The following is a 72089-nucleotide window of genomic DNA, read 5'->3' on the forward strand; positions in this document are numbered from 1 at the left end:
GCGGGCGGCCGGAGCCCCCCCAGTGCCGGCGCCGGCGCCCTGCGCTCCCCCGCCGCGGGGCGGCGCCCCCCTGCCCCGGCCTGCCCCAGCCCCGCGGGAGGCGGCGGCCGGTGCCCCGGGGCGCGGCGTGCCGCGCGCTGCCTGCCGTGACGGGCCCGTTGCGCGGCGGCGCGATTGGCTGTCCCAGGCCGGCGGGGCCGGCGCAGCCGGGCGGGAGCACGGGGCGGCGGCGCGGGGCGGCACAGCGCGCTCCCCGACGGCGGCGGCGGTGGGCGCGGGGCAGCTCGGCCCCCGGACGGGCGCGGCCCCGCCGACGGCGCCCCGCGTGCCGCCCCCCCCGCCCCCGGCTCGTGCCTTGCGCAGCGGGGCCCGCGTCCCCGGGGGTGCGATGCCGACGGAGCTGTCCCGGGCCGCGGGAATGCACGGCATCTCCGACCTCCGCTCCGCCCTCACCCTGCGGCTCCTCAGCAAGGGGCCCGAGTACCTGCGCCGGCAGATGGAGGCGGGCAGCCCGGGCAGGCGGAGCGCCGTGGAGAGGCTGGCAGCCGACAAGGCCAAGTACGTGAAAAGCCGGCAGGTCATCGGCACCCGGCAGGAGCCCGTCACCGCGCTGAGCTCGGCCTCGGAGAGCAGCGGCGAGACCTGCTCGGTGGAGAGCAGAACGCGCCGCGGGGGCTTCGGCGGAGGGGAGGGCGCGGAGCCCCCGGCGCTGGCCGAGCCCGCGTGCCCCTGCCGGCCCCCCCTGCAGCGCGGCCCCCCCATAGCCAGGCGCGGCACCCCCAAGAGGCAGATGCGGCCCGATTCCCTGGTGATCTACCGCCAGAAATGCGAGTTTGGGAGAGGTCAAAGCCAGGACAGCTCACGGGGGAGCTTGGTGAGGAGGATCTTCCAAGGGCCCGTAAAGGAGAAGCAGCTGGCTTCCCCCGAGATGCCCGGAGTCATGGAGGACACTGTGGCCATCGAGAGCAGAGAGCCTCTCGCAGCGCAAGGCGGTGACCGCGAGCTGAGCAGCCACGGCAGAGCGGAGCAAACTGTCCCTGTGAGCGCTGGAGCCCCAGCGGTGCGTACAAAAGAGCATGAGAGACCCCCAACGCTAGGTCTGCCTCCTGAGGAGGTCAAGGAGGTGAAGAGGAGAGGTCTCCACCGCTCCCAGTCGGACATCAGCTCTCGCTACTCCAAGTCCTTCTCCGAGTTTGATACGTTTTTCAAGTACTGTGGCCTGGACCAGGAGGTCATTGAGGATCTCGGGAGAGAGAACTTCTCCGTGGTGTCTGACAACGTCTCCTTCAAGATCCGCAGCATCAGTGTGGCAACCTCCGAGAGCGACTTCACGAGGCACAGCGGGGACGAGGGGCTGCTGGAGGACGAACTCACAGAGCAGGTCCCGAGCAGCACCTCTGTGATCGAGCGCAACGCTCGGATAATCAAATGGCTGTACACGTGTAAGAAAGCCAGGGAGACTAGTAAGGTGATCCAGGAACTGGCATGATGGCTTCTTTCAGCGTGCATTGCAGCCTCGTGAGCTCAAGGTGTGTGCAAAGCCTTGCCCTGTCGATTTATGTATTTCTCTTTCCTCTTTAGCGAGTGGTTGGCTTTTCTTAGCTTATTCTAGTCTTTTCATGAAGGGCTGAAGGAAAATGTGTTTTGTATACTACGTGTTCCAGGATGGCCTTTTCGGAAAGCAGAAATCCATGTCATTACAAAAAAACAAACAAATGGCTGCAGCTTCTCAGATTTAGATCAGACACCACCACCCCGAAATTAAAAAGTCAGTGTCTGTGAGGGATGTCTGTCCCTTGCAGATTCGTGCTCTGTAAATAGCTTGTTTTCTCTAATTTCTGCTGTGTAAGTGCTGGAAAAAACCCTTAGAAAAGTATTCAATCCTTAATTACAGTTGCATAGATAACAGGCTGAACTGATACTCTTGCTAACTAGGAGTACACCGCACTCATATGGTACTGCTGAAAGTAGGAGTACACCATGTTTATACTATACCATTCCAGTTTTCCCCTCCTTATTCTCCCTCACTCTCTCTCCCTTCCCCTTACACACAGGTACCCCCAAGTATCGGGAAAGCAAAGCTGAGTCAGCGCTCCTGCTAGCAGTCTTATTTCCCCCACAGCTTTCTGTTGGGACCATAAAAGTTTGTTCCAGGTGACTCCTTAGCATTTCACAGGCTTTAAGCTTTCTGTCCTGTTTGTCATGAATTTGGCTCCTCTGCAGTGGGTTTTGCTGTGCAGTTTGGCACTGGTGGCTGGAAATCGGTTGCGTGGTTTGCCTTGGTTAGAGGGGCACTTCACTGTTGTAACTGAAGATAATTAATACAAATGTGTGGCATCGAGGCTTGGAAATCAGTTACTTCACAGACAGAAGCATAACAAATTTAGCCCTGGTAAAAGCCTTTATCCTGGTTTTACTTGGCATCTGATCCTCTGAAAAAGAACTATATTCACAGAGCCTTTGGTATTGATGGTCTAGTAGGTAACAGGTTTTTCTCCTTCCAGTACCTGAAGCCCTTAGGATAAGTACCGCAGCTTACAGTGTGGTATTTTAAAATTGCATGAGTAGGTCTGGATAGGAAGGATTACATGTATATTTTCTGACAGTTTGTAATTGGTGCGTGAGAAGAACATCTTTCAGTGTAGATACAGCTGTTGGCAGAGCGTGTGGGCCTTACGAACGTGGAAGAGAAATGTAGTGCTTGAGCCTCTTTCCTATGTGGATATGGGGCTGTCACTCCCAATTCCCTTCATCTATGTAATGCAAAAATCAGTTTACTTACTTGAAATCACTTTTACTTATGTGAAATTTGGATCACTTTTAAAATTTAAATTTTTCTCAAAAGCCTCTTTTCTTCCTGCAGGTTGAGGGAGGAGGAAGGGAAAGAGAGAGACATTTTCACACAAACATTTCAAGCCCTTGTAGATAAGAACGGTTGTCAGGTATCTGGCTGACAGCTTAAAGAAGTGTTGTTATGTGACAAAACCTTCCCCAAATTACCTTAGAGAGAAGAAAGGGCTCCCTTGAGCTAATAATTTCTCCTTGCTCATCTTTCTGTGATAAAAAGCCAGGCAGATACACAAAACAAAATGATGCAGGTGGCAGTTTGTGAAGTTCATTGTAGCTGCTGGCCTTGCTAAGCACAGAGGATGACAGGCAGATTTCACGGCAAGTGGGAGCCATGTAACAAAAACACCCCTATTTCCATGAAGGGAAATGAAATAAAAGCCTGTTTGCTCCTGAATGCCCTTGCTGGGAGTAGGGTCCAGGGCCAGAACCATGGCTGTCACCACAGAGCCTGTTCTTAAGGGAGTAGCTGACCCATACCCCATCCATTTCATCCATTTGCATGGTGCTAAGTGTGTTCAGTGCTGCAGCTGAGACAGGAGATGCTGGTGACTACCCCAGGGAGCAATTTGCAGAGGTGCTTCACCATGGCAAAGGCAAGGGAAGGAGGGGGAGAACCCTTTTCCAGGGGCTGAGCCGGTGTAACCTCACATGGACTTGGTCAATGACTTATTTTTTAACCTCTGAGACAAAATGACAGTTCATAGCAAATAGCCTAACAGGGTGGTGAAAAGACCTCGTGAAGTAAACAGCAAGTTTGTTCAAGTCTGGTCGTTCTGCAATAATTTTAATACCTAGAGCAAGGGGGTACTTCACACTGGCAGATATTTCCTTTGGCACCAAAATTTTTGGCAGCCTAGGAAACACCAGTCCGTAGGGTCCATATTATAAATCTAATTTTAATCATACTAGGGCTGACTCTTCAGCTGACAGACCTCAACAGTAGGGCTATGATTGCTTCCAGGGTAGTTTCTGAGAACTGAGAACATACTTACTATTTAGGCCACAGAACCAGAAAGTTTGGGAAAGTCAGCCTAAAACACCTGTATGCAGCACCTAGAATAAAGGACAAGAGTCATCGAGAGCTACCATAGGTTAAATATTACCTTTACTGGGCAGAATTTAAGCTGAGAGTTGTTACCACTACATGATTGCAAGATAAGTCCTGATCAAATGATCATCTTTTCTTTTAGTCCTACACTTTCTCTGACAAGGCAGCATCAAGTTAGGTATCTATGTGTTTTCACTCTATCCATATATTTGGTTCTGATTAGTTTGCTTACTGGTTATTAATGGGCAGTGGACTCCTGTGCTGCATGAAGGGACGATGTGCTCTCCCTGGTGCTCCCAGGCACATCCTTGAAGGTTCCTGCTTTTACACAGAGGCTTGAACATTGTTGCACCTTCCTTGGAAAAAGAGGCAGAAACCTGTTTTCTTAAATCCAGCACTCATTATGTGTAAAACACCTTTCAAGAACTGCAGGGCTTTTATGAGCCAGTGATCATTCCATTCATATTTTATGTTCTCCATTTAATTTTTCATGAGCTCTCTGGGACCTGGCGGGGCACCATGTAAATAAAACAGCTATTTGAAGGATCAGGTTCAATTACACATTTCATCAGTATTGACTGCAGAGTCTGAGCATGGGTTGCGAGCTTCAGAAAACCAAGGTCCTCAGCAAGATGGGCATTGCTGCTTCTTGGTGGGATGTTACCTGGATTCACCTTTGCAGTTCAGCTCCTCTTGCTGTCAGTCCTGCTTGACTCTAAGGGGGCTTACACTGCATCCTCCTTCCTTGCTTGAATCGAGATTATTCAGCCTTCAGTTTCAGCACCATTCTTAAATGGATGTTGATTATTCAAGTGGAAATCTCCTGGGAGGGGAATTTACTACGTTGGCAGTAGCCATAAGCAGCTGAATAAAAGCTTTAAAGTATCACCTTAAGCTTGTCTGATGTGATAAATAATAAATGACACTTCTTTTCCTCTTTCTTCAGAATCGACTTGGAAGTTGAACAAAACCAGACACAGGAAGAAATCCTTCCCTCATCTGGCTCATGACTACTTTGGCCAAGTTTAGTGTTTTGTTATTGCCTCCTACCCTCGCTTCCATCCCTGGCAGCCTCACTCTTGTCAGAAGCACAGTGGTGCCCAAGAGCGTGATGACAGGTGGAGACTGTGAACTGTGTCCCAGCAAGGCAGCGGGAAATGAAAGCTGCTGGAAGAGTGAAGCCTGGCAGCACCTGCCATCCCCGAGAATATTCAGCATCAGCTCACTGCCCCAGGATGCCATTCTGGGCTGTGACAGAAGGTCTGTGTTGTGCACCCATCTCTTTCCAGCAATGAATTTGTTGACAGGGATGGGGGGAGAAAGCAGGAATGAAGTGGCAATGACCTCTGGGTCAGGCATTTCCTTGCAGGCAGACAGGCTCCACCTGGGCGTTCAAAGGCTCTGGCTTACCAGAGCTGTTTGACTAGGGCTCATCCTGACATCATTAGATGTTATTTGCCTGGCTGGGGAGGACTAACTGTGGCAGCTTTATCTCAGATACTTAGCAAAGATGTTGTAAGCTAAATCCCTGCCAAGTCTCTCTTTCTCTGAGGGTATTAAAGCCAGAGTGGAGTACCTTGTATCCATCTAGTTTGCTCTGCAACACGTGTGCTCGGCCTGTGGGGAGGAATAGCGTTTAAAACCTTGCGCAAAATGTTTTCAGGAGCATGGTTCCAAGAAACAGGTAGTCAGAACTGAGGGAGGGTTTTGCATTGTTACTGCCTTGCTGCAGAATGGTACCGTTCACATGTTCATAAGCTCCTCCACTTTGTTTGCAGTATGGGTCCGGCTCTGACATTGCAAATGTTTGGCAGCTTGTGGTTTAACACTTTTAATTTTATGCACTGTGAGTGAGCAGTGGGCTTATGGAATCACATTAGGAATCTCTGTCCCGGGGTATGTAAGGCCATGCTGCCCTAGCATGGGTCTGCAGTAGGGCTGTGCTTGGGATGTGCAGGATGGCATCCCTGTGCTGCAAGGCAAGAAGGCATGTTAGGGTGCATCTGTGCCAGGTACGTGTCCTGATGGGGTGAGACACCCATATCAGACAGCACCTTACTCAGTATCATCAATAAAATGCTTAATTTGGACTGGCCGAGCTAAATACATTTTAAAAGCTGATCAAAAGTACTTTGGATCATCACTGCAGTGAATGAGGCCTCTACAATAACTCATGGAATTTGATGGCTGTGCCTCAGACACTTACCCCAATCTGTCATTGCTCATGAGAAAATGTCTTGCACCAAAGCATTTCTTTGCGGACATTGCAAATCACAAAAAAACAAATAAACAAACAAACAAAAACCAATCAACAAAAAACCCCACAAACTACCAAAGCCAAAGCCAGTTCCCCTTTCAGTTGCACCAATGCCCATCTGTGAAAGGTGCCCCGCTGGCGTAATAGTGTCTTGACCTGGTCCTGCACGGGTTAAAAGTTTACTTTGTGTTACCGTGGATGTGGTGTCCTGGTGTCCAGCTTACCTGGCTGTCAAACCATCCAGAAACACCAGCTTTTATCGTTCACATTCCTCCTACCCACACCACAGCAGCTCCTGCCGCTGCCTTTCCTGGCCCAGTACAGCTGCCAGCCCAGCCGGGTGGATGCCAAGCTCAAGTGAGCACTTGAGCTGCGTTTCTCAAGTGTTTGCTACTCTCAGTAAATACATCTGGAGGAGCAGAAAGGGCAAGGGTGAGCGTCGAGGATTCAATAAAACATTGGTGGTAGGAGGAACAGTTGCCTATTTTAACCTAAGCCAACATTGTGCACTGGAAGAGTTGCCCTTGTAGCACTCACCACCAGTTTAGTTGACATCAGTTAAATTCACAGCAAGATCACCTGGGTTACATTTCCGTATGTTTTAAATGTGCCTGTCAGTCCCTGGATGGTTCTCAGTTACAGCAAGGGTTTGGGAATGTAGGACATTTGTCTTTGTTTTCTAGTGTTATGTACTAAGCTCTACATGTCTGAAGTTGTTGAGATAGATAACAATTCCAGATAAAAGAATTGTTGAACCTGCTTTCCACTTGGCAGAAAACGAAATAGTTTCACAGAACCAGAGAATGGTCAGGGTCAGAAGGCACCTCTGGAGATCATCTAGTCCAACCCCCTGCTAAAGCAGGGTCACCCACAGCAGGTTGCACAGGATTGTGCCCAGGCAGGTTTTGAATGTCCCCAGAGAAGAAGACTCCACAGCCCCTCTGGGCAGCCTGTGCCAGGGCTCTGCCACCCTCAAAGGAAAGAAGTTCTTCCTCATATTCAGGTGGAACTCCCTGTGTTGCAGTTTGTGCCCGTTGCCCCTTGTCCTGTCACTGGGCACCACTGAAAAGAGCCCGGCCCCATCCTCTTGACACTCGCCCTTAAGATATTTGTAGACATTGGTAAGCTCCCCTCTCAGTCTCCTCCAGGCTAAACAGGCCCAGCTTGCTCAGCCTTCCCTCACAAGGGAGATGCTCCAGCTCCAACATCACCTTCGTAGCCCTCCGCTGGGCTCTGTCCAGTAGTTCCTTGCCTCTCCTTGCATGAGTGAGCTTCTGCAAACTTACAGGGAAGGTAGTACATAGGTATATTTTCATTAAATAATGAAATTTTCATGTGTATTTGTTACATTATTATTAAAGGATGACTCTCAGAAAACTCGAACCCAAGATGCTGCTAATGTAAGATTTATGCGCTTTTTAAGGTGAAGGTTTGTAAGGGATACAGTCTAGGTTTATTAATCAGCAGCATAATCTGAGGTATCTGTTCTTTTCATGCTCACTTTGCAAGGTGCTGTACCACAGAAATATTTATATGCATTTGTCAGAGCTAAGGACTACTTTTCTTTGAAAATACTGACTTCTTTTCTTTGAAAATATGACTGTAGACAGCTCAAAGTGCAGGAAAAAATCTTTTGCATTACAAATCAGTGCCTCACTGCAGGAGAATTATTTTGGTTTGGTTTGAAGGAAACTTTTTGTTTCATTTTCAAACTCAGTTTGTTTTTGCTCTTTTAGTTAAGCAGCTCTCAAAAGTTAAGGTGAAAGATGCGTTGGTCATGAGTTTTCAATGTTCGGAAGGAACAGGTTTAATTTGCTTGAAAGTTCTAAACATCAGCCTTTCTCAACATTGATGAAGGTTTTATGGCAGAGGTTAATGAAATCAGAACTGGCCCCATTCTGAATATTTTTTTAATCTCCCTTTTTGTCTTTATGAACAGTTCAGTGGGGTTGTGGTGACTTTCCACACTGTTATGTGGCAAAATTTCCCTGGCTTTGTTCAAACTCTGATAGAAATCCCAAGCTCTCTCAGGTATCATTTACTTCAGAGACGATGTGGACCTATTTAAGATCTTTCCTTGATAAGTCACAGATTCCCTTTATTTAATAATACCTTCTGGGTAAGCTAATAACCTACCTATTCCAGTATGCCAGAACAACAGTAGATGACAGTCCTTCCTCCATACATCTTGGGAATGGGTAATTCGCTGCTTTTTACAAAGACTGGGAGCTCTGGGCTTCATTCAGCTCCTGTTACTGTTACATGTAAAAGCTTTTCCTTCCTTCTGCTGGGTCTTTAGTCATGTCCCTCAAAGTGAGAAAAACCTGCTGATGTTAGTCACCACCTATCTATTTCCCAAAAAAACTCTCAAGATATTTTTTTTTTTTTTTACTATTTGATTATGAAAGACATGCTTTGGAAACAACGGGATTTTTCAGCTTTACTGTGGTAAAGCGATCCTTTGTGGTATGAACAGAAGTTCTAACAACAGAGCTGGGTTTCCGCTCTTTTGGGAAACCCAAAACTGGGGCTGAGGGCAAAGGCAAGTCATAAATTGAATTATTTTGCTTGACTACAACTATGTAAACTAAAATAGTCAAATGGGGTGCAAGCGTGCAGTGCTAACTGCTACTTGCACCCAAGTGTTTCTGTTGCTCCAGTGCTGTGACAAGGGGCAACGTCCACGGCTGTAGTGGAACAGGCAGAAGGTACAAAGTCTGGGATTTATGGCCTGGAAGCAAGTATTTGCAGTAAAGGTATCAGATAGAGACTGTAATCTTTGCAATATATTGTAAATATTACTGTACAGAAATCTATAAGTAAGAAATACAAATTGTTCTATAATATGTATATTACTTTTCTAAGGTATATAAGCCCTCATGTTTTGTGAAACTGGCCAAATATTGCATCGATGGGGATTAAGCAGAAACTTTCTCTGGGGAGCAGATTGTCCTGTCATTGACTCCTGTTTCTTGCGTCTACTTTTGAAACCTTTGAAATGGAGTACCGGTCAGATCTGGTATGGATGGTTTTTGCTATGTTTATATTCCTATGAAAGAACCTATGTTCTATTGAATGCATACAAATAAAACTACCACTCTGAAAGCTAATGTTTTTTTTGAAAAAGTATGCTTTTATGTTGCTGTCTCCATTAGGGTACTATTATTTTAAAATTAGAATCCCATTAGAGAATTAATTTCTCTGTGAGTGAGGCTGATAAGTAGACTATGAACATCTGAAAGCGCAGTGCTTCCCTGGGCCATACCCAGACCCCTGGCTGAGAGCTTAGGCAGGGAATCTTGTAAGGAGATGGCATAACAACTTAGCTCTCAGTAGCAGTAAATTTGAAATATGTGAGGCTAGGGCTGTTCCACAGTATTCTAATATTTTTCATTTCAGAATATGGCTGAAAAGATAGACAGTTTATTTCTGAAGGGTAGTATTTTTTTCCAGACTTTAGTATTATATTTGGTTTTACTCACTGTCAAAAGCTACAGTGTGCTGCAGGCAATACCACATTTATCACAGCCAGTGTCCAAAGCGGCAGGGAGTTTGAAGTTCTGCTTGGAAAAAACATTATCTCCAGAATCTTTTTAACAAGCTGTTGTTCAACTGGATTCCATAGGAAGAATTTAGTATATGGTGCTATTCCCCGTGCATGGATTTTGTGAAGAAAGCAGCAGAAATAATGGTTGCATACAGTGAGCTTTTACCAGAGACCCATGCACTCCAGTTGGTATATCCAACATTTTGGTATGGTCTAACCTGCTCAGACACAAGTCTTTCACTGGCCAGCATTTGAACACAACTGGAGGCAGACCTAACTGACACTTGCTGTGCAGATTAGGCTCTTCCAAAAACCACAAGAGCAACTTTATAATCATTGACATGTAGCCTTACCTACACAAGCCCTGGTTGACCGGTGTCAGTGCAAGACACAAAGCAAGTCTGGAAAGGGCTGGCAATTTGTGCATCCCCCTTTCTATGGAGGTTAATCTGCCATAGCAAGCCTTTGCTGCTACTGCTGCCTTAGAGAGGAAGGAGCCATTGTAGCCTGTTAATAACCTTGGGCTACTTCCCAGCTTAGCATTTAAAAACATTGTTCTTAAGTAATTTTTCACATAGCACCTTTGTCCCGCATTTTATGAAGTCCAGTGGATTTCTTCCAGAAATAAGGATTTGCATCTCCTGTTCTTGGACTCTCTGGTGTAAGCAACCTCTTAAAGTCCACAGCTTACTGATTCACTGCTGCTCTTTTGATTCATCTCTGGGTAACAAATAGGTGTTGGAAAGAAACTCCGCAAAGATATAGTAGCTGGAAAAGGCCTGTTTCATAGATGTTGGTGCATTCTGAACACAGAACTGCAAAAGTACTTAGGAGCTCCAAGAGATTTTGACAAAGAACAGCCTATATCAACAGCAAACAAATATGCAAATACAGGGCCTAGGTTTACCCTGCAGATAGATGCCTCCAAATTTTGGGGAGGTTTATTGATTGGCTCGTATTTATCCTGGATTTGTCCTGCTGAACTAAAGGGGACTATATCAATTCACTTAAATGGAGTGTTGCAGAAGGAGGAGGTAGGTGCACCATCCCTGGAATTAAAATAGGTTTAGAAAGTTCGTTTCTCATTTGCTCAGCAACTTAGCCCAGGGAGATTGCCATGACAAAAGGTGTTGAGGATTTTCATTGTTTACACTTGCAAATGAAGCTGGTAATATACCAGAAAAGCAAACAGTGTCGGAGAAAAACAATATCCAGATCAAAGTCAGCTACATATATCCATTTCCAGAAATCAGTCTAGCTACTGAAAGAACCCAGAATCCTGCAGAATTAGTTTGCACATTTGTAGGGGAGTTGGGTTGACACAGCAATTAATATGATTAAAAAGATCTAAGGGCTTTGATTGTTTGGGTTTCACAGTTCACCTCAATGATCAACAGCCGCACAGGACCACCAATTTTATGTTCTTTTTCATAGGCCCTAGCAAGAACCAGAGGGTAGCAATCATCAACAGTTACCCACAAAACCACATGATTATTTGTCAGGAGATGATGAACCTAAGACAGTGCTGAACCAGCCAGAGCCAAGATTTAGACTCATGTACAAAGAAGCAGGCACAGCTGAGCACACTAAGGGGAATGCTGCTCTTCCTCCTTCTTGTCAACGCAACCTCTTCTTACATCACTATTTTACTCAATGGTGAGTAGGAAATCTTAGCCACTTCCATGGCTATTCAATCATTTGAATTGCTCATCCTACACCCTCTCTGACAGTCCCTTTCTGTGTTTACATTTCCAATGAACTCATTCATGTGCCCACCATGTTACACAAGGCACTACTATATCTATCCTCATTCCTGTACAGGGTTTTTTTTTCAGAATAATGTTTGAAGTTAGGTTTTACATCCCTCTGTTAACACCTATCTGTCCCTACCCCAAGGAAACTAAAAACTAAACATGCAAATAGAATAGAGACCAACTCTCCAGTCCTTTTTAATGTACATAGCTCTTCCTGCAAAATTTAGCATTTAGTTTTTCATTGTTTTGCTCTTTGATACTTGTTTGTGACATGATCCTTGGCTTGGTTTAAGTCTTCTAGATTACAAGATTCTCTGAGCCGTGGTGTGACACTTTATTTGTCTGCAGAGAGCTCTGAGCACAACTACTGCAAAATCAAACCCAGATCACAAACTTTTTCATGGTGAAGTATAGCTTAAACCTTCTAGGAACTTCAGTGTGGCCAAATAAAAAAGAGCATCAGGGCAGTAAAATTAAATTGGGCAAGCATTGCAGCAACAGGACTGAAAAAAGAAACGCACCTGAAGCAGTTCTGTGTTGGACCCAACACAGCGAGATATCTCTTGGACTTGTTGGAAAGGTGCAGCTCGCCCCTCATTTCTGGAGGACCACCCTTCACTCTACATGTATTTTCTGCAGGAAAGTAAATTTAAGAAGCAGTTTATCACACACAAAAGTCAACCAATATCAAATGTTGATGTAGTCTATTGCGTTCACCTGAAAACAGAAGCTGAGGTGACTCTCCAGGCATCTACTGGGTTTAAGAGCTCCTCCAGAGCTGCCTCCATCTGCTCTGATGGCAGTGAGAACAGGTCTCCATTCTTTCTCCCTGTTACAGAAAAGGATTCAATTCCTTGATGTCAATTACTATAAAGAGGCTGAAATTGTGTAATTTGTGAGAGCAGACCTTCAGTGTAACCTTCCAAAACAGACTGATAGTCTGGCAGGTCCAATTTTCTTGAATTTTCAGTTATTTCGGTCATATAACTTTACTACCCTACTATTGTTGGAAGAAAGACCATCTCATTCCTCCAGAGCACATGACATTCATAGATCATCTTATATGCTCTAAAACCGTTCTGAAAACAAAGTGATGGGATGGTAAGAGGACTTCCACTCTACCTGCTGATACAAAGTCTTATCAAGCATTATCGAACAGGATGGCTTTCTTCCATGGCCACTTTGTCTAAAATCTCCATTTACAGCTACCCGTGCCTGATCTCAAACTATCACAAATAAATCCTGCTGGTGTTCAAGTATTTACAAAATAAATCACTGTGTTTTGTATTATGTTAGCATCTTGTCCTACCTGAGGACAGAGGCCTATATTAGCAACAGTCCTCATATGTAAACCATCTGTACAAATGCTGGAGTATGTAAAAATCTAACTGCTGATTAACCCACAGTACATAGGACAATCTGGCAGATTTCTTATGGAAAAGAATGAATATAGTGCAATAAAAAATTGTGTCCTACAAAATTCAAGGAAACAAGGAAAAAGAATTTGGGGGAATGTTTAATTCCTGGAGTTACACAATTTGATGTATTTTCTGTCTTTCTTTCATCATGTGCGTAACATGTAAATCCCACACTCTAAATACTTACCCATACACTCAAATAAAGCAAACATGAAAAAAAGCTTCCAAAGTTATCAGCACACTTTCTTCAAAATACCAAAAAAAATGCATTTACAGCACGTCTAATGGTTTAGCAGAGCTGGCAAGATCTGGGGACACTGCAGGAAATTGCAAAAGGGATGATTCCTTACAGAGTCAAACTCAGATTCTGCCCGCAGTTGGGAGGCACAGGGAACTGTGTTGTTTTAATTACAAGTACGGATTTAAATCTATTTATATTACTTTAACTGTAAAATAAAATTGATTCAAAAGCTTTGCAAACCTCCACGTGCACAACTGTACTTCAGCAATCCTCTCTGCTCAGTTCAAGTCAACTTGCCACAGTTTTTAGCTGAACAGAAAGCCAGCTGAAAAGATTTGAAACTCTGAAACGTTCATCTAGCTGAGATGTGTCCATGGAATGAGATCCTGCTATCAAATGTGATGGCCTTGCCGTTGAGCTAGTTACCATCTGTCAGCTGCAGATCTAGCCTCTGAACTGTGCCGAAGTGCAAAATAAAACACCCCAACCACCTCCAGTCCTGCCTCAGTGACTGAGCGCTTCCCCTTACTGGGCATCCTCTCAGGTATTGTCCCATCCATGTGGCAGGAGGCGACGAAGGAGTAGGAACTGCTGTGAGAGAAGGCCTGCTAGAGAGAAGGGTGGTTGACCTGGACCCTAAAATCGCTCACTAGAGCTCATCCTCTCAGTAACAGCTACCAGTAAGTTCGAGGACCTGTTTTTTTCATCTAAGTGAATGCTCTGCCATTCCAAAAAGTCCTGTATTTGCCCTTCTAAATAGATTGCAAATATATATTACCAGATTGAGTCCAGCTTAAAATGATTTAGCTCATTCTTAAACTAAAACAAGCACTTACCAGATTCCTGTACTTGTTCTCTATTGATTTTTCTCAACTTTCTTCCATGTATATATCTTTTCAAGGTATATCTAGGTATATTTCTTTTCAAAGAAAACCTTTTCATAGTTCTATAAACAAAGTTATGATCAAGATCAAAAATGTCTGAACATTTAGGACTGTTCAGTTATTGAATCTGGGCAAGAAACAGAAGGACACCAGTTTTCCACTTTACATTTTGCTTCAAGCCTGGCCTTCATCCAAGTTCACGGTTCGGTGGAGGAGGCAGAAGTGCTGCAAGGAGTTTACAGTTTGTGGTGTGTCTGGCCACGGGTACGTGCTGTGTTTGGTGGTAGGTGTATAGTAGGTAGCATTATAAGGTCTGCAAAATGACTGCAAAACATAAACATTGCCCAGTATAAATACTCCCATTACTAAGAACCCTGTGATAGCAATTTCCTGCAGCCTGCACAGCCTCCCGTGGAGCTCCTCTTTGTTGTGACTAACCTCAAAGACAGAGCTGGAGACAAGCCGATGGTGTCTGCACAGTCAGGATTACACCTTTGCCACTGTGACCAAGGATGAAACATAAAGCAAAGACAACAAATTCCATCAGAGCAGGAAGTAAACACAGGCGGTTCTGAATGAAATAAAATGGGATGGTGCAATGGAAACATCAAAATATTCACACGTAAATGGATGCATTCCAAAGGAAGAGGTGTGCTGGATAGCAACAAATCCATCAGAACTAAGAGCAAAGTAGCTAAACAAGGAGGTGAAAATGAAATCAGTTCAAGGAGGATTCTCAAAAAATTAAACACACAAGGAATGAGGTGAACTGGAAAAGCTCCCAGACTGTGGAAAGAAGATGTAGCTATGATGATGGAGTTTTCAGTTGTGTGGAGGGTGCAAGAAAAAATCATCAGAAATAAAGTGAAAGATCATGTAGACTATTTAGGTTCCTTATAGTTGGGATGGGTCTGCTATTCTGTGCGAGTCTGATGAGCTTCAAAGGCAAAACAAAGCTGATGTGAGAATGATTTTAATGAAGTCGTAGGGACTAGATGCTGACATACACAATGCTTTGCTTTTCAGGCTCAAAGATTCTCATTGTGCTTAATGAAGTAATCAATTAAGTACTGGTAGTAATTGCAGCTAGAAAGAGCCATGTACACTGCAGTCAAGAAGAGGGGGTGCCAAGTTATTTGGTAATAGCTTGAGCCGTTTGAAATGGTGTAACATTTCAAAAGCACTCACAACCTGCCTGAGTCATAATTCTCTTTATCAGAGGTATCTCAGAGCCAGTTTTACAAACAGCTGCTGGTACTAAGGGTTCAGCCACATGACTCAGCTATGGCAGCCGAACCTGCCAGCACTTGTCCTGTGAGCTGCTGTGACTGTCCAGGTGCGTGCTCCTACCCTGCTCCAAATGAGAGGTGATGCAGCCTAGCCTGTAGGTAGCTTTGCTATGGGGGCAGGCTAACACAAACAGTATCCAGCAGCATGATACAGCTCACCTAATTTTAACCCCTGAACAGGTCCCTCTGCAGTCGGTGAGTCATCCCATCTTTAGATAGATGTGGGTATGAACAAATGAATCACCTCTGGAGATGCCTGTATTTCACTACTGATTACAGAGGGGGACTAGATGACTAGTTTAGGCTAGACTACTAACCTTTGGCCAGTTAAACTTAGACAAGAGCAATCCCACCCTTAACTGATGTTCATAACATAACATTGTGAATGCAGTGTCCGTCTGAAGCCATAAAGTCTACTGGTCTTTTTAGGGAGGGGCTGTCATTTTTTTTCCATCCTTCATTGAGAAAAAACATTTCAGCCAGTGTTTCTGAAAATCCCCGCCCAGGTGTGGCTGGAGGAAGCTTCAGTTTGCTGAACCCCAAATTTGTCAAAACTGAAGTTCCCTGGAAGAAATGCAGAGCCAACATGGTCATTGGCAGGAAGTCCCAGTGTGGCTGGCTAAGGACATCAGGTGCCCGCAGGCTGGGAAATGTGGCTTCACAGTGGTACCCTAACATTGAGAGAAAGTATAAAATGTGTGCTTGCTTCTTTAAATAAGGCAAGTTAGTTAAAGATAAACTTAACATTTGGCATATTAATTAACTTCCGTGAAGTGTGGCTGTCTAGAACAAGTTCTCCATTGTCTGCTCCATTCAGTCTCTTTTCTTAAGTTATTTTAAACTTTCAACCTGCAGGTTAAAGTGGTGCTAACTGAGCCGTGGTGACATTTGGTATATCCCCTTGATGGAGAGCAACACAGAAGACAAACCTGGAAAATCAAGAGGTGTGCTCCTATTTCAGAAAAAAAGCTGTGTCTTAAGCCAAAAAATTAGAGCACATGCTGGAAAGGCAAAGAAAAGCAAGTCAAGGATTGATTACAACTGCTTTTGTATTTTTTCAGAATGAAAGAGGAAAGAGCAGCTCATGAAAACAATAGCAAAGGTGTTGAAAATCAGTGGGGGAAGGACGTGTGAGTCATCAGTGTACATAAATCTAAATATCTAAACGGTAAGTCTAGTCAAAAAATTTCCAACAAAAATATTTCACAATGAAACCTGAGTTTTTCACAAAAGTAGTGAAAAAATCCCCCCCCCCCCAAAAAAAAAAATAATATTCAGCTTTCCAACAAAATTATAAATCTGTGAAAATCAATGTATTCTTGCCAGGAAGAACAACCACAGGTCAAAACAAAACATCATATACATAGCAGAAGAAGCAGTATGCCTAGAGCATCTGGCACGCACAGAAATAGGCTCATTTTCAGTTGTTTTTTGGGTTGGGTTTTTTTTGGGGGGGGTGAATCATGGAAAAGTTGAGTGTAATTAATCATTACTTGTTCAGCTGAACTGTAAGGAGGAAGGAATAGTTTGGAAGTGCATTCAATGTGTAACAACCATTTTTTTTGTTATAGGTAAGGGCCAGAACTGCTGTGATGAGTTTTAGAGGGCTCTCATTATACCATTAATTCAAAATATTCTGTACTAGCACTACTGAGTGTAGGCACTGTACCTTCTTAATCTTAGAATTTCAATATATACACACACTTTCTGAAGTGTGCTAAAGTTTAATATTTGTTACCATTCCAGTCAGCCAAATACGCTATAGGCCATTAGAGTGCTATATAAAGATTCATTACTTCTTCTGGAAAAAATGTACACGCTTATTTCAGTGGTAATGCACTGAAAAGGAAGCTTTCATTTTAACTCTAAAATTGGATGATATCTTAATATGTGAATGTACAACTACTGTAGCTGTTAATGTGTAACTAAGTGTTCAGATACTTTGGAACAACAGTTTGAGTCTCTTCGTAGTTTTCACAGTTGTGCTACCCTCAAAAACTTGTGATTTACATGTGCTGTGAAAAAACATTTTGTATTTAACATTATACAGTTTGAAGCAGAGAGGGAAGTAAAGGCAATTTCGCTTTTAGCTATCATTTTTTCTAGAGGTACAAGTCCTATCTCTAGATATCGCTTTATGCCTACTTTTATGAAAGCTAAGTCTGTCATGAAACATCACATCTTAAATCATCCAGGAACCCTTGTAACATCCTCTCAGATTATTATGCAATGCTATCTTTATTTTCCAGATGGAAAACTGAAGCAAAAAGAAATTACAATGCCATCAAAATGGAGAAATCACATGCTGATGCTAAAGGGAAAATTTGTTATCTCTGAAAGAGAACTAAAAAGGAAAAAAAGGGAAAAGACAAACCAAAAAAAGGAGAAGGAATTGCAGGCAACATCAGGCTGAAATAAAAGTGGCTACAAAATAGAAATCCATAAAATACTTTTTAAAAAAGCCTATGACCTGTTGGTAGTTCAAGGGTGTCACATACCCAGCTGTCCTTCCTAAGAAACAATACTCTTCTAAAAGTCTTGCTTACATGCGTTTCATAAACCATTTAAGAACTAATTATTTTACACTTTGCTCCCAAATTTGTCCAGCCCCAGCAGTCTTGCCCCCTCATATCTGACCCTTGGATTTGTCATTGTGCTTATTATGAAAAAAAGGCTGCTCGCAAGGTTACACAACGCTCCCCAGGGCATACACTAGGCATACCTGAAACTCATGCCCTGTATTTGCCTGAGGTATTAGCTGCTCCTCCCATAAAGGGGCAGAGATCGCATCTGTTTGCAGATGAGATCTATATTATTGATTTGTAGCCATCAAGGTTCATGCAGATGCTGTTTGCTGAAACCCCAAGGCATAGTATGAACTGAGCACCAGAGAGACACCAACCAATTTTTCTTGCTTCTGCTATTTCCTTGCACTAGCACATATATCTTTTATTCTGACTTTCTGCTTTGGAGACACGTCTACATCGTATTTCATATAACTGTGTTTTGTATCCTGAGATTTTCCTTGCTTTTCTAAATACACTAGTCCTCCATACTCTAGCAGTCTGTCAAAGGTGATCAAAGAAGGAGCTGAGAGGAGATAGTTTAAAAGGGAATTGCTGATCAAAGGGATGGAAAAAACAGTTTGGTGAGAGATATGTGATATTATGTCATGAGAGGATTGGTAAAGAGGGAATAATGGTTATTTTATTATTAAAATAAAGTGCTGTAACAATAATAGGTTATTAAAAAGACTCTAATATCTCTTAATATTGTCTAATAAAAATTAACCGGTGACCTTCTGATAGCTTTTCAGCTCCTTTCCTCAGCTCTTCAGACCTAAGGGCTCTTTTCTCTTTGGCATACATTTAATCCTTTCTCTGAAGTCTCTTGAACTGGTTACTTCTGAAGATAAGATACTGGACTAAATGGATCAGTATTTTAATTTTATTTGCTTTAGAAAATCCACGTGCTTTCTGTGGAAGAAAAAACGGCTAAATTGTCAAGGATTAAAAACTGCGAAGGGCAAAACACGTAACTGGGATGACTTCCAGTATTTTTGTGAATCTACCAGGAAGCCGCCTACTTTGTACCAGGCTTTGTGCTGTGGGAAATGCATGCACACAGCTCAGATCCCAGTCAAAGCTGTAGGATGGTGCTCCCTGCACCAGCACAGGAATGCCTTCAAACCCCACGTCCCTAAGTGCCCACGCTGCTTGATACAGCACAAACACAAACCAATAATATATTCGCAGCAAAAGCAGCTTACATTCTAAGATATGTAAAAAAATGACAGGCAGCTACAGTAAAGACAACAAGCACAAGTTAAAACAAAGTCAACATTTTCAAAATACTGCTAGATATCTTGATCTATAGTTGGGCAACTTAATTACTCAACCACAGTCCTAATTAAAGGCATTAACAGTTGTGAAAGTTCTCTAATTCTGAAAGAAAAAAAAAAAGAGCTCACATTTTGTTGGTTAAATGTGAGTGTAGAACCAAACTTTTCAAAAGTGAACGGGGATTTTTAATGAATGTGATTCAGAAAGGCTAACTTCAGACATGTCTGACAGCTCAGTTCTGCAGAAATGCCGGATAGGAGCCCATCCCTTCTTGACAATGTGTCTCCTGTAGTTGGTAATGCCAAATTTTGAGAATTTTGCTTTGGATTCCTGATTATAAACATAGTATTTTAAAATATAGGCTCAACATGCTTCAGTATTTAGATTTCAGTGTAGGCTTTCACTGTTCTTTCAATGCTTCAATATTAGCAGTGCTGGAGGGAAAGTGCATTATATCACCAAATGCTTGTACGGATTTGAACCTAGCTTTCAAAATCAATAAGAGCACAGTGCACAATGACAAATCTTTCCAGTCTCTTTTTGATAAAGATTCACTCTTCTAAGAGATACAAGCACACAACAGAATTATGAAATACATCAACATTTCTCCTCTCTTCTTTCACTGTCTTTTTTGGGGGTGTTTTTTTGGCAGACCTGTTTGTAAACACACATCCCTCATCCGATTACTGATCTATCAACCAATAAAAAGTGAATAAATCTGAAAATACTGGCAACAACCTGAAACATGAGACAGAGCTAAATATGAACTCTTTCCTTCTCCACAATTAGAAATACCATTCACTTTTTGGAGAGCAATATGAAAGAATAGATGAATACGCAGAATGGGAGGCAGACATATAAATAATTTTAAAACATGACTAATGTTCTGAATGATTTTATCATTAATTTATCATATCTCTTTCCATTCAGTTTTATGCGTCACCAATTAGGAGCAATTTCTCTTGAGAATTCCTCAGTGACATTCCTAAGGGACTTTCACCACTGTGAAAGAAGGACTTACAGACCAATTACACTATCATGGATTTCCCCTAATTAACACTGTCTGGTTAGCAATTAAAATGAATATCATGACACAAACATTTCTGGAGTTTGCAGACATTAATGATTTAATAATCATTGTGATACGTACAGCCATTTCCACATGTGTTTACATAACAGAAGCACCAAAGCTTGCTGAAGTGGAAGGTGATCAAAGTCATGTTCCTAATTAGGCAACAAGCCAAAGCGAAAGGACAAATTGATAAACTCTTCGCAGTATTGATATACCCCTTAAATACTAACTAATCACAGGATTATTGTTATGGAACACATCACACTGGCAAAACAATCAAAGCTTTTATCTCAGAACTATCAAAAAATAAAATTTCCAACTTAGGAAAATAAATTTTTTACTGTGGAAATTCAAGCAATCCTAAATATGAATGGATTTTATTTTAATTTTCTGCAAGACCAAAATGCTGGAACCACTGAAATATTTGGTTTCAACGATTTTGAAAGCTTTAAGCTGATAATTTTGAGAGCTTTCTTCTGAGAAGTAGCAGCAAAATCTGTGGCCACTGAGACATTTAACCTCACTGTCACTTCACTGGAAGGAGAATTAGGACTGCAATTATTTTTTCAAGAGAGATAGAAACAAATGTAAAACTTGTTATCTTTAGGGGAAAACAATGGCAGAATATTGGATTTGGCATTGCAGGGATTCCCCCAGTGCCCCATGAATCAAAATGAACTTTACACACTTGTCAGTTGGGATGCTGGAAAGAATATCAAAGGCTCTTCTCTAGAGTCACATAAGCCACAAACCTACCCAATAGTGCTCTACGGAGGACAATGGTTTTTTTGCTGCAATTGAGCTACCATGACCCTAAGTACACATAGAAACACAAATGGGTGCTGTCTCAAAAAAAAAAAAAAAGTTTTATAGTTACTAATAAATGCACTTTTCCAGTTTCTCCCTCCATTTGCTCCGTGATTCCCAGTATAAAGAGTTTATCCAATCCTTAGTCTTTACTTATGGCAGGAAATGTGAAATGGGAAGATGGTGTTTTAACCCCACAGTTACTTTTGACGACTTCCCTGATACCTGGAAGATGTCTTCAAATATTTTCTTCCTCTTCTGAAGGAAGGTTGTATTTGATGTGCTCTTATCACAGTAGAAAATCATCATTGCCATGGAACAACAGGAGATGTATCTAAATGTCTTTACCGAGTTTAGTTCAGTTTTCTCTGGGATATTCAAGAATCCACTCCACAGTATCTCAAAATGATGCTTTGAACAGTCCCTTTACTCCTTGGTATTTTGCTCAACCAGTTAAAGGCCTTACATGTATATTCACTGGGAACAAGAAAAACAAGATATGTACAAAACCTAGGTGCAAAGCCATGCAGTGCTTGCTTACTATGTTAGAAGCAATCTTATTTTCCTTTCTTTTCTAACAGGTGATCTTACCGGAACAGTCACTATTTTTTGTATCCCTTGGATGCAGAAAATTCTCCTGAAAACCTGAAACATGTTGGTCCTTCATGTTATCAGTGAAAATTTAGAACATCCAGCACCTTCCAGGCTGGTGTTTCAATGCAGCTGCTCTGCTGGTGCTGCTGCTGCAGGCCAGGGGCTGTTGGGAACTGCCAGACTCTGCTCATGGTACAGCAGGCAAGCTCCGGCTGCAGGCACCTGCAGTGCCTCCTAACAGTGGTTGTAAAAGCCTTTCGTATGAAACAGTTGAGAAAATGTCGTTGGCAGAGAGGGTAAACACAACCAGCAAATGTTTTCTTCAGCAAGAAGATGAGGTTCTTGCCCAATCCTCTTAAAATTCAGTGAAGTAGCCCTTCAGAGAAGGGATTTTTTTATTCCTTTCCTGTGAGAAACTGCAAGTATACAAGCTCACCACACCCCAAAGCAAACAGAGCCCCTGTGATTTGGCTAGAGCCATTTTTAGCTACACAAGAGAAAACATGATTTCATAATGCAATCACTTATTCACTCTTTCTTAGCAGCCCCAGCTCATGGAGCAATTTAGGTCACCCAGATAACTGCACTCAATCTTGCTACCAGCCAAGTTGGTGTTTAAGAAGAACTCACCAGTAATCATGCTATATAATATTCAGGTATGTGCATGTTACAGCGCAGTCAGTGCAGTGCACAAACAGGTACATACTAGCCATGGCTAATTAATAGGGCACATGTAAAATAATCAAGCAATAAAATACAAGGTATTCCAAGGAGATCAGTGATTTGGAGGGGAGTTTTGCAAAGTCTGGGAGCAAGGACAGAGCCTTGAGCAACAGGTGGAGTGCAAAACTATTCACAAATATTAATCTTCTTTGTCCCTTAGATAAAGATGGATAGATACATGTAAAAATTGCTGCCATGGTTATACACCTGTACTGGTGTCTCAGCTTAGCTCCATGGATGGCACTGAAGTGCCCCACACAGGCACCCCATACTGCTGGGGCACCAGGTTAGGCGTACATTGCACTTGGGTCCCCATGCAGGAAAACCACACCTGCCCCAAAGGTATCCCTGAGTCTGCAAGAAGCATGTCACCCATCTCAGTGAGGAATAAAGGCTTTTTCCTCCACACAACTCAAAGCCTGAGGACAGGAAAGACCATCTTCCACCAGTGCCCAAGTGACGCGTCAGTCTGCAGAAAGCATGTCACTGTTGTGATGGCACATGGAGTCCAAGACGACTTCAGCTGGGGCACAGAGGACATCCCCCAGAGGGCAAGTGATTCAGAATCTGTCTGAGTTCCTTTATGAGAAGTCTGAAAAACTAGTGAAAACTAGTGCCCTGTGAAGTCCTCATTTGAGCAGGATTGCTTCACCAACCATCAGGTACTTACGTACAGTTCAGGAACTTAGGTTAGGCAAACTGTATGCAATCAGAAATGCGTTTCCACATAGGCAGGTGTTTTCAGTGAGAGGTAATATTAAGCAAAGGCTGAAAAGTACGTCCACTCTGCTGTGTGCTGTTATGGCACAAGATGAGGAAATCAAGTATGAAGAAAGGACAGAAAAGAAAACTGTTTGACAGTTGGGAAAAGTGGCTTGGAACAAGTAGGAAAAGAAAGGAGTGAGTCCCAAGGCCAGGCAGAAGTACTGGTGTTAACAGGTTTTAACATGGCAACTTCTGTCTTGGGAGTATGAGGGAAGCATATGATACAAATTCAGATAGTGTTGGTCATAATTTATAATGGACCATTCAAAATCCACCTCTTGCAGCACTCAGTTTGAAAAGCCTCTCTGATGTCTTCAGGGAGTTTTTTCTCAATTGCAGAGCTTGATGCATACACTCTGGACAGGGCGGTGAACCAGATGCAAGTCTGCCTCCTCTTCCTCAGCCAGTCCCAGCATCCAGCATGACCTCTTATTTGTTGAAAGTGGCCTTTTTCATCTTACAGTTCAGCAGCCCTCACTTTTCCTCCATCAAGTGCTCATCCAGAGCACACACGCATCTACATAAAATGACTTAATTGATCCCATACATAAAAGCCTCCAGAATTTCAAACGTGCTCTCTATGTATTAGCATTGGCTGCCGACATATGCCCTATAAAGCTCCTGGGATATCAGGCTTGTCTGTTCCCTTACCTAAAGCTCCTCAAGCCATCTGTGCTTTGTCTCACCCTTTCCCAGCCTTGCAAGTTACTATTACATAGGACAGTTTGTGAAACAGGCACCTGGGGCACGGGGCCAGTGCCAGAACGGCCTTGCTGTGGGTGCCTTGTGGGAAAAGGTTTCATGCCGTGCGCTGGAAGCACAAATTATGCAAGATCATTTTGCACAGCTGTGCTGGATCCTCAAACCAAGAGCTCAGGCAAGGAATGGGGAATGTGGAGGAACCCACCTTGCCTCTGCCACGCCTCCCTATCCATGGCCAGTGCCTGTAAGGTTTGCCTCATCATCCATTCCCGGGCTTTACCAGCAGAGACCTAGCTGCCTTCATCCACTGAGGACTACGCAGTTCAGAAACAAGAATTAGTCAGGGGAGGTGCCCTGATGGACCTCATGCTTACAAAAGAGGAAGAACTGATCAGGAATGTGAAAGTCAGGGGACAGCCTTGGCTGCAGCAACCACCTGATGGTGGAGTTTAGGATTCTGAGAGGAGGGAGCAAGGCAAAAAGCAGGATCCCAACCCTGGTCTTCAGGAAAGCAGAATTTGGCCTATTCAGAGAGCTATTTAGAAGAATTGTGTGGGATACAGTCATGGAGGGAAGAGAGATCCAGGAAAGATGTTCATTTTCTCTGAGCTCAAGAATGGTCCTTCCTGATAAGCAAGTATAAAAGCAAAGGTGGCAGGACTGCCACTCCTCACTAAACTCAAGCACAAAAAGGAAACAAACAGGAGGTGGAAGCAGGGAAAGGTAACCCAAAGGAAATACAGAGACACTGCCTGAATATGCAGGTATGGGGTCAGGAAAGACAAAGCCCACCTAGAGTTAAACCTGGTAGGTGACATGCAGGGCGACAAGAAGGTCTTCAACAGGTATATCAGCAGCAAAAGGAAGACCGGGAAAATGTGGGCCTTCTGCTGAATGGGGCAGGGGACCTCATGACGAAGGACAAGTAGTCGGTGGGTTGAGATACCAAATGCTTCTTCACTTTGGTCCTTACTGGTACTGGCCTTCAGCAATCCCAGGGCCTTGAGACCAGTGGGAAAGACTGAACCAAAAAGGCTGCTTGCTGGAGGAGAATCATTTAGAGAATGTGTGAACACACTGGACAGACACAGTCCATGGGACCTGATGGGATACACCCATGAGTGGTGAGGGAGCTGACCAATGTCACTGAAAGGCTGCTTTCCATTATCTTTCAACGGTCATGGCAACTGGGAAAGGTTCAGGAGGACTGGCAGAGAGCAAATGTCACTGTCTTCAAGAAGGGTGAGAAGGATGACATGGGGAACTAAAGCCCAGGCAGCCTCACCTCGATCACAGGAGAAGTGATGGATCAAATAATCCTGGAAAACCTTTCCAAACACATGAAGGGAAAGAAAGTGGCTGGGAGTAATCAGCAAGAATTTGCAAAGGGTAAATCATGCTTGACCTGATAGCTTTCTACAATGAAGTGAATGGCTCAGTGGGTGATGGGGGAGCAGTGGATGTTCATCTTGACTTTTGCAGGGCTTTTCAGACTGCCTCTGGTACCATCATTAATGACTTGCATGCTGGGACAGACTAAAGGCTCGTGAGACTGCGGATGATACAAAGTTGGGAGGAGTGGCTGATATACCAGGGGGTTGTGCTGTCGTTCAGAGGGACATGACCTGAACAGGCTGTAGAAAAGAGCTGGCAGGAATCACATGAGCTTCAATAAGGGGAAGTGCAAAGTCCTGCACCTGGGGAGGAAAAGCCCCATGCATCCGTAGACTCTGGGAGTCAGCCAACTGAAAAGCTGATCTGCAGAGAAGGGCAGTGGGAGATCCTGGGGGACAACACATGAGCCAGCAATGCACCATTGTAGCAAAAAAGGTCAAGAACCTCCTGAGCTGCATTAAAAGTGGTGTTTCCAGCAGGTCAAAGGAGGTGACCCTGCCCTCTACACAACACTGCTGACACCACATCTGAGTACTGTGGCCGGTTCTGGGCTCTCCAGTACAAGAGGGACACAGGCATACTGGAGAGAGTCCAGCAAAGGGCCATGGGGAAGATGAGGGGACTAAAGCATGTGTCCTACAAGGAGAGCCTGAGAGAGTTGGTAGTGTTCAGCCTGGAGAAGGGAAAGTTCAGGGTGATCTTATCACTTAAACTTATAGCCAACCTATTATAAAGGGGGGTGGGGGGCAGACTAGAGACCTCCAAAGGTCCCTTCCAACTCATCTGTTCTGTGATTCTGGGAAGACAGCAAGAGTAAGAAAACACACTTTTTAGTCTGTCCACCTGGAGATGAAGAAATTGGGGTTCCTGTTCACATGGCAGTGTCTATCCAACTAGTTTATCCATTGATTTTAACATAAAGCTCAGAAGAACACGCTTGGCCCATAGTTCTAGGTGAAGTGACGACTATCACTAGTCACTGCTCTCTCAGGCCTTTCCACTCCTGTAACGCAAACGACACCACAGAAGTGGATTGTGACGGTAAAATAACTGAAGATACGCTGCTTTGCACGGAGCAAAATAAAGCAGTATTTTCAGAACTAACATCACTGAAAAGCTGTGATGATAAGTTTGAAAATCCTTCTGGTAAGAAGTGTATTTGAAAAGAAAAGCGTGGCTAAAACTGCTTAATTAGATACATTTTGTCCCTCTCTGTGGTACTTATTACCTTTGTCATCCAGTGTATTATTATACATTCTGAAGGTCAGACTTCAAAGTCTTGCTTTAGGTTCTTTCATTTGCTCAAAAGCGCCTGGTCTTGATGCCCTCTGCCAAACTCCTTCCTGCAGAGGCTTTATCAAGCAGTTATGAAATTTGTATTTGACCTGTGATTTTTCTTTTCTAAAGCTGGGGGAGATATGAAACTCATCCAGTTTTAATTAGTACTTTAAATGGGTCATTATCATATCTGAAATATCTGAATGAGTTTCTTGGAGGTGGCACATCTTCTCAGAGGGTGGCATATTCAGATGCTTTACATAACATGGTTGCAATGCAAGAGGGAGCTCTATAATTTTCCCCGAAGTGGTGCAATGCAGAAGGATGCGTACCAGACGAGAGTTCTCTGCAGAGACCCAGAGCAAGTGAATGCCTATCATGTCCACACATTGCAAGGACATTTTTGTTTCTTTGCTAAATATACGGGTGTCAACAAACTACAGGATGTCAACAAACTACAGGATGTCAACAAAAGAGGCAGAGGCTTGGACTCGTGCCTCACAGCGGAGGCTAAGACGGAGCTTCACTGCCCTCCTCTGCAGTCACTGGGGAAGGAGGAGCAGTGTCTCCCCAGCCTGCCCATGAGACACAACCCAAGCCCCAGCCACTTCATTGCAAAAGTGACTTCTTGCCAGCCAATAACAGCAGTGAAGAAACTCTGGAGGAAACAGCCCTGATAGCCTTTTCCTGTTCCTCCTGCATATTTACATGTGGTTTTCCTCCGCTCCTTTTGGCCTTTTCATGGTGTTTGGTTTTGCTTACCTTCCTGCTCTGGATTGAGAAGTAATGTCGAGTGCCAGCCTGTGCTGAGGATCAGACTCCTTTTCAAAGTCCTTTCCAGTAACACCAGACAGCAAACAAGCCACACCAGCTATTATGTCTTACCACCAAACCCGGTGATCTCTTTTCGGGGAGCTGGATCCTGGCACTTATACTTTTTACCCATGTGGATTCCCAGCTATGCTGCCAAAAATGGTTGAAAATGAACAGGGAGACAATACTGGTGCAAAGAATCTTCTGGTACTTGGCTCCTGCCTGCTCATTTGGGTAAGTGAACAGTGTGTGATCCCCTAATGATCTTACTATGTTCTGTAAAGATCAAGCATTTTTTTGCCCACGACTGCTTATCTTGTGTTTAGTTACTGGGTGGCAACCTCCTATATAAAATGTTACCCCTGATAATACAGGCAAGCAAGGCTGCATACAGAGGAGAGTAAATAATGTGCTCAGCATGATCTCCTGCAGCCCTCTGATAAAAGGAAATGTGAGTGGAAGTGCACCTTGACCAGCTGGAGGTTTGAAATGTGTTTGCAGGAGCTCAGGTTGCAGCCTGTATAAAAGCTTTTCTGGTGTAGTGGTTAGATCAAGCATCAGTGGCTGCTGTTCACTGGTGCATGTGGAATTAAATCCAGTGACAAGTTAAAAAAAAAGCCAAAACAAAACAACGACAACAAAAAAAACCCCAAAAACAAACAAACAAACAAAAAAAAAAACAAAATAAGAAGAGAAAACACATAGAACAGAGCAAGGCGCAAGGGCCAGCTGATGTTATCACTCAGCTGCAAACAGCAGGGCAGGGGAAGGGAGGGAGGGAGGGAGGGCTGCTTGTCCCATTTAATCCAGCCTGCTGCAGATTCAAAGGGGCTCTGCTTTCCTTTTGACTCCAGTTCCCAGAGCAGTGGAACAAGGAAGAAAAACAAGTAGAAGAGACCTGGAGGTGGGGAAGGCAAATAAAATACAGTAATGGCAGAGTATCCTAAGGTGAGCAAGGAGGGGAAACTGTAAAACATGTTCTTACGCAAAACAGATGTTTAGTTTTCCACCTGGAACAGCAATTACCCTTTCCTTCCAGAGCAAGGTTAATAGCATTCATGTTAGGGGTAGTATCACCTTCCATTTTCTTCACACTTACCTGAGTTAGAATACACAAAACTGGGCAGCTATTAATATTTCAAACCTGAATCCAGCCAAGCACTGGCACATCATTACTCACACCAAAGTCAACAAGCTATTGATTTGATTGAAATTTAACAGGTACTTGAATGTTTTGCTAGACTGAGATCTCCCAGATGCTTTTGCTTGCTAATTCCCCAAAGGGCCGAACAAATGATGCACCCTATCTTCCTCCCAGGCAAAGTCTGCCTGCCAAGCACTCCAGCTTGGGAGACCCCATGCACACGCATCCATACACGTCATTGCTGAGGCATGTCCTTGCATGTCCTCACCTGGGGCTGCTTGTGCAGGTTACTGCCCTCTCAACTCCTGCTTGTCCCAGCTGAAATGAGCCAGGGTTGGCCTGAAGGATTTAAATACAGACTGGGTCTTGCTAAACCAGCTCACTTTGAGTGATGGAGGTCAAGAAGTCTGTGCTAAGTCAAAAAGTATAGAAGAATGGTAACTCCTGTCTTGGCAATGGTGCTGGAGATGGCAGCTTCTCCATCCCGTGTATTCCCAGGGAGGGGCATGCTAGCTGTCAGGCTGAAAACATCTTGGTAAAACTGCAATATTTTTTTCATTCCATTGTCAAGGGAATGAAACACAGACAATTCTTTTTCTTGGGCAAAGAATACATTTACTTGGCTTCATATTCACTTTGTGTCACAAAATGTCAGTAACTCCGAAAACGAAGAGTAGATGTGGGCGCCTCTTCTGCAGGTATAAATGCAGGGCAGAGTCTCTTTTGTCAAAAGTGCCCCCTTTGGAGTCAAGCCATGAAGTGGAGTCATTACTTCTGTTCCTCCAAGATATCTCATGCTCACATGTACTTGAAAAAAGGAACATTTCCCAACCACAGGAAAATTATTGTAGGTGTGGACCAAAGCTGTAAGTTCCATTTATTCACAAGACTGCCTGTGCAACCTGAAGAAGGTTGCACAGTTCCCTTAAGCTATACATGTCCTGGGCTTCAAAGCACGTACAGGAAACACACCTACAAAAATAGATGGATTTCTGAAGCCTCAGGTTAAAAATGTAATACATGGCTTATTGACTTGGCATATTATGCTCAGTCTAGTAATTCTGTACATACTGTGTAATTAAAAATGTCAAGCTGCTACGGGAAATTTAAACTATCCTTCTCAAAGAAATACCCACACCATGACTCAGAATTGGCTTTGGGCATAGGCAAAGTAGGGAAGAATATTGCTGGGAAAGCAGATCTGCCATAGGTTAGCAGTGTATATACAATAGCTTTGAAAAATCCTTAAACATGGGCTGAATTCTAGATGCTTTAGTTAGGGTGAATGAATCCAGTCTTATAGTAGATGCCTTAACTACTTTTCTTCAGTGACCGCACATGGAGCTGGGGCAGTCTGGGCAAACTTCTCACCCCTCCACTGAGCTGGGTACCATGAGTTGTACTGCCTATGCATGTTTTGTAGTAGGTGCAAGAAAAAGGCTGTTGTGGGTGTGAGGATGTGGTAAGCTATCTTTTGTAACTTTTTCAAGTAAACAATCAAACAGAAAAAATCTTCCAAGCACACAGTGTTCAACCCCATTTTAGCAGTGAGATGAGGTAGGGCACTTCAGGTGTAAACACCTCCAGGACTCCTTGAAGAAAAAAATACATGTGTTTCTTGAAATGCTGATTGCACTGCATTTGCACAAGGCTTTCTGGGAGGCAAGAAAGCAATCCTGGAACTGCTATTATTTTTTCACAGCTGTTACTTCTCAACTTAGACACTATAAGGATTAGAGACGGGATTGAAGAAAGCAGAATGACGAGTATGTGCCTACCTCTGCCCATCAACCCCATGTTCCCTAACCCTGCTGTAGCTGACTGTTGTTGTACCACCATTCATTCAGTGCCTCCAGTTCCCCGTACCAGCAGGTGCCAGTGCAAGATCAAAAGAAATCACAGCAAGTATAGTTTCTCTGCACTTGCTATATACATGGAGAGGGAACAGGGATGTAAAGAAATGTGAATATAGACAGCTTCTTTAGCTTTCTTCCTGCAATTTATATCATGATCCAAGGTATTTTAGAGAAGCACATGCAGAAAGGATGATCTTCAGCCAGACACCACTCTGTCCTTTGCTTGTAGAAGCAAATGCAAGGAGTGGTTGCTGTTGTTTACCTATCCAGGCACTGCCAAGACCTGTTTGGACTGACCTGTCCTATTGAAGTAGCTGTGTGCTCTGCAGGGCAAGATAATAGTAATCTTCAGCACCTCTAGAATGCTTCACATTTTAACAGAGCTTCACAAATATGAACTGAACTGCAGTCATTGATAGGTGAAGTAGTGAGCTGACAGCACAGTAAGATAGCAAACACTGTCTCCCCCTTGTACAGATTGATGGCACAGCCTCACTCAGAAACAACAGTGTCAAAACAAGTTTCCAAGACCGTAAATCTGGACAGTGGTCTGAATGTAGCGTAATGACATTGGGTTTATTCTGTGAAAGTCCTTGGGGAAAACAGCAGAAACATCACTTTCTGTGGGTAAAACGACCTTGAAAAACAGAAGCTTGGCAGGGGCAGAGGAATATGCCTCCCAAAGAGCTTGCAGGAACAAATCAGCCACAAATGAAACAGAACTGAAAGGCAGGGAGGATGATAATAAGGGTAGACTTACACTGAAATGTTTGGTCCTGCAAAGATATATCGACATGGTGACCTCTGCAAAGCTCCTCACTGACTACACCTGGCATCATCCAGCTCTTCTGGGGCATTACCTGACAACCTGGCTGCTCGGATGCAGTTGTCATAGGGCAGGGGCAGAAGCAGCTGAGGACCATGACAGGGAGGGCAGTGAAACTTTACCCATGTATGACAAAGACTGAATAATTTGATGAGGATAACACCCTTCTGGAGTGTGTTATTTGGGGCAAAAAACTTAGGTCCTTCAGCCCTTTCTCAATTGATTCACATCCGTAGAATAAACAGGGTGCAGAGGTTTACATTGGTAATATTTGTTAGTTGAGTGCATTAGGAAAATGTCTCAGTATTAAGCTACATAGTCAAATCTGTCAAGTTGAAAACGAGCAGCTGTTTCAGGTAAGGAGTTTCTGTTTTCATGACCTAATCCATAGTAGTAATGCCCACAAATAATCTGTTGAAAGATGTAAAAGGAGAGATGACTAGCCTAAATTCTGTGGCATATTGCTTATAACCGATTACAATAGCTATTTTATCATTGTCTTAAAATTGAATATTTATTAAAGGCAGCTTCTTTCCTTAATTTTAAAAGTGTACAATTTTTAAAGCCCTGCTGTAAAACCGTTTGACTAAGGTATCCCCAGTGGTTCTGAAGAAAGCACTTTGGATGCAGAACAAGGTGGATGTTAACTTTACTGGAGTGCAGAGATAAAACTGTTCTCCCTGTTTCTATAATATTGAACTCTGCTGCAAGAACAGTATAGCTTTTTGTTGCTAAGCATAAGAAAAGACATGTTGTTCAGTAAAGCAGGCTGCCTATCCGTCACACAAACCAGGAGAACATCTGCCTTTTGCTAGGATCAAGGTTTAATCTGACTCTGCTAGACATGTCTAACTAAGCCTTTTTTAACTTGTTTGCACTGCAAATGGAATATTCTTGCGTCCAATCAATTAAGCGCTCTATAAGTAAATGCAGGATTCATCAAGTAGTCATCAGGATCTGGTAGACGTTAAGTCCCATGCCACGCTCCTCATGAAATTAATCTCTGGTTCCTTAGGAATTTTCAGACAGGAGTTTGCTTCTGTTTTCTCTCATAGCAGGACTGGACTGATGGGAAGTGAACCAGCAAGAGTTCTTTATCTAAATCACTGGGCTGCTGCACTGGCATGTAAGGGGATAGTTTGCTCAAATCAAACAAGTAGACCAATTAAATTGGTAGATTTTCCTCTTTGGAAAAAGCTGTTACCGTATGTCTTTCTCTAAATCACAAGGCTGTACTTTAAATGAGATAAGACCATCTAGTCAGTGTGTTTGCCTTTCCTGTTGAGATATCGGTATGTTGCTGCTGTGAAAGCATGGGAAAACAGGTCATTTTTTAGCTAATTTTTTTCTTTGCTGGTTAACACCCTTTCATGTAAGGCTACTTCACTTGACTAGCTGGAGCACACAATAGCTCCCTGGTAAGTTTTGTGAAGGAAATAGCATTATCTGATAACAAGAGCTGTATCATAATGTTTAATGCTGTGCTTAAATCCTAATCCTCAAGTTAAGTGATTAGGTGGAAACCTCAGCTCATTAAAATAATAACTATTAAATTTGTCAAACATCATTGCTGTGGAGGAAGGCTTGAAAATGAGTACCCCAAAACTCACAAACCATGAAATAAACAAAAATAATTTAGACTAGTGTGTACTTTTTAAAAAAATACAAAACATGAGATCCAAATTTCCATAATAAAAACACATGCCCTATTTTTATTCGCATGTTCTTTCATTTCTAAGGAAACCTCTTGGAAGGTATTCATGCCTGTGCCTAACACCTTTAAACACTATGTTCTTCTAACTGCAAACTAGTAAGGACATACATGCTTTGTTACGCTTGTATTGCTACTGTTTACAAAGGGGTGAGATGTTGCACTCTGGAAAAACAAGTATCCACCAAAATGTTTGAAGTTTCATTGCTTTTAATTTCTTACATTTAAAAAATAAGTTTCTTTTCTGGATTTATTGAGACTTTGTTCTTAAACATTCATGAGCATTTTAATCTCTACCCAAATCCCTTTTGTATCCTGCAAAGGCCTTTTGCAATTTCAGACTATTTCCACTTTTGAAAAACAGTTATTCTTGCTCTGCATGGATACGTCATTTTGCTAGACACAGAAATGTCTTTCTAGTTCTGTGTCTTTTCACAGGGAAGCATGGATGAGGGGCAAACGACCACAATAAGAGGCAGCAGGGACACATCTGGGCCGAGTACAGCTTTTCTGGCAGCTTTTCACTCCTGCACCCTTTTGCCAGCTTACCTGATAGGGATTCTGCCTTCAGTTTTAAATCTTTTAACCACATAGAGAAATATGACTGCAGAAATTACCTACTTCTTACCAGAATTTATTGCAAACCTTTTCCTCTGCGCCACATATTTCTCCAGTCCTTACCTGACTTGACTCTGCAAATTTTAACATGCTTTCCCTTTGTTTCCTCCAGCCCTCTCCTGCAGCACTTTTCACACATTTAGCATCACCCAGCAGGAGCTGTCATCACACTTCAACAGGCCCATTATGAGGCTTAATTTACTGTGGCCAAACTGGCTTCTCTGTGACTCATGTTATAGCCTCAGGAGCAATCATTTTTTGGTACCTGGGATACATGGGAAAGGAGGCAGAGATCTTTCACTTGGTCTTAGACTGCTGGTTAGTAACTTAGCAGATTATTTGTGTTTAACGAGTCTGAGATATATACTGACAGCTGTCTTCTGCAATTGGTACCTTGAGAAAAATGCCCCTTGGGGCTGCTTTGAGAACTACCTATATTTAGAAGAACCCTACAGATGAAAGCAGTTATTAAATTCGTTCAGCATGGGCATCATACCAAGAAGTTTTGTTTTCTTGCAGCCATGCCACCTTGAACAGCAGCTAACAACAGAAGATCATCAGGGATCAAAAGCTATATCACAAGGCTCAAAATAAGACTAACGAAAAATGGCATGTGGTTGTCCAGGGAGAACTTTTCACACTCGTAAGATCCTGTAAAATTTGAACATAAATAAAATGACATCAACATCGTTGACCCTCTAAGACAGAAAGCCACACTAGTGATGCTAACCTGTTTTAAGGATTTCCTGTTCTTTTCACCCCTTTCCCTTTGGTCTTACATAAAGACATTTATTCTTGGCAGGTCTCAATTACCTTTAATTGGCATATTACGTGATGCTAGTGGCAACCTTGTAAAAAGTATTTAGAGAATTTAAGAGATAAGTCAGCTTTAATAATGAACCAAATTTGCAGATCAGCGAAATGTTTGTGCTGAAAACCTGCTGTGGTTTGTAGTGGAAAATCAAGAAGAAATCCTTTTATCTCCTGCTCAGTTGTGCCATATGGTGTCCCTGCAGCAAGAGAAAAGCACAGGACTCCTACCTGGATTTCCCATCCCTGAAAAAGGAAGACTCTGTCCAGGTAAATTTGTCCAAGCAATTATCAAGACCAGCTTGAAATAACATGAAAAAAAGGCCTCTTCCACTTAGGATCTGCAGGCAGCCTCTCATGCATCCCTTTGGTCCCACCTCCTGCCTCTCTCCTCCAGTGATTCTTTCCAAGATGTTCTCTTTTGCCATTCACTTCTCCACCTCAGAAGTGTCACCTGGGCAGAACATGAGGATTCCCTGCTTTTGTCCATGACTTCTGGCTTCTCCAGCACCCAGAAACCACAGAGATGCTTGCCGGGGAGGAAGGTTGCCCTTCAGCAGACATTCAGAAGTCTGATCCTTTGGAAGTGGTGTGGGGGTTGATTTTAGTGTGCAGACTTCATAGATGATCTGTGTTTCTGCCGTATATTTGACATGCTCAGGATGTCTCACTTACTGTGCAGAATCAATGTATGCACAGTAGGTTTGATACTTCCCAGATGTATTAAGCCCATTAGGTACATACTACACTGAAGCCTGCAAATATATTTCTGTCTAGAAAATCCATCTATCATAGCAGGCCCTGAAACGACCTTGCCAAGAGTCAGTGTCTAAAAACGAATTTCACTACCTTTCTAAGAGGCCGCATGAAACCAGAAGCCCCAACCCTGAACAGAACTCAAATTCAATCCCAAATGAGTGATCGCTCTCCTTCTTCCAGTGGTTATTTGTTTATAGCAAGTAACTGATGGAGCACTAAGTGTGGTCTCTCCCCTGTCATACACCCAGCTCTGCCATACAGTGATCATGTTGCCACAGTGAAAGAAAATTTTTACACTCCAAATCCTGTCACTTTTATAGATTTTTAGGGGCAATGAAAATACCTGACAGGCTCAGGGCTGAATACTGACTTTGGCACATCTCAGTTTATTCATATTGTGCCCTCTGCCAAGGACTAGAATATCAGGAGTTGTCTAGTTTTATTCCCTTCAACTCTCAACAGTCCTGTCAAACCCCATAAACTGAGAGGATCACGCAGTCCATTCCCTCATCATCATTTCACAGAGACAAGGCTAAAGCTCCCCTGACACCGTGGCACCTCTTCTGCTCTGCAGTCCAGTGGGCTTGACAGAGGTGACTAGCCTACCCAGGTTGCCAGCGAGAGAGGAGCATCACAAGGATGCACTGGCACCAGGTGGGTACCACATTCGAGCTATCCCTGCCAGAAGGCATATAGCCAGCCTGGCCCCAGAGTCCGTCCCCAGCACCCAGCACCTTCTCAGAGGTCAGAGGCAAAGTCATCCAAGAGAGCTGCCTCCACAGGGAGAGATTTGTGAGGCTTCATCACCACTAGTCAACACAGCAGGTAATGCTAGCACCTCGCTTTCACACAAGCAGCAGCCCTCCAGAGACCAAACCACGTTCTCTCAGTTCTGTCGGCTGAAGGCAGGCAACTAGGCAAAGGAAAAAGAGGCTTTACGCAGTTACTGCCCCGCATCGCTTCATGAAGTGGACTGCAAAGTCATCTTCAGCTAGTAAAACAAACCTGGTTAATGACAGTGAGGTGTCTGGAAAAAAAAGCAGAAAAAAACCCACAAAAAAACAAGCAGACAAATGCCTTGTATTCTGGAAAGGCAATTAAATCACATGCCCTGTAAGCCCTTATTATAAATACTTTTGATATGCACTGTGAAACCTTCCCCTGGCTTTCATCCCTACCTCTGTCTGCTGTTTGTGGTTGAAGAACAAGTGACGTTTATTCTGGGCTAAAAGACAGCTTTGTTCCAGACCAGATGTCTCGTTCACCGCACATATGTCAGCCCTGCAGGTGCTACCACGGACTCAAGAAACAGCAAGTTTTGGAGCAATTTTAAAATAACAATGCAATGTCAAGATATTACTCAGACAAAATAATAAAACACTTTCGCTGCCTCAGTCATAGAAAGTTTTGAGGGTTTTTTCCCCAGACTGAGTTATATTGTGCTTTCTCTTCCATCACTGTAACTGAGAATAACTCCACCGACTTCAGAGGAAGTTTTCACATGTATGCTACTAAGAGTGAAATTTTAAACCAGCACATGGATATACTGCATATTTGAGGGATTTGGCTGGTTTAACACTTTAATTCTTTAGGGACTTGCTTTAGATTTTCCTGTGTCTGATGCAGTGAAAGCAAATCCAAGCTTTCAATGAGTAATTTATGAATCTCAGCTTTGGGGGGACAAATTCTATCCCAGGATTTCACATGAACATTATATCACCTAGATGTAAAGAGCATAAAGTGTCCTTCCATATTGAGTCCAGCTGTTACATCACATACCAACTGACTTCTCCCTTTCACCCATCACAAAAGAACCATAACATCTTCCTTCTTGCTTTTTTAAAACCTCTTTTGCATATCTATTGACTTTTTTACAGTGACAGCTCTCTGTCATTGCAAATACAGGTCCTCCTCAAATGTAAATTGCAGGTAATTCATTTGTGTTTCTTTACAAGTGAATTAAATTTAGATTTTAAGATATGAAGAGTAGATCTCCCCAGTGGCTCCTAATCAAATACTTGTGCATTAAAACTTCTGTTCATCTTAAGCTGTATGACTGTCATAAATGGATAAACAATTATGGTCCAGATCTACAAAAGTGCCTAAAGAACCTACACAGAACCAGGCTTTTCAACACCAGAGATCCATACTGCAAAACACTGCCTTGTTTCCCACAACGAGTAGGAAAATTTTTGGTGTGGCATTAAGTTACACTTTCATATATACAAAGTGCTGCATCTGTCTTGGAAGGAAATCACTGCTCCCCATCCATGGTGGCCAAATCCAGCAGCCAAGCTTCCCACTGATAGATGGGAGCTCTGCACACTGTGTCACTAGCCCATCTAATGTAATCTGCTTGCGGGTATGCTGCCTGCAGCACAGAATAACCTTAACAGAACAAAAAAGCCAAGAGGAAATCCCCAAACCCTGCCACCCACCCTCAAAACTGTAAAAGCTCAAAATTTATTATTGTCGTCTATAAAGGGTCCTCCTCCTGGCACAGAAAAGCAAACTGTTAATAATGGGTAATAAATCCCAGTCACAGCTTTTATGGCTTTTGCTTTCTTTTGTAATCTGTTTCCACAATACGTAAGTGGAAGAAGCAGATAAAACACATTTTTTTAAGCAACCACAAATATAAGTTGTTTGTCTTCTTTCTTTAAGCCCTTAGGAAATCAATCTGCCTCTCATTTTGCTTCTGTGCGTGCTTATGTTTTAATTTTTTGGAGCTCTTTTCCCTTTATCTTTGCTTATTACTTTCAGGGAGCACATGGTGTTCAAAATGTTAAGCCAAGAGAACTCATTATTTAATGTCCAGCACACAAATTCACAAGCCAAAAACGTGTCTACAGCCCAAGCTTAGGAAAAGTTTATTATTTTTTCCATACAAAATGTTTAAAGAGTATTTTACTTCACACATTAAAAATAGCAGAAATGTTGAAATCTGAGTACAAACTACAATTTACAAGTAGCTCACTTTTCTGAAATATGTGTGTGGAGCTAGGATGTGCTGACAGCCAGCATGGAACAGATTCTGCTAGCTGGTTTTCTTCCACAGAAAATGAGGACATACTCAGCCAAGCAGTTATGTCCCAGCTTTAAGATTTGACCTAAACCCCATGAGCAACTGCATAGTACAGTGAAAAGTAAATACACTTCTGCTGCTTTTAAGCTGTGTTCCACAGGATGACAGTAATACCAGCCATCAGAGGAATTAGAGATGAAAATATGCCCATGTTCATAGTCCATAGATGGCTTGCATTACGCTTGCTAGCCCATATCACATTTTTGCAGGTATCCTCTCTTGTGCTACTATGATAGACTTCAGTGTAGAATAATTTTAATCTAGACTATCACCTTCATTTTTCTATGCAGTAACCAAATGAAATTAAGGCATGTGCTTAAATCTGCTGAATTAATACCCCTGCATAAGTAACTTGTTGCGCACCCACTAGATTATCTAATTGAGTGCCTGTCTATTTTTGCTCTACGTTGAGATTTTTGTTTGACAATCCTGTCTTTGAAATCATTAGGAAATTTGCTGCAGACAGCCACAATTTCAGAAATTCATGAATACTATCTAGAATAATATCTAGAGAAACACAGCAAAAGATTTGAGTTACCTTTAGGTACTGTAAAGGAAAATTCTTATTCTCCACTGTGGATTGACATATTATATCGTTCAAGAAATAAGTACATACAGTTGCAGAGCTTCTGGTCTTTCCCCATAATGCAAACAGTCTGCATAGTCTGTCAATCAAGTTATTTCTTATTTCCAGGATTCCTTTTACAGTGCTACTTGCTCAAAATTTGATGAAAGATTACTGATAAAGGATAACAGCCTTACAGTTTGGAGACAGGATGTTTTCTTGTCATTTTCTTCCCACTTTTAGGCACTTTATTTTCCTGTTCTTACAGCTAAAAATGGCAAGATGCAGGGTGGATGGATAAGAATTCAACTTAATGCAGAAATGTGAGGAGTGTTTCACAGACAACGTGACACCCTATCAATAATCCAAGATACTCATCTTTTCCAGAAAAAAATAATTCGTTCATATTTTAATTAATAATCCTAAAATAAGCATTACGTATCCTAAATCAGTGCACATTAAGATGAACACTATGTACAATTACTCCAAATTCAAGCTGTAGGTCTTCAGGTCACATTTATCCTTTATACATTAATATACATCTATAATCAGAGGGAGGTCAAGGGGATCTGTACATTAGAACTTGCTAGAGCACAGCCTCAGGTATTATATGACAATGACTTGCCATGTGTAATTAACTATAGGGTTAGAGTTTCAAAATTAGAGCTGTAGTCATATATCCTTCATAAACTCCCAAAGCTGTACATGTAGATGACTAATAGGTACAATTGCCAAGACACCAGCAGGCAGTTCTCTTTCTCAACCTGGTACGATCCTGGTCTTCAGTGACTCGTAATTAACCAAACAAGCCTCCCAGGTGAAAGGGGAAATTCTGGTTGTACTGCAGAAAATGCCAAAAAATCACATCAGGATGGCCAGGATTTTATTTGGAAAATTTGGTTTATGTTCTTAAAAGAGAACATATTGAATTTCCTTTTTTTAAAAAAATCAGTTGGAGCACAAAAGATATGTAATAAGTACTGTCCCACGCACAGCAACCTTCCTGTGGTTGCTTAGTCCTGTAGATATTTTTGAGACAAAGGTAAAAGTTAAAAACCAACCTTTTTTGCGATGACTGTGCAACTACAACAGGAATCAACAGAACACGGGCAATTCAAGGTAGGGACATGCTGGAAGAACACTGAACAAATACTCAGGTACCTGACTGTTCAGATATGGTCTGTGCTACTGAGAGCCAGCCTAGTTTTCTCATTAAATCAGTCAGATTGATAGAAGATATTGTCTCTCCATATGAACCTTGGCGTGCTTATAACCTTAGACCATCAAGGCTACTACTAAAAGACTGATACTAGAAATACATCAGCCTGTTACTCAAAGGTTGAATTAGGGAAGATAAGAGAGCAAAACTGAAGAAAGAAAAAATGAAACATGTCACATAACGCCTATAGGCTTCACATATAGATTACAGAAGTCCATTCACCAAGGGATTAAATAGTTTGGGACATTTGTGTTAAAAGTAAACTACAGATTGTCAAAAGCTCTTGAATTTTCAGGAAACACACAGCATGAAGTTTATAGATAGGCACTTTGAGTTACAGACTATAGACTATATGTTCTTAACAAACTGTTACATGCTAGCTCCCGCTCTCTCCAAAAAAAGTCATCAGCAATTTGTCAGAAACGATTTTTTCTTGCCACATATCTTGACACATACTTAATTATGTCTATTGTTTAATTTTGGTGGTGTGTAAATGGACTTATAAATAAAATAATATGAAACGTGAGATTTCCTCATTTGATTTATTTGGGATATTTATTTGGGATATTCTTATCAGTTGGATAAACAATTAATATATAAAATTCCAATAATCTGTAAACTGCACAAATCAGAGTTATCTTTATTTTCTTAAGAACCAATGAAAGGTAAGAATAAGCATCATCTAACAGTTAGTACCAAACAATGCAAGAGTCAAATTCCTCTTCTTGTCAGCTTTGGGAGAAGAAACAGATACCACCAAGCGGAAATGGCAGTTCTTTTTTCTCTTCCGCTAGATGTGCAGCTTCTTAATATTTTGTCTCTCTCAGGTAAGCTTAGTAAAGGGCACATATTTCTTTCCACTCAGTCTCTAGGTAACCTTGAAAAAAGTTGTATACTTGACACTGGACCCGAGTTGTTCCAACTGCAAGGGACGACATTTTGTGCCATCTAAAACTTGTAGTATCTCATATTTTTGGGAAAAAGATTATTCCAGATCTGGATGCCAAAAGTGTGGAACAATTTTCTGTAACAAGCCTCTCTCAGGGCCCACTACTGAAGAAGGCTGAACTTCAGTGCAAGTTACTGCAGTTAGGATCAGGCTTTGCATTCCCCTGCAAGCCAACCAAAACCTTCCACTTAACTCCCAGAGCTCAGATCCAGCATTGATGAAACAGTTGAGAGGTGGAAGAAAACATCTGACAATGCCTAGAGCAAGCAAGAGGTCATGGTTTGCTCTAGGAGGCAGACGTAGTCTATTAGTTTCACAATGATATTTTACTCAAGGGAGAAGCTTTACGTAGGCAAGTATGCAATCGTACATACTCTTTCCCATACCTCTTTCTAAAGGATCTGGGTATTAGATCCATTTTCCAAGTTGATAGAAAGTAGTCTCTTTTCAATTCAGTACTTTCATGACAAATTGCCTTAAGTCGTTTTGGCAACAAAAGAAAATCAAACACTTGCGGCTTTTTCTCTTCCCTACTCCCTCACTTTTATCCAAGGTTATTGTATTTTGACAGATCCAAGCATTAATAGGACTTAATTTAGCTGGGAGAGAAAGCAGGTGCCAGAGCACACCACTGAGAGCTGCTGCACAGGATTCACATCACTTGGAACTACATTTATCAGGTTTATTTCTACAAGGTATCACCAAACCAGAAAAGTATTTTTTAAATATGTAGAGCACCACTGGGAACATGTCAGCACCACAGGTGGAATGGCTGCCGTTTTGTGCGGTTAGACACCCCCATCCCCTGTGCCTGAGTCTGTTGCTCTCCTCTGTACCCCATGTCATGTGGACCAGAAACTGGCAAATCGGGGACAAAGATTAACTCAGGTTTCTTCAGAGAGCACAAAAGAATTTTAACATGTAACAGAATTGATTTTACATTGTTTAAGTAATTTCTGTGAGGACTGTTTTCATCAGTTATGTTAGTAATTATATAGAGTTCTGGGATGCAAAAAAGCTACTTTAATTTCTCCTTCATGGAGAAGACACTTTGGGGCTTGTTTTATTTTGGTTTGCTTCTATCTCCTTTGAACTTTTTCAAAAGCTGCAACTTTGGCTTATTTGAAAATGTATAAAGCGTAAAGGCTTCTAAAATGACATTTTGGACCAAAAAATAAATGCATCCACCCTGAGCTGCAAACACTAGCTTATTATTAGTCAGCCATTCTCAATGAAATAAAACAATAATAACATTTAATTCCAAACCTGGCATCAATACAATGCTGGTCAGGCAGCAATTAAACTACAGTCTAAAGTTACTGTCAGAGAGAAGAGTAGAGATATGAAGAGAAGAGGTAAGAGAGTAAGGGAAACTGCTTGCTTTTGAGAGATTAAGCTGTAAAAACAGGTTCAGGGAAGCTTTAAAAGCATTTCAAATGATGGAGAACTTTAAAAATGCCATAATTTCTAAAACTATGGTGTGGCATGGCACCCTTTTCTTTGGATGTAGCATAAATGGTTAAAAGTGCTTATATGCTTGGCAGGGAAATAAGACGTACTGTACTCTGTACATCAACACAATTCCACCAATGTTTGAACAGGATTTATTTCACCTGGTCTTCAGTATCTAATCAGTCATCTACCTTAGCCGCTTGAGGTTCCTTTTCTAGTCACCGGAGAGAAAAAGTCTTGCTGTAGTGGGAGGTGATAAACACTCGTCCTTTGCCTACATTAGACAATATGAGGTCATCATTTTCTGTAGGTCCTTATTCTTTTTTGCTGTCTTTAAGGGATGCCTGCTTTTCTGGACTGTATGTATTTCTCTCCACTGACAGTAAAGGGAGCTTAAACAATGAGCTGAGATGGGGATGGCAGCACCATGTGAAGTTTCATCTTTCCTTGTGAGCCCTGTCTTCTATGCCTCAGACCAGAGCTGTGTAACTGACCTGCAACAGCTCCCTGAGAGTGATCTGATTATACCCTTTTCTAATGAACAAGCCATTTACTGAAAAAGTGTTACACCACCATAGGGAACTTTACAGTGTTTGCCTAAATGGTTCTTTGTGCTGTAATTTTCAGTGCTGATTCCCAGATAGCCTTTCTGCTCTAGTATCTAGTTACAAAAACAAATTCTAGGAAGAAAGTTTCCTGTAGATTTCTCATCGGTACCACACCCAGGCATGCAGCCATCTTAAGGCATCTATCCTGCTCTTGCTAATATTGCTCAAGGAAACAGCTTTCCTGTTAGCAAGAGACTAAAAATTTCAGAGAGGTGATCAAACAGTTGACAGTGAAATATTGCATTGTGCTTAAGTGCTGAAACTTTAAATAATCGGTGTCAGAATTATCTTCTGCTTTTTCAGATCCAAAATATTTTATAAATACATCCTTTCCAAAGGGCTCTCACTAGGTCATATAAAACAGTTTCACACTCTGTATGCTCAACTTTGAGCTGGGAACATCTGTTCTTTTGTTTAGTCATCATCAAACCTGGCTTTTTAACTTTAAGAGGACAGATTGACTATATCATAAAATAGAAAAGCAGTATTATCATGATCACAAATGTCATTACTTCAATTGTGCATATATTGTTGCACTTACAGTTAAATTTCTTTGACAAACAATTCATTACCATATAATCTACCACAAAAATCAAGCCATCTCTGTAAAACAATCTGCACTATTACAGTTATATTGTGCAGCAGCTGGGAATGAAGGCAATTTAGATTGCTTAACAAATGGACAAATTTAGTCAGTACAATAGCAGTGGAGCAATCCCTCAAAAAAAAAAAAAAAGGGCAACAACAACAACAAAGCAGTTGTAACTCTTTCTATAAAGAAGAAACATTAAAGACAATCTGCTCAGAAGTTTTGCTTCCCTTTAAGTAGAGCCCTTTCATAGCCTGTTCATTGCAAGCAGGTATTGCCATCTGATAAGGCTCAGCTTTGTGAACTGAATCCCCATTTTTCAATGAAATTGGGATGGAGCTCACAGAGCATTGTGGCCTCGAGTTCCCATTAAGTGCAAACAAATACAGGCACTTGGTCGGCTAAGAAGAGCCAAAATGTGTTTCATTCTTCAGTAACCAGGAAGAATGGAAGAGTATCTACTGGATTTTTGCAGTCAAGGGGAGAAGCCGCAGCAAGGCAAATTGCAAACATTTCATTTCAAAGGCAGGACATGGCAATGGCAACATGTGGAACTGTAGCTGAAATCCAGCCAGGCTGATGTGTAAAACAGTGGCATCACAAATCAGCACCATTCAAAATGTACTGCCAGAAGTGAGGTGATGAGAGGCCAAGAGTAGTGTAAATGTACTTTACCTTTTTACCTAAAAGATCAAATGTAAGAGCTGGTTCCTTAATTTCACACAGTGTAAAGTCAGGCTGTAGGGTTTTGCCTTTTCAGCCTTGTTCTTCTGCTGATGTTCTTGATTATCAAAGGGATTCATGAACAGGTTTTAGCTAAGTTTAGATTCCTTGAAAGCGGTTCATTAGCTGTGCTCATCTCTCACTGTGAATTCCCAAAGCATGAAGAAAATCACTCTGCTAAATTTCAAAGAAATTAAAGATAATCCAGCCAGTTTAAGAGGCATTTTTCTTTCCAAAGAATAAAACAATGCCTTATCACTTTTATTGCTACGTAATTTATGGCAAAGCTGCAGGCTGACTCTGACTGCAAGGATGGCTCTCTGGAGGTGTACACATTTCCCAGCCGTTATTGCTTTACCCAGGATATGCTGTACCTGTGGCACACAAAGCATGACATGTAGCTCTTTAAAAGGGTGCAGACTTTCTACAGAGCCTGTGGAAGAAAGGGTATCATTCAGTTCCAGCATAAAACTACGTAGCCGAAGCATTTATTACAAAGGAAATCTCTAAAATTTCAGGCTATGAAAGCTCCTGGGCAGCTCTGTCATACCTCTGTGAGTACCAAGGCTAAAGTATCCTACAGATGCTCTGGCTTCTCAGACTCAGGAAAAAGGGATCAGATGTTTGGCATCTCCAGCTTTGTTTATATCAGTGAGTAAAACAGGCTGGGGCCCACAGGCCCTGAAGCTAACCGGCAGAGCACACCTTGCAACCCTGCCGCTTCCTCCCTCCCTCAAGTTGATTCTTTAGGAACAGTCCCTGACAGACACTGTCATCCAGGCTTTGCCTGGGCATTCCTTGGGGGAGACATAGCTGGTACATGCCAAAACCCATACCAGGGATTGCACTAACAGCCAGGTGGGATGATCGTGCGCTACTGCTGTGCCCTAGCCCTGGTTTATTTACTATTATCACCTCAGCCTCTGTTTCTCACTGCCAGCCCAATGACTGCAGATGCTGTTCTCTAAGTGGAAGGAACCCTTTAGTAGATGGAAGACAGAGATCACAGCATACCGTGTCAGTGCTGTGACTAAATTAAACTAATATCAGATTATAAGTTAATGCCAGGGTTGAATGGGCACAATCTCCAAAACCAGAAGAGGCATCTGTGGCCTCAGCTGCAACACAGACACTGAGCTGCAGAGCTGAGTCTTCTGGTTCCAAGTCCTCTCATCATACAAGGGCAACCATGGATTTCTGGAAGTAAATTCAAAGTAGCTACTCCTTCAGATGCTTATTTTCTACAAACACTTAGGCAGAGCAGTGACAGTGAAGGAGTCAATACAGTGCGGCTATTTGGGGCTTGTAGCTGTTACAGCAGTGCTTACACAGAGCAACTATTCTCCTACCACTGAACCGTCACTACATAAAATCAAACATTTCAGAGGAAAAAAAACCAACACAACTTTCACTGAGAGCAGAATCCCACCACTCAAGCAAGGCAAAAGCCCTTGTTTAGAAAATAAACAACCTGTTAATTGTCAAATCACACATTGGCTTTGCTGCTATTTCTTGAGCACCAAAGACCATGAGCCAGAGCAAGTTACAACAACTCACTAATTAAGGTTTAATTATTTCAGACTGCAATTACTTAAATAGGAGGATCACACTTCTTCTCTCCTCATAGTAGCTTGTCACAGCAATTAGTTTAAAACTGCAAAAAGATGGGCACAATTCCTCCTGTGCCCTGGGGAGTTCCCATCAGTAAAGCAGCGTCTGCAGTTAGTACAGTGCAACCACTCAATAGAAGATAACTTGTGCCAACAGCCAGAGACGAGCCTGAAGGGAGCTGAGCAGATGGGTCCCATTTGCAGAATGCCAAGCCCAGCATCTGCCCTCTGTTCATGGGACCTGGCCAGAGCACACCAGGCTACATGCCGCACAGCAAAGATTCAATAGGTTTGATTTTCCTGGCTGCAACCACAGCCAGTCTCCAGCACATGCCAACCTGTGCCCGTAAGATCTTATCTCATTCTTTAAAAAAGAAGGTATTTCAGACATCTTCAGAGCTCTGTGGGAAGCTGACCAAATATCTGTGAATGCTGCGGATCATCTCCCTGGCTGTTCAAAGCAAGGCTGAGCCAGTGGGCAGCAATCATGCCAACTTTAGGGACAGAGCTTAAATATTCAACCTTGGGCAAGCGGCCTGGTGGCAGAGCCAGCAGCTCGCAACAAAGGACAGATTTCACTTGCCACACAGCCAAGCTGGCACTGGGCTGCAAGTTCCAAAAGCAGTAGCTCAAGAGAACTACTTCTGAAAGGCAAAGGACCCCAGCTCCCTCGAGCACATGATTCTTGAGCTGGAAAGATACATGCTCTACCAATTAAAGGTTGCCAACGACTGGCTCAGCATATGCTTAGTGTTGCCTGACCCCTACTCTTAGCCACATATTCTTATCACCATTGACCTGCCCAAGCCAGCTCCCCACACTTGTCTTTCAGGGCTGTGGTGTGGCCACATGAGCTTACCAAACCTAGAATTCATCTTAACTGAAAATTACCCACTGTGTCGGCTGAACCCCTGAGCTTCTGAGTATCCACCCACATGCACTGATATTGCTGTGTCAGCCCCATCCTGTGCCAGAGCCATTTCTAAAAGGTCATTCTGTCCATTTGGCTAGTGAAGTACTGCCGTCATATCTTTTCTGGCATAAAACAAGTGTTCAGAGCATGCTCTAATAACCAAGCAGCAATCAATCTCCAGAAAATCTCACTGCTAACATTTCTGTATGCCTAATTTAAGTTGCTGCACCCGTATATAGCCAGTAAAATGAAATGGCCTGATTTTCAGAGATGCTCAGCTCCTCTACGTAAGTGCCTTTGCAAGACAGATGATTTACAAGGCTGGCTGTTAAACTTGTTAGCTGCTGGCTTTAAAATTTAGAAGGCTAATCTAAACTGACAGAAATAGGAGTTTTGCAGCGGGACCATCTTAGAGGAGAAATATTTGATATGAATACACACTGAATCTCTATATAGACAGATTGTTACCTGTCCCAGACTATCAGCCAGGGTTTGCAGTTCTACAAGTTGCTTCCACCAGAGGGACAAACTGATGAAGAAGTCAGGTGTTTCTTATATGTGGTCCCACTTATTCACAACAGCAACAACAAAAATGCAAGCATTCATGTTCTCTTCACAACACTGATTTAGCAGGGAAACTAGTAGACCTGCAGTCCTCTTCCCAGTATCCCAACCAGTATACGACCCCTGCATGACTCCCCATGATTCCCAGGGCTGGATCAATGGGCTGAGCCCAGTTGTATGAGGTTCAACAAGGAGAAGTGCCGGGTCCAGCACTTGGGTTGCAACAACCCCACACAATGCTATAGGCTTGGGGAAGAGCAGCTGGAAAGCTGCCCAGTGGAAAAGGACCTGGGGGTGACAGTTGGTGGCCGGCTGAACGTGAGCCAGCGGTGTGCCCAGGTGGCCAAGAAGGCCAACAGCATCCTGGCTTGTATCTGAAACTGTGTGGCCAGCAGGAGAAAGGAAGTGATTGTCCCCCTGTACTCGTCACCGGTGAGGCCGCACCTGGAATCCTGTGTTCGGCTTTGGGCCCCTCACTGCAAGGGGGACACAGAGGTGCTGGAGCATGTCCAGAGACGGGCAACGAAGCTGGTAAAGGGTCTGGAGCACAAGTCCTATGAGGAGCAGCTGAGGGAACTGGGGTTGTTTAGTCTGGAGAAGAGGAGACTCAGGGGGGACCTTATTGCTCTCTACAGCTGCCTGAAAGGAGGTTGTAGGCAGGTGGGGGTCAGTCTCTTCTCCCAGATAACAAGTGTCAGGACAAGAGGAAACAGCCACAAGTTGTGCCAGGGGAAGTTTAGGTTGGATAGTAGGAAAAATTTCCTTCACTGAAAGAGTGGTCAAGCACTGCAAAAGGCTGCATAGGAAGATGGTGGAATCACCATCCCTGGAGGTTTTTAAAAAATGAATAGATGCGGTGCTTAGGGACATGATTTAGTGGTGGACTTGGCAGTCTTGGGTTAATGGTTGGACTTGAGATCTTAAAGTTCTTTTCCAACCTAAATGATTCTATGATTCTATGACTGGAGAGGAGGAACTGCTCCTTCTTCTGCATCAAGACTACACTTCTTTTGGAGCCCCATATGTGGAGTCAAAGGGTGCAATAGAGTTTCCTTCTCAGCACCAAGCCCATTTTCTGCCTGCCCAAAAGCCCCAAGTCTTCCTTTTTCATAGTATCATGCCATATACACAGGGGTTTTTGTCCTTTCTCTTTTATTGCCGAGTGTCCTTTCTCACACAATCAAATATGCCTCAGCATGTCCCTTTTTTCTGGAGGCTGACTGTTTCCACTGTTATCTCCCCTCAAAGTATAATTATTTGTTGTCTGAAAGGAGCGGTGGCTGCTCTGTCCCTGCTTATGTGCCCACAGAAATCATAAGAAAAGGCCTCACAGGCTTTGCTGTGCCCTGGACGAAGACGTCTAACCAGATTGTTCCTTTGTGTGAGATGTCCTCACTCCCACAGATTTCACAGACAAAATTCTCAGTATTCACTGACAGCTGCAGAACTGATTCAGGACCCAAAGTCAGTGAAAAAAATAATTGTGATTAAGCAAGAAATGGAAAAAAAAAAAATCAAAAATCCCAGTTTGGACCCACTCTCTAAATCAGAGGGAAAGGTAGCAAAAATTATGGCTTGACTGAGGCACTTATTTCTTCTTAATGGCTAGCTGCAGAGACTGATGTTCTCTTTATGATAAGGGAAGATCAGCAAAATAGCAAACTGATGAGTAACTATTCAACACTGTACTTACATGCTCTTCAAAATTTTAATTATTCCAGCGAGGAGACAGAATATAATTTATTCTTCCCGTGAGACAGAAAATGAGCAAAAGACAGACAGCAAGCTCTTTTAATTCATTAATCTGGTAATCTATATTCCACATTTTTGCAAATCAAATTTACCCTGCATAGTAAATGTAGCCTGGCAAGATTCACTTAAGCATATGTGATTTTACTGATCCCCTTTCAGAAATCCTTGACCATTCCACTTTTTTGCAAATATCAAAGGAGAGATCACAGCAGCTGTTTTGTTGGGTTTTTTTTCTTTTGCTAGCCTGGAACTGAAATATCCCACGAGTACATGCTGTGAAACAAAGATGCTGATTTGACAGATTTTAAGATCCTGTAGTCAACAGAAGTCTGGGAGCTCACACAGAATCGGTACTGCAGATCTCTCCCAAACCTCAGGTTTGGGTGTATAATAACTGCAAATACTCCATACACATCCTTTATTAATTTGGTCTTCTTTATGGTTTTTAAATTCTTCAAGCCCCCTCTGCAAACTATGTTATCAATCACTTCTACTTGTATTACCAGACTTTCTACACCTCTAATTTTCTAATAGTGCAAAAGTACATGTACATGCCTCGAGGAAGTTATTCCTTTCTGCTCATCCTGTTTGTGCTACACATTTGGAAAAAAATACAGAACCCTTTTGAGGAAAAAGTGCACTTTCCTGCAATGCTGGTTATAGGAAACTCTGCAGTAATTGATTATGAACCCAAAAGTATTTTCATTTCAGTATCTGCACACATTTATTAGCAACAGGGGCATTACATTTGCCTATATTCAGTGTTGTTAATCTGCTTGTTCAGAAACACAAGCTGGCAAAAATGTCCCATCAGCTCAAAGAATGACACAGAGCATGTCAGGGTTAGGACAGTAAATCTGACCCATAGCTCATACTCTGGAGATTCTGTGACTACTAAGGTCACCGTAACAAACCATTTTAAACACAGCTTAAAGTCATGCCAAAGACCCATTCACAGTCCAAACAAAACTGAGCCCTATAAGGCCACGTAGAAGCATTTATTTTCCAATTGAAGACTCTACACTTGTCTGGATATGCATTGAAAGCATTACATATTTTCATACACTGTCGTCTAGGGAAAATCTTCATGTAGCTAGGTAGTTAGTTACAATTATAGTTAATTATCTAACATACAGACTTAATAATAAACTTACTTTGTTAGCCAAAACAACTTCTCACTCAAGTAAGAAACTTCAGACAGCACATACATACAGTCAGTGGAAACTGTTCACAAAGTCAAAAACTGAAATCTGCCTGATGTGTAAGATTTGTCTTGAGACAATAATAGATTCAAGCTTTTTTACAACTTATCATGTTTTCCCTACACTGCAACTATTAGGTTAATAGGATCACAGTGTACACAAAACAAGTCTTAAATCCGCATGTGCTTCCAGGCGTGATATTTTGTCCATATCAAATAGACCTTTCATATAACTTCTTTAGGCAACTTTCATTTTGTAAAAAATAAGATTTTTTAAAGCCCCCAAATTAACGCAATTATCAAACCAGATTGACTCAATTGGCTTCCATGCTGAGAAAGTCTAGGAAACTATGATTTCTGGGTCTATTTTCAGAACCAGGCAAAGACAAGAATTTGATCTTTCAGCCAGGGTCTAAATCCTATGTTCTTCTCATTTCTAGGCCCCCGCCATACATGAACTGAATTTGGATTCTTGTCATCATGTAGGATGTGAATAGTTACATGCTTAGCACATCTAACATATTGTGGAAATTTTTCACAAGCTACACAGTCAAGCTGCAGTAATACAATAAGTAAAAGAAAAAAATTTGCAAAATTCAAGATCCATGTGTTGACCCATAGCTAGAGGTATCTTCTGGCATACCAAGTTTGTACTGGGAAATCTATCAATCTTCTTATTTGATCCTATCAATCTTTCCTATATGAAACTTATAGATTACTTATCTTTGTCATCAGATATACGCAGAAGTTTTAATGTTATTTGTATATTTTAGCTCTTGGTCTGCATTCAGCTTCTTTCTAAATGTCCTAATCATAGACATGTAAGGCAAAAGGTTCATATGGACTGACATTTCTGCAGATGGCACAGTAGATGGGCCATGGCAACAAATGGATATAACTACATAAAGAATAATTCATATTGTAGTATACCTTAGTTATTCTGCTTTAAATAATTCAGCATTCAGCCATGGCAGAAGACTTCTCCATTAAAAAGACATGATGTTTACCCTATGCCACATTGGGGTTCTACAGCAGCAGAATCTCCTTGTAGGCAGAACTTGATATAAAACTTGGCTGGATCAGATTTGAAAGATTAAATGAGGATGGGAGAAAGAAGGGCAGGTACCCGAGGTGAATGTCAAAATAAGTCTGCATTGATACATCCTTCCAAATAATGATTTCAAGTGGACAGAACATTTCAAAACTTAAGAGAAGATTGACCTCTTAAAGGCCCTCCTATCTTTACTATCACCTTGCCTGTTATTCTCATCTTTTCATTGACATTCTTTTTCTCTTTCTCTTTCTTTCCCCATCATATTCAGCTTGAAGCATAGGCCCCATTTCAACTCCTGCTCATCAAATACAGAAAATGTGCAAATATGCATTTTATTAGTCCTAATTCGTATGAGGATAGCTGCCTGATTTAGGAGTGTGAATTCCTCATGGAAACAACTATCCCAGTATAAATCCACACAAGGAAGAATTAGCATTAGCAATGTTGGTATAAGTAGTTTTAAACAAACATGTCAGTCTTTACAAGGACAAAATTACTGTAAGGAAACAAAATTAATGTGAGGAAAACTGGTGATTTCAATGGTGTTGCTTATGTGAATAAGCTGCTAGGTTGAGCAATGTGTTTTGCAAAATGGACCTGCTTCCTTTTGACTAAAAAGAGAACACTGACTCTAAGTCACAGAATCATCATATTCATAAGCTGCCCTAATTTTTAAGATCTCACTGGACTGTACTTACAAATAATGCAGTTTTTAAAAGAAAATCTACCAGTGCGCCTTTGCAAAATACAACAGGACAAACACCTGATTATGTTTTCCTGCTGCACACTTATAACTTCCAATTCTAAACTAATAGAGCTGCATTCTGCACAACAGCTACACATTCTCATGTGCCTAGCAGAAGCCAGCACAGTTGACTTAGAAACTATGTGATTAAAGTGAGTAAAAATAGCCACTTTGGAAAAGAAAAAAAATTTCACATTTGTCTGGACTTCAGCTCTTTTAAGAAATAGTTGTATTAGAAGTTGTATCTTATGATAATAAAAATTCCCTCGTATCCAATACCATGGACAACACTCCTGTATGTGAAATAAACCAAAATGGAGGTACTGGCAAATTCTATGCTGCTAAAGAAAGTATCCGTAATGTATCTCAGGGTATTTCTATTCAATTTGGATACAAGAAATACATATCGTGAATACAAAACATTAATGTTACACAGAAGCAGAGACAGAAGTGTACACCAAATTTCAGAATGTAAACCATTATATATGTACCATGGACATTTAATTTACAGGGTTTCCATTCTGTTTAGCTTAGGTATATGGTGTTTGATTTGTCAGAGGAGGTAATTCTGACCAGGATTTAAAAGCTTCCTACCATTTGTTCATGCAGTGTTTGTGCTTCTCATTTGCAAACCCTGGGATCATTATTTATAGATTAGGGAACTCTGGATTATCACACAAGGATGAAAGAGTTCTTCATCTGTTCATAATTTATTCTTGTCCCGCTGCTAGTTTTGGCAGTTCAACCATTAGACACAGTCAGACAATAAAAGCTCACAGCATGGTGCCTATCTGTACAGTTTTGCGCTGTTTTTGCAATCTAGGCAGCAATATTCTTTTGTTAAGTAAGGGCAAAATTCTGTTGCCATGCAAACATGGTTTTAGGCTATGTTTTTAGCTATGTGCATTATCTGCTGTTGAAACAAATACAAGCCATATATAATCAATGGCAGAATCTGGCATTTTATCTCCAAATAGTTTATGCTCACTCAGATTCAGAACCATGTTTAGATATGAGATGATAAGCAAAATAAAATCTACTCTTTGAAAATGAGAGAAACTACAGTTATAGCTGAGCCCATCTTGGGGCAGCCAGTTGAATTAGATGAATACCTGAAGTCACCTCCAGCTTTATTTTCGTATGATACTCCGTTCCATGACATGAGGAATAACAGTTCGGCTGAAGGGTTGCATCTGACAATGTGCTGTGGACGACGGCATGAAATCCACTGCAGCAGTGGTTGAGATGACCCACAGGCACCTCAAGCAGCCACGGGGAGTGAGAAGCCATATCAGCCAGGGTGGATTGCCCCTGCTGGTGCATCTTCACCCTGACAACCATGAGGCACAAGTCACAGGGAAAGACAAAATTAGAGTTAAAGGCAGAATAATTATGCTAGACTCTCCCCTTTCTCAGTATCAAAAGGGGAAAAAGGATTGCCTGTAGATTTTGTAACAAAGCCACTGACATATTGTTAGCAAACTTACTCTCATTCTGCACTTCCTGCACAGCTAGAGTGCAAGGCAGCTCTAGACTTTGGTTTTTTTCATCAGTTTCTTGAAGGCTTCATTCCAACATGGATTAGAGAATTGAAGAGGAACAGCATGGTGGGAGACATCTATTAGGACTGAAGAGCAGCAATGACATTTTTCAGAGGAAGCATGAGAAATGCTTCATAGGATGCCAGTAATGAGCAGGAAGCCTGCACTATCCTCTAAGTTCTTCAAAGCAGTGGCCAGAAAGTGCTTACTGCATAACTTTTCTATTACAATTAAATATAATCATGGTGATGGCAAGAGAGTCTTTAATTTTAGCAACATTAGATAAAAAGCGGGTGATGAGTGGTCACTGTCATGTTGAGAATATTTAGTCTTCTTTATAAATTGAAACACTGTGTATAATTCTGACTGATTATGTATTTATATCCTGAATGGATAGATTTCCTTACTACCCCAACTGGTTGTCTCAGCAAGATGACCAAGATTTGAAAAGACCCTGAAGAATTAAATGCAGGGACAAATGAGTATCACTGGGGGGTTTTGCAACTTCTGTTCTGTACAATTAAAAAAAAATAATCATGCTGGAGTATATTTCATATGGGTTAAAAATTAGAAGAAAGGAAATACTGTCTGGTCCCCTCACTGCCACAATAGAGAGACAGATAAGAAGAAATATTAGCAAATTTACATTGCCAAGACAAACACTTTAACAAACCCTATGATGCAAGGCCAAATATTTAATTATTAAAACCAAAGATGCTCTATATGAATATGGTATCTAATGTATAAATGTGAAATGTAGCCTGATTTGAATACAGTGTTTGATTTAGATTATGGCAGGCACAGGTGGGAATTTTCTGTTTCTTTTCTAAGACAGGATTTATGAGCTGTCCAATGACAGATCCCAAGATAAAGGACTGGATAGTCAAAGGAGGATTAGAGTTAAGTTTCCTGAAAACTGAAGGAATTTCTCAACGCTAGTAGAATGCATCTTCAATGACCAAGACAGCAGTACACCTCTGCTATGAAAGACCCATTAATGCACAAATAGCCACAGAACGTGGCTTCTTCTCTGACTCCTTGTTCTGATCACTTTGCTATTTGCACCAGTAATTAAACTTTAAAAATGCATTTTAATAAACTGGCAGAAAAAAAACCCTCTTTCAGTGTCCTATATTCACTTTGTGAGGCCTGTAACCTTCCTGTCATCAAGGTCAGCAGCCTCATTAGCTTTGCAGTGGCTGAGCTGTAGTGAATAAGCAGAGTTTACAAAGTCCTCTACAAATGCAGCTGGTTACAGTACTTCAATACTTCAAAAAAAGAATGAAAAAAAGAAGCTGATCAATAATTACTACTCCCACAGTGAGACAGCCATAAATTATTTTAAATAGACTAGAGTGCACTCAACCTAAACATTTTTGCTGCATTCCTTTTGAAGCATCTAGAAGTTGTGCTCTTGAACAGTGGGTTTCTCTATTTTAGACTGAAAAAATAGCAAGAGAAAAAAAAGCCAAGGAAGCATAATATATTATTTCTTATAAACTAACTGCCTAAATTCCTCAGTTGGCCAAATAAGAAATAAAGCTGTGTACTTTTGCTTTTAGGATTCTGTATCAGTACATGTGTTTGTACATTTGTGACTGTGATACTGATTTATTCAGCTATATATGGAAAATGGGTAGATACATAACCTTCATTAAGAATTATGTAGACCCAAGTAAGTGAGCATAATCTAGTGTGAGATGATGTCATGAAAGAGCAGAGCTGCCAGTAAAAAAATAATTTAAAAGATGGAAGGAGACAGACATAGAAATCTGGCTTGATGGAGTAAAGTCTACTTTACATCTTGGGCACCTTTTCTGCTATAATTTTGTTCTTGTAATCCATACGGGTGCAAACAGCATCAATGTACATCATTATACGTATAAGTATTCTTACTGGACTACTCTAGCTTTTTCAGGTAGAGCTGACCTCACAGTTTTCTGCTATGTTTTTCTTTTTCAAAAGTTCAGTATTTATAACCATAAACATTCCAACCTTGCTCTCCAAAAAAATCATCCACATTGGATCAAATTTTTATGCCCACCCAAATAATAGTCAAGCAAATTAAAGTTGGCTTTAATGTCCTTTTTCTATGCTTTCTGGTTTTTCTCTCACTTAGTTAAGTCTGCTTCAAAGCCTTCCCTCTCTCTGGCCTGGGGCTGAGCCTGTACTCCAAGTCTATGACATAGTGAGTCAGGGGAGATGATGCCTTTCTCTGCAGAAACTCTGCACTTCCCATTCTGCTGACTCAGCAGAGGTTTCTGCATGGCTAGGCTGCAGGTCCTAAAGTTCAATATTATGCTGCAGAATATATCACTTCACTGCAACATTTTAGTATGAGTTTTAGAAATAGGCTAATACGCCAAGGTTCTCCTAAAAAGAACAGAGACAACAGGAAAAAAACATAACATAGAGAAGTTGCCTTTAAATTCATTATTTCATCATATGCTCAGCCATTCATTAATCTGCTGTAATAATATATTGAACCTTTCATGTTATTAATTCATGTACTTTATCAATGACAGTGTTTATTAGGTACCATTATACATGTGCATACAAATGAATAGAGAGGTAGGAATTTTCTTTTTTTCAGTTTGACTTCTTAAGGGTTGTATAGCTCTCAATTTTCCAAAGACTGAGCTTTCAGCACTTTCAGCAATAAGCATTCCTATCAGAAAAGGCTCAGAAAATGAGGGACTGAGTTATCTTTTAATGTCAGACCAACTTCTGTGGGCAAAACAGGTTAGTCTAGGGCACAAGAGAGAATTATGGTGTAAAGCTTACGAAGAAGGAGCATGCAGGTGCTCCAGATCAGACTGCTAAATGAATTTTCTTCACCAAGAAGAGGAAAAGGAATGATGTCCTAGAAGACAAGGAATAATTGCACAGCAGATATCTGAGTGTGCTTCACTAGAAACTAGCTGCACGTTGTCCAGCCATACCTACATGTCAGCCAGGAAGAAATTTAATTTCCTGCATGATTTCAAAAGATCATTTGCCAAACTTGATACTGAATAAATTTCAGCCCTATGTTAGTTCCTGTGAAAGAATACACAATTATGTCCCTGAAAGACAGGAATGGGAGTATAGACTCAGGTTCCTCCTGGCTGAGCTCCAGAGGTTTTGTGAAAAGCACAACCATGCACATCACAGGTGGAGCATGAGCAGTTGCTCATAAGGCATCAGATTCATATGAGCTTCTGCTATGACAAAAGTTTTGCTTCTTTCCATCCTCTGCACTCAGCATATTAGCTCACAGGATATGTGGCACAGAATCCTGATAAAATCACATTGATTTGTTATGTATTAAGGTTTGCCAAACACTAACCCACAAACGGGATAGAATTAATTTCTTCTGCCAAAGCACTTAATCTAAGTGCTGCAAAAATTTAATGAGGAAAATGTTGATTTGAAGGCTGCCCGGAAAAAATATATACATAAATATTTAATCCATGAATCTAAGAGATAACAATATGACAAAGTTATTCCAATAAAACCCTTGCCAATCATGCAACTATTTCTCCCCCCCACCCCCACCCCGTGTGGTGTGATGGAATCAGTAGAAAAAATTCTCCCAGCCCAGCATGGAACATCAAGTAAGAAAATACAAAATCTTTAATTACAAAATTCCTCATTCAGCATTTTCCTGAAATTATTAAGGGACTTCTGTGAACTACAGTTGTTTTCTTTGGCATGCAAGCCGAATCTGGATGTTTTATTCTCCCTGATAGAAGTGGCTGTTGAAAACAGGGCAGAAATAATGAGGACTAAAGCACACAAGTTGTGGCAAGCTTTTTATTATTTCAGTGGAAACTGGAAGGTGGAAGAAAGCAATATTTTATGAGTAATGTGTTTCTCACATTTTGGAGTAAAAGAAACATTAGAAGTATGGTGGGAAACACCACGAAAGATCACATCAGAGCTGTGAAAGCCACATAGCACTCTATTTTGGGACACAAAAGTAAAAGATGAGCTGGAAAGAAATAAAAGTGCAAAATTCAGGTCCAAGTCTCAATGTCCAAGAGCACAAGCCAGAATACATGCTTTTTAGTACTGCCTGGTTGCTAATACCAGCAGGGATGAGAGGTGCACGCAACTCCCCTGAGATATATATACACCAAGACAGCAATGGTCCATGCACAGGAGCAGAAGCTGGGAACCAAACGCAGCTCTTCTGCAGGATCCCTGTATGTGCCCAGATCATAAAGCTTCAGATTCTTGCTTTACCTTTGCTGATCTGGTTCATCATATAGATGGAGACTACTTTTCCTTGGTCTTCTCTCCCACCTGGTTCCACCTCTCAGCATCATCTCCAAACACTCCTAGGCTGGAATATAAGGCACTGTGTTGGGAAGAGGAACCACTGCTCAGAAATCCTTCAGCAGCACATTTCTCAGTGACTGAGTACAGTGCAAAACTCACCACCTCTCTCAGCAGTTACTTCTCAACAAGAGGGAGCCTCAGCCCTGTAGGCATATACCTCCTCTCAGAGGCCTTCAGCATCTAGCTCTCCCCCTGGCAGTAGCCCCATATACACCCAGCATGCAGGTGACAGAAGCAGAGTAGTGGCACCTCTGGGCTCATGCTTTCTGCTGGCTTTGTGCTAGCCAGAGCTGCTTCCCCAAAGGAGCTGACCTCTCTGCACTGACCATGCAGACAGATAAGGCACTGAATGCGCAGGGTCTAGATGAAGGTTGGGATTGTACTTTTCCCATGTTGCCACAGATCGTATTAGGTGCTCATCAGTAAGGGATGAGGACCTTTTCCACAGTGTACAGTAATGTGCGTGTGTGTGTGTGTGTGTGTGTGTGTGTGTGACAAGCATAGCAATGGTGTAGGGTTGTGATCTATGTTTTGGACTCAAGTATTGCTCTCTAAGTCCTTTTGAGAACTCCACTGCCAAATTCATTTAATGTTAAACACTGATAATTAGTAATATCAAGATTATTAAATAATACTAAATATTTGATGAAGTATTAAACTGTTATACTTAACTAACCCTTTTTAAAATATGCATCAATTCAAGAGCTAAAGAAAAAAAAAAAGGCATCCATCCTGGAACAAATTTTTCAGCTCCAGGTACTGAATTCAGTTGTCCCTTTTCAAAGACAAGGATGCCAAAAATTGGGTGCGCTTTGGTTCCTCTCTGTGTTGCACATAGGTACTTATGGTTCATGGATTATGATCTGAAGACCATGAGGGGCCTGTAAGGCCATGGAAGATGGTCTACAGCTGGTGTGCAGCTCGATATCACATGATAAAAGCTCTTGGTGGTTTGTAAAAAATAGATGGTGGCTGAAAAGAAATGTTGACATTAGAGATACCCATTGATTAAAATAGTCCAGAGATCACAGACTAATTCCTCTACCCTGGAACACCTTGAGGATGCCGCTGAGTCACCTTCCCTGTCACCTATTTCAGTTCCCTGTCTGCCTATGTATACCCAGGGAGGTGGCTTTTGGTGGCTGCCGAACAGTAGTTACATGCTGATTATTTTAGAGTTCAGGTCTACTTTTGGCTGAAGACTGTTCATTGGGGAAAAACATTAAACCACGATCTCTAGACTTCCTAGAGTAAAAGTGTTTCCTGATCAGGTTTTCTAGTACTAAAAATGTATATCCCATTCATATTCCAGAATAGCCCTTTTTAGTGTTTATTCCTTGCACATGAGTGACATTTTTGACACTACATCATTCAGGGTTTCTAAACCACTGGTATTGCCATCACTTCCCAACATTTCTGCCACCTTTAGCTGAAACTTAATGACATTAAGTTAATGCTGTTCTGAAAAATATCTGTAGGCTTCCAACTGCAGTCTCACAGACTTTTGAGGATGGGAGTTTGAGTTTGGGAAGTCCCTTTTATTTTCTTGTATTTTTAAAGGTAAAATTTGTGTTTTCATTATTTCCTTGCATTTCAAAGAGCAGGATGACTGGAAAGCCTGTAGTGTGATCACTGAGAATTGAAATCAAACATAGCAGAGAATAAGAAGAGGGATGCAGAAACTGCAGACCTGGTAGGTGGGCAGAGACTAAATTCCTGAATAATGACTGCTTTGCCTCTTTCTTGTGGTCAGAAGCCCCTTGATCCATCCTAGCAGCTCTGCTGCCTGTGAACAGTGGCTTTTGTCTGCAGAAAAATGTCTTTGTTAGAAGATGGAACTGCTCAGTGGCGTCAAGCAGACAGGCAGAGAGCAGCAGCAGCCCTTTCAGGTGCATGTGGCAGAAATAGCAGAAGACCACATTTCAGCTGCTTGGTCCTGTGAGCCCTGGCCCATGGAGAGAAAACCAGTCACTTTGTAAGATTAGATCCACCTCTGCTTAGTATTCCCCAAACAGCTTTTGGTGAATACACACAAAAGATGGCAAAATCCATGTGCTGAGTTGTCTTGTCCCTTTTCAAAATAATGCCATGAATCAACTGCACATGCTGATAGTGCTTAGGCAGAGCAGAGGTATCACCAAGAGACTATTGGGACGTTCAGCCGTGCACCAACAGGCAGAGGAGCACCTGTCCAGACAAGACAGAGTTTGGTGATCTGCACCTCCTGGGAGGCTTTTCTTCCCAGGTTTGGGATGAGCATATGTAGAAAGGTTAGAAGTGCAGAGCAAAGTACCTGCAGGTCCTGGTACTCTATAAGAACATTTAATAATCTCAGTCTTCATTCTGCCCTGTGCTGGCTGGCACCAGAACCACTTGGAAATGCAGTGCTAGTAATGTCTGTCAAGGCTAAGTACAACAGCAGGAGGTGTGCTGCTGTGTGAACTTTCCAGCTGTTAGCCAAACCAGCACAAAGCAGCATTGTTAACATGTTAAGCCTGTACTGTTTTGCGCCCCTGCTCCCCCCTCCCCGTCAGTTTACCCCATAATTGCCATTTCTGTGAAGCCTGTGACATGAAGAGTTGGGTGCTATCCAACACGCAAGGGAGAGGTCAAATCTCACCCAAAATGATTTTCTTTCCTCTTTGACTAAACGACCACTCTCTGTTTCCCTTTACTGACTGCCCTTTTATTGATGAGAAAGAAAACTCATTTTTAGAGTGACAAGAGAACTATTTTCCTCCCATTTGTTGTAGTATCAACCTGAAGAAACTATTGACATAAATAATGCTGAACATCGTAAGAGAGGAAAATCAGGCCCCAGTGGTTCACAGAAGATTTAAAGGGATCACTGGTTCAGAAAAGATATAATGCAATTTTCTGTGTTGCCAACAATTGTACCTTTCTACCAGCAAGGCAAGCTTCTCTTTCAAGAATACTTTTCAAAATGTCTTTAAAAGGACAGCATACTCCATGCTCAGCCATCTCCTGGTGAGTGCTAGTTAGCGGACACTTTAGATTAAGCAAATGAGATAGGAAGAATTGTTTTGTCTTCTCATATCCAATGTTAAGAAAGGCCACTCAATGAAAGTCCAGCTTGCAAAGTGTTGGGCCATCTGTGGACCACCAAATAAGTGATTCAGAAGTCTGCTTATTTGTACACAATCCTGCTGATGGATTTCATATGCTTAAGCAAAACCAGTTCACTGGGACATCGTTTAAGCTACTGTTCGTACACAGAAGTATTCCATGAGAAAAAAAGGATTTTTCTGGTTCACAGATTGCATTTGAACTCTGTCCTGAACTGCAGAGTCTACAATAAATATTTCCCCAAAACACTGAAAAAATCCAAAAGATTTCAGTATAAGTGACATGCTGAAATAATCTTCAGGATCTGACATTAGTTATGTGTATTGTGAACAGCTGTCACATAAATCATTCCAAATATTTGGTATTTAGTCCCACATTTTGTTCCTTTCTAGTTATTATTTTTGATTGTTGTTCAATTTTCCCATAATAAAATCAAACAAACACATCTTCTTTCTGACCATAGCCAATAAATGTCTTAGCCTCTTGCTTCACATCTCAGCTACCATGTCACACTTCATTTAACTCAGTCAGCCAATCCTATACCATGTAAGAAATCCATGACTTTTACAGTTGTCTTCATTTATTTCTTGAAAGTTACATATTAATTATTATATTACATAATGGTCTATATTATATATGCTATAATTATACAAAGGGGAGGCTTATAAGGGGGCTTCTAAGAAAGATGGGGATAGACTTTTTAGTAGGGCCTGTAGCAATAGGACAAGGGGTAATGGTTTTAAAGTAAAAGAGGGTAGATTTGGGTTAGATATTAGGAAGAAATTCTTCACTGTGAGGGTGGTGAGACAACGGAACAGGTTGGTCAGAGAAGCTGTGGATGCCCCATCCCTGGAAGTGTCCAAGGCCAGGCTGGATGGGGCTCTGAGCAACATGCTCTAGTGGAAGGTGTCCCTGCACAGGCAGGGGGGTTGGAACTAGGTGAGCTTTAAGGTCCCTTCCAACCCAAACCATTCTGTGATCCTGTGATTCTATGATATATCATGTAGCATATGTCAGCTAGACTAGTCTACTATATTATATCATAATTGTATAAAATATGTATAATACAATTAATGTCTCATATAGTCATAATTAATCATATAATTGTATTTTTGTTAATTGCATTGATTTTTAACAATCTGTTCATAAACTCATACCAATTTTTAAAAGAAGTTTCTTGTCCACAAGGATTTGCCTCAAAAAAAATATTTAAAAAAAATTAAAAGACCTTCCAATCTATTGATCATTCACTAGCAAGGTACTTTGACTATTTATTAGATATTTTCCATATTAAAAGATCATTTCCACAACCGATATTACAATATTACTCGTCCCCCTGACTGGCAGACTGGAATTCTTTTAAGAATATTGATCCTGTAGATCAAGGTGCTGTTACTAAAGATTTCAGTTGCATCACATCTCCACAGATAAACCGGCCAAATATATCTATACCATGGGGAATATGCTCTGGATCTTCCCTGGAGTTTAAAATATAGTGTCTTGACATATCTTTTGGGGAATATTTTTAGGCTTGGTGATAATCATTGATCTGTTTACAGCACAGTGCTGTGTGTTCAAATCTGCAGCCCTCTCTAGCAAGCCAATTAGTGAGACTCACTATGTGAAAGGGGATATGCCAGTAGAATTTCTGTTTTATTTATGGTGCCAAGCTCTACTCAAAGAAATCAGGTCCTTTTGGTTTCCACTTATTTAACAACAGAATTTAGCCACTCATGCACAAAGAAAGAAAAATGTTAACAAGACACCTTTTATCTTTCAGAACAGTATTTGTCACGAAGTGTACAAAAACACTTGGAGCACTAGATCATTACCCCAAAACTATTTCAGTGGGTTTAGCTCTACAAAAGACACTGATCCAATTACATTTTTTTTCAGGCTGTGAGGGCTCTCATTAATCAATGTGCCAGGTCAAAATGTATCTCCATCTATCCATATATAAGCCTGCTTGATCCTGCCAAAAGGAGCATAAATATCCTATCACTTAAGAATGAGAACAAGTGATAAACATAATAAAAATAAAAGCCTTCTCTAACAACAGAGGGGAATGGACTCAACGCATGACTTTCTTCTAAGCTTTGAGTAAAAGTCATGAAACACTTTAACTTTGTAACATCTCCCTTGAAAAAGAACCTCCCCTTTGGAACCTGGTATTTCATAAAGCCTCACCAAAGAGAAGCATACACTCGTTATCTCCCAAGCAAGCACCCACTGCAGCAGTTCTCACATCCTTCCATTGCTTACCCACACCTCAGGATATGGTAAGTGTCTCCAACACCGCTCTGAGAGCCTCTGGTTTAGCCACCCCTCTCCATACATGCCTACACCCACACTTCCTCCTGCTCAGGTTACAGGTAGATAATGCTCAACAGTGGCACTAGTATTTGGGCTTAGGCAACTAAATTCTCCTTGAGCTGGCTTGAGGGTTAGATGAGCCGTCCTTTGGCTCTGCATGAACTAGAACTCCACTGACTATAGTGGAAACTTTAGATATTCAGTGAATTTGTACATACCTACAAGGAGACACCTGTATGTAAGTGTCTTAACTTCTGAACTGAATCCCAGTGTGTATCCTTAGGTGTAAAACTTTGAGACAAAGTAGTCCCATCATTAACTCAATTTATACCACTGAGACCACTGACAAAAGCAGAATTCAGCTTCAACTACTCTACTTTTATAATGTGTTTGGAAATATTTTGACTGCAGAATACTCGTGCTCTCATTGTTTGGAAACAAGCTGCAAAACTACGAAACAAAGACCCAGGCTTCATAACTTCAAAAGTTAAGGGTTCACCCTACCTTTGTAAGACAGTCAGGCTAAGAAAATAACCCACAATATTTTGTGGTGAAGAACAGCTAGCAGGAAATAGCCAGATTTCTCATCCTTCCTGGTATAAGTTGCAGGAGGTAAGCTGTGAACACCTGAGCTCCTCCTCCCTGAAGGGTGCTATTGTTCCTTGTCCTTGCTGCAGCTGATCAAAGTACCTTCAGAAGGCTAAAATGTGAATGATGTGTAACCTTCTCTGGCCCTCCCTTCCAAAAGCCTCCTGGGGTACTGCTGGCAAGTCCGACTGCACCTTACATACTCTCTGCCTTAGTTCTTTCCTGATGAAGCCAATTTGAAGACCAAGTCCCAGCTTGTCAGTGAAATCCAAAATAAAAGGTTTGACTTGGGCAGAAACTGCAGCTGCTGTGGGTTGGCCAAGAGGGTAGCCTTTAGCCCTGGTGCCATTTATGTTTATGTATGAAGTCCAGAGGGTGACGCCAGTGGAGCCAGTCCTTGCCTAACACATACACCCAGGGAAGCACAGCCCAGACATACATGTTCAGATCTGACCAGTCTTCTCAGAAAGCTTCCCATGGCAGAACCATTCTCTTCTGGGAATTTGCATGTCCTTTCCTTATGTAAGTTAATCAAAGGAACCATGATTCATTTAAGATTTGTTCCACTGTAAATAAAACCAAAGCCTTAACCACGAACACTTTACATGTGCTACTTAGCAGTGTGTAAGCTGCATCTTCAGTCCCTTCTGGATTTTTGCAACTAGTCCAAGATTCATTTATTACCATTCCATGTGTCTAACACTATCCTGCTGATCTATAGAAAAAAAACAGATAAGAAGCAACAACAGAATAATATAAAAGGCTCACACTTTTGCTGTTTAATACATTATCTGACTTGTATACCTTTGCATTACCACAAGGTTTCTGGAAATTAAAGTGTTGGAATGTGACTTTCACGGCACACAAGATTTTCTGGTAGGCTTACAAGGTATCAAAGGATCAGCTCATACTTGTGGAAGATGTAGGTCTAGTAAGTGGAAAAATGGGTGTGTGGTTATATAAATTTTGACAGCTGGTGCATGCATGCTCTCATTTCACGTACAAGCACTTTATGTACTGATGTCTCAAATAAGTAAACATTTCTCCTTTTTAATCTTGAGGGATAGTTTTAAAGCAAAGTATCCAAACAAAAAAGATACAAAGAAAACTAGCACTTCAGCATTCCATAAATGGGACTGATTTGTAAGCAGACCTTGAATTTCAGTCTCAGAAGCAAAGGTGTGAAGCAGAAAAGTCCCAGGGCAAGAGGCTTCAGCTCCACAGCCTGCAGCCGTGGCACCCACTGCCAGCATCTCTGCACATCATGGAGGAACAGCAGGGCAGCATGTGTCAGATGTGCACAGATCAGTTGCCCCAAGTCCTACAAAAACCCTGTGGCTGAACTGATAAACTATGTTCCAATGAGGTACACTTGATTGGAAGCAACCTAAAGATAACACCGTGGTCAAAGGTAAAAGATTCGCTGCACTGCAATTTAAAATGTTTGGGGAATAAGCTCAAAAGAGGCATTGAGTAATAGTTTCCATCCTCCTTTTCTCTTTATATTTCATCATTACTAATTAATCAGAAATAAGCGGTTTCACAATTAGTAATTATACTAATTTATTTAAAAGAATTGATTAACTAAAGCTTTTAGCCTATCAACAAAAACACTAGGCAAGTATCATATTGCATTTTAAGCAAATACAGGGTAGAATAAAATTTGCAAAAGTGTGCAAGTCTGACAGACACATACAGGAGACCTTATAGAGCCAGTAAGAAAATGTAACTGGAGTTCTTAAAATTATAAATGGTAATTTCCCAAGGGATTTCACACCATTCCAAGTAACTTTGCGAAAGACCTCCCTGTGACAAATAGCAAGAATACAGAAATTGGAATATGGCACTTTGAGGGACCACTCTGACAAGTATATAACTTACTGCTTCACTGCAGACTGTTATGACCAAAATTGGTCTGAAAGTAATGTTTTAAAAGAAAATCTTGAGTTATTTCAATGACAAGCTTAATGGATAAATTTGGGAAGAAGCAGGATTGTGTACACATGAGGAACTGAAGAACTTTCTCCCATTTTAGTTGTTAGGGGTACCTATGAGGTACAAATATTAAAATCCAACTTCACAAAACTTCATAACTCCTACCGAAAAATCTGGAAGACTTGTCATTTTTCAAGAACTCTTAGAACTCTGGAGAAATTCCAGACAGCTGGATGTCAACACAAGTCAGGTATGAAAAAGGACTGATGAAGAAAGATAATATGTAGACTATTGCTTCAGAGTAACATATAATTGGCATGGCTGTTTTTAATCAACACTTTAAAGTACATAGTTGAAGATTTTCAGGTGGATTTGAACACTTCTAGAATTTGTTGATCCCTTTCTCCCATTCTGTCTAGTATATCATAATCTTCAGATCCAAAAAGATTTTTTTTTAAGTTACTAAAACAAACCTTACAAACACAAATTTGTTCTTGACAATGACAATGACTACAGGCCAATTTAAGCAGTTACCTGTGGCAGTGGTTAATTAATTCACTCTGACAAAAGGGGGGAAAATTATGTCTGAATCTCACCACACTCATGTAAGGTTGCCATGGTGTCTCTACTCCATGAAAGCCAAATCTGGGGGAGGGCTCCCACCCCAAACATGCCATCAGTCCAAACCTGTTTGGTTGTCATCACTTCCTGACTCTGTCAATAACTAGTAATAAGGTGGTTTCTTAAGTCTCCTTTCCATGTTTATATAACACATATTTCTGATATATATGATATAAAGGGTTGTGCACTAAGGTTTATATCACTCCTTAACAGTCTGCAAAGAACATTTAATTCTCAACAGGTAAATGATCTGTTTATTGTAAAGTATCAAGCTACTTATTAAATGTTACCTCTAACATATTTTTTGTTACTGTCTGGCCAAGTGCTAACTGTCTGAAATGCCTTAGGACATCAGCATTTCTAAATCTACCACTCTTCAGAATATGGTTTAGAACTGTTGATTTACTTATTATAAGATAACTAGGCAAATCCATGATTTTGAATAAAAGGCATGATCTCAGTTGACAATTTGATCATTCAAATGCAATCATGAAGGTGGATGTTTTAAAATATCTGGGTCCCAGCTAGCAGAGCAGCATGACTGTCAATACTTCTTTGGCCAATGGACTAGAGAACCTTGAAGTTACTAAGCAAAGCATCGGCAGCCAGAAACACCTGGGGTTTTCTTCCGTATACTTGCTACAAATATACTACTTGTCAAGTCTTACATTTTAGCATGATAATGGGTTCATTTTGCTTTTACTTATGGTCTCCCCATCCTTCAAAGCAGTATCCAAGTACCTGACAGGCCACAGAGATTGTATTCACACAGGGGTGGCAGGTGCAAACAGGGTGACTGATTGACGTCTGCAGTGTGCAGGGTGCCAGGACAAGCTCAGGGTACTCTGGGCAAGGTAAAGACCATTTGTAACTGACAACAGAGACTGTCAAATGGGAATCACCTTCCCATGGGATGTTTACTGACCAGTGCACCCTTCACATTGGTAAGAATTTTAGGAAAACCCCTACAAATCACCTTTGAATTTTAACAGGCATTAAATCCTGATTTAGGCTGTTTATCCCCAGCTACTCAAAGTCATAAAAAGTATGATAAAATGCTTGGGTGAGTAGCTTAAAATCATGTTATTTTCAAAACAGTACTTTGTTTCTTGTCTTTTTGTATTTGCTATCTGAATTTTGAGATTTGGGACATACAGCTGAAACTTTTTTCCTGCAAAAGCTTTCTTTAATGTTGTGTAATCACATGGATACAAGTTTTAAGTTGGTGCATTTAAGGATATGCCATTAAAACAGAAGTAGTAAGGAGTGTTTTTTTTTCTTTGCTTTGAAAGCTTTAGCACATTTTGAGTGATAAATGTTCTCCCTCTTCCAAATCCTATCCCTAAATGAATTTCTATCTAATTTTGTTGTTCAATGGTGCCATGAAACATTGTGAGAATCCTATGGTCTCCTAACCTTTCCTTATGATGGGGGTTCTTCATACAGTTTGAACATAAGAAATATTAAACACATCTATGTTTCCACCTCCAAATTGCTGGGTTTCTTCTTTATGCTAACTTTTGCTTTCTGTAATATGTAATAAAAGAAACATTCTTCCTATATTCTCTCACAGAGTTTTTATTTTCTGTTCTTTCTTGTCAGTTTCCTTAACTGAAATGAAAGAAGCTATAGCCTGCCTGCAAGAGTATGATTTGTTCCTTGTGCAGGAAAACACCATGTCCTTCTAGGTTGTCTCAGTAGGGTGCACTGTGACTGCAATGCACCAAAAACTCTCTGAAATTAAAAGCAAATAAACAAACTGGGATTATGTTAAACAAAACAATGGAAAATTCCTATTAATATAAGAGAGTGAGCTTGCAGAAAATACACATTCCTTGTTCTTTGCCGCATTCCCCACTGCTCAGCAAGAAAAGTGGGATGCGTGCTGTGTTTTCCTGATCGGTGACCATGTTATCATAATGATTGTTTCTTTCCTACCATCATAAAATGTTACAAAAAAGTAACTTAGAAAATCTGTAATATTACAGCTGCTCTTTGCAGTTGTCCTCACATCGGGATGTATCACTATTAGCCACATAACTCAGCCTCAATGTTACAGTGGAAATAGCACTAGCCTGAAATTATTACAAAAGTTTTCAGGGTAAAAGGGATATTTTCATCTCCCACAGCTGAAATGAGTGTGATCAGTGGCTGTGACCAAAAAAAATAATCATTTCAACTTCAGCTGTAAGCCTTTGATAACAGTAACAGGCAAGTCTACTCTATTTGCCTTTAAAGTGCCAGTGCAGACATCAGAGTCATAAATCAGGGCCCTTTTTGTACAAATACAGCACAAAAATGACAATCCTTGCCTCTAAGTTCCCTCTTCTAAGTACAGGTATTACTGAGTGATGACAAATATCAGGTTGGCTTCCTATGTGCTTTGCATGACACTGAAAAATATACAACTATGCACCAAAGACAGCAAATCACACCTGTTTGAAAAAGGAAGTACCTAAGGTAGGAAATTAAACACCTTCAGATTTTCTTTGAATGCCTACCAGCCCACCTGCAATTATTTCTGCAAGTTGAAAAAGTATTAAGACAAATCATGGTGCTTTCATTCTGTTAAATCAGGAACATTACCCCAGAATTAATTTACATGACCAGAGGGGTTCAGAACTTCCATGTCGTTCCTTTAGGGACTTGCTGGGTAAGCAAAACTCTCTCTCTTTTTTTTGTCTTTCTTTAACAATGAAAGTGTGTTACCTGCAATGGCCTTTATGGAAGTTCTTTATCTTTACAGAATGGTCTAAGGGCTTGAAGAAGTTCCCAGAAGCGTCAGAAATGGAACATACTTTGCAGGCTAGGCCAGGTTGAATCCTGTTGCATCTTTAAAGGAACTGCAATGGTAATGGTATAAGTAAGGGAATTCAGCGTGAGGGCAGAAATATTTCATGCAACTGCTCACATCAGCATCTAGAGCATTAGTCTAGCTAACTTTCTTGTGCAGCTAATCCAGTGCTCAGAAAGCTTTAGTGCACATGGATGTATAAAGGGAAGGTTTCTCATCTCTATAGTTTGCAATTAGCTCTCTCTTTACTAAAGTCTCCTGCCTTAGTTAGTTTATACCCTCACAAAACTGAGTTAAAAATAGAAATGAGATACAAAAAACCTTGCTGAAATGCCAGGAGTTAATCTGTGCTCACAGTATTTCTCAGGAGAGGTTATCTCTTTGATCCTCCCTCTGACACCTGGTTGCGGCTGTGGCTAATACTTGAGCTACAGCGCAACATGTAAAAGGAATGCAGGACCAGATACTCCCAAGGTGCCAGAACAACAAAAATGCAGTCCATGAACATATTTTTGTGTAAGTTCCTTATCAACAAGAACACTCATAAATATAGTGCGGAAGGCACTTTGTCTACAGGTAAGGACTACAGAGAATAAGTCCCCAAAAGCTGAGCACCAGGGAAATGATAATCAAGTCCTTCAAATCTTACTGTGACCATATGAATTTATTTTAGCAGTTACATCACCTCTGGGTGATGTTTTAATGCAGTGCTTGTCTTACTAGAATCATTTCAGTTTCTACATACAGAGAAGTCAATTTTAATTAATCCCAGACATACATATAACCTGCTCAAAATAAAGTATTTCCCCAGGTTTGGCAGTCCACCTTCCTGAATAGTGATTGAACTGTTAGATGAGAGGCAGAAGCCTGCTGTATATTGGGCAAGTGGACCGAATATAGCATTATAATAATTAAACAGGTTTAATGAGCCAAATATTCTAATTCAACCTGAAGTTCGATGCCAGTTTCTGTTGAAAGGTAGCTAAGAGCTTATGTTAGATACTTAAATATAAATTAGCATGCCTGAAACAAAAGAAGATATTCTGCTAGTAAACAAAAGGAGTCCGGAGACAAGACCATACAGCGAGCCTCACACCAACATGGAGAGCTTCTCTTCCGGTTCAAAGTAGGGTTTTAGCTGCTGGAATGTGTTGGGATAGCCTGTGATGGTCCCTGAACTATACTCAAACACGGTTTGGGAAAGAGTTAGATGTGTCATCATGGGACTGTGTCCAGTCCCAGTAACATAAACGTGGTTTAGGTATGTAACTTCAGGAAAGCATATTTTTAATTGAATCCATCTGTTGATAGTGTTTCTACAGAGCCATGGCACATGTTCAGGGCTTTGCTATTTTAAGGTGATTTACGCTGAGAAGCATGTGTCCAATACTATCCTATTGCCCACAGTACCTCTAGCCTATGCCCATAATACCAAACTCTCTTACCCTGCAAAACACAACATCCCCATACAAATTTCTCATTTGGAATGACTTGTGCTAACTCTGAAATTATGCCCAGGAATTGGCAAGTGCTACTTGGCCTGGGTCAAGTCTTGCCAAAAAACATTCTAAAAATTTAACAGTAGAGAGGATCTAGTTTCCATACCCAGGGATATATTCAGATATGTCTTAATTTACAAACATAGTTGCAGCTGGAGAGGCTGCTTTTATCCATATGTACATACCAGTACTAGCTACAGGCAGTCAAACACTACACAAGGCAGGCCTTCCTTCAGTGGTCTTGGTCCCTATGTTCAATTTCTACAGAACAGCTCCATTCAAGAAAAAAAACAGAGAAAATAAACTTTTTCTATACATGGAACTTTCTCTACCCAGGACTTTGTATTAGCATCAACAAAATGACAAAATTTATGGGTTTTGAAGCTAAATATTTGCTTGAACATTAAAAAATAGATGCTGTACCTGATATCTATCACAATAAAATATTTTGAATACACTAATATGGAAAGAATATCTTTAAGATTTGGAGGCTGCAAATTAAAGTCTAATGAAATCTGTGGGAAGACTGCTACATACTTCAGTAAATTCAAGTGCCAGCTCACAGTTCCAGCAATGTTAAATTTCCAGTAACTGTATTAGCTAAGTAGGCTTACCTCCAGATTTGCAGAAATGTGTCTGAGTGCCAAATTCAGTCTGAAGTATTTTTTAAAATATTTTTATAATCGTGCCAAAATAGCTGGCATGAAAAGAATCAAGATACAGGAATTTCCTACCATTTGTTTAAAATATTACATACTCTGAGTATAAGAGCAATATACATTGTCTCTGGCTTTGGCATATCCAATTTTGTCTTCAGTTTCTTAATACTTTATTAAAAATACACAGGTTTTAGGCCAAGTCTTTTATAAACACCATATCATATCAGCCAAGAGAAAAAATATAAAGATATAAATTACAGATTCTGGTTGGCTCATTTAGAAATCTTCTATAATAAACATTGTGGACTGAGAAAGAGTCCTGAAAGAGTAATTGGATCATCTGATCCAGTAGAGTAAAACAAGTGAGAATTGCAAAATTATGACATGAAATTGTATTGTATAATTGCAGTATTGTGAATATTAAGATGAAAAATCAGAAGTGCCACGCTAGTGGAGGAAAGCCCCAGTGTCATATATAAACAGAAATATGCCTCAAAAGACATAAAGAAGTAATATTTTTTTTATACTCTGCTTTGGTAAGACTCAGTTGGACAACTGTACCTAATTTGGGTGCCACCATTACAGCAAAAACATAACAAAAGCATATAGTATGAAAGTACCCACTACAGTTGCTCCACTGGGATGCCTTTTTGAGAGTGAAATTCAACTATTTTTATGACCTTAATTTCAGACCTGT

At 41.3% G+C, this 72089-nt stretch overlaps 1 protein-coding gene and 1 long non-coding RNA gene across 2 annotated transcripts; both read left to right on the forward strand.

Moving 5' to 3' along the window:
* The first annotated feature begins 286 nt into the window (after positions 1 to 286).
* FAM110C (family with sequence similarity 110 member C) lies at positions 287 to 9265 on the forward strand. The gene is made up of 2 exons (XM_027787873.2): positions 287 to 1529; positions 4845 to 9265. The coding sequence occupies exon 1, from the start codon at positions 389 to 391 to the stop codon at positions 1487 to 1489; it is 1101 nt and encodes a 366-aa protein (XP_027643674.2). The 5' UTR covers positions 287 to 388; the 3' UTR covers positions 1490 to 1529; positions 4845 to 9265.
* Positions 9266 to 26895: 17630 nt separating this feature from the next.
* On the forward strand, positions 26896 to 40398 carry LOC114012370 (uncharacterized). The gene is made up of 2 exons (XR_003554765.2): positions 26896 to 27513; positions 28134 to 40398. It is a non-coding gene; the product is annotated as an uncharacterized LOC114012370 (long non-coding RNA).
* Positions 40399 to 72089: the final 31691 nt, after the last annotated feature.

This window comes from Falco peregrinus, chromosome 7, assembly GCF_023634155.1.
Source record: "Falco peregrinus isolate bFalPer1 chromosome 7, bFalPer1.pri, whole genome shotgun sequence".
Classification (NCBI taxonomy): domain Eukaryota; kingdom Metazoa; phylum Chordata; class Aves; order Falconiformes; family Falconidae; genus Falco; species Falco peregrinus.

Bases quoted from the DNA above. Each gene is read 5' to 3' on its own strand.
- FAM110C (XM_027787873.2), top strand. From the start codon at position 389: ATGCCGACGGAGCTGTCCCGGGCCGCGGGAATGCACGGCATCTCCGAC.